The following is a 70,821-nucleotide window of genomic DNA, read 5'->3' on the forward strand; positions in this document are numbered from 1 at the left end:
TACCACCGTATTTAATGTTCTGCAGCAACTTTTCTGGCCGCATTTATGTGGAGAAGACCCCTGAACAGTGTATCCTCACCTACTGCCACTCACACGGAGCTGAAGAAGATGCTTGACGTGACACCTACTCAAGTAGATTCACGGATGAAGTACAAGTGGACGATGGAGATGAAGAGAAGGGAGGTTATATAAAGGAAATAAGTTCCTAACGTAAGAGGTGAAAAAAGAAAGGAATAAAAAAGAAAGAGAGAACTTGACTGTAACCCTAGGACCTTTGTTCATCAGATAAACAATGATATAACTCTTCGGATTTTCAGGCTTTACGTGTAGATTCATGTTGGCTTGTGTTTGAAAGTTGTGATTCGTTGTTGTTAATACAATACTTAACCTAGCTCTTTCACCCATACTCTACAAATTTATTGTTTTGGGCTTGGGCCACAAATCCTAACCCTACAGGGATAATTACACTTTACCCACCTGTGGTTTGCCTCTAATTCGATGTGCCTACCCGTGGTTTTAATTTTGACACTTTACCCACCTGTGATTTCCTCCGTTAATAATCCGTAACCCACCTCCAGTGCAACCGTTACTCTAACACGTAAACTCATCAAAAAAGAACCTAAAACAGATCAAACACTGAAGAACGAAGAACACAGTACTCAAATATTTTCTTTTCTAACATTTCTCATACACACAAATTCAACTAAATACAAAAAATTTCATCCCAAACAGCCCAAACCAGCAGAAACAAAGAAAGAAAGAGAAACACTAGTGATTGCTTTTGTATTTAGTTGATTTAGATGTTTTATTATTGATTTGGTTGGGTTTTGATTTAATAGATTTGGAGATGTTTGGGGAGAACTTCATGGTTCTGTTTTGGCTTCTGTTCTCTTTGTTCTATTTCCTTAATCTATACAAAAACACATCTGAAATTTCACGTGAGGTGTGGAAATTTTATTGAGCGAAAAAATGATAAACTTTTGAGGTTTTTGCTTATGTTCTTTTTTTTTTTTGTTTTCTTTTTTTTTGTTTTCTTTTTTTGTTGATTTTTCAATTCAGAGGCTCTCATGGGGAGAAAACGCAAGAGATAATATCAAATTTTTACAGTTTTTCTTGGTCCTTTTTCTCTTGCTCTTTTTCTTGTTGATTTCTTTTATCGATTCAGAGGCTTTTCCCTAATCCTGGGATGAAATTTTTTGTATTTAGTTGAATTTGTGTATAAGAAATGTTAGAAAAGAAAATATTTGAGTACTGTGTTCTTCGTTCTTCAGTGTTTGCTCTGTTTTAGGTTCTTTTTTGATGAGTTTACGTGTTAGAGTAACGGTTGCACTAGAGGTGGGTTACAGATTATTAACAAAGGAAATCACAGGTGGGTAAAGTGTCAAAATTGAAACCACGGGTAGGCACATCGAATTAGAGGCAAACCATAGGTGGGTAAATTGTAATTATCCCATGTAAATATTAAAACAGAAAAGTATAAATTCAATAATACAATATGCAAAAAATCATAAATTTAAAGTTAGAATACTAAAAGCACATGTCTTATAAAATAAAAACCTATAAATAAATAAAATTTAATTGTTAAAATATAAATGGGATTGGGGGGAGAACCCTCACCTCAGCCTTATTTGTTATGTTGGTTGGGTAAAACTCGTACATCAAGGGCGAGTGAGGCAGTTACCCATGGGTGCAAGTTTAAATTACCATCCCTAGTGAAGCTTATTTTTCCTCATTTTCTAAAGTTCAACTACTTTTCTTTTATAGAGATCTTTAAGGATGTCTAAAATTCCTATGGGGCTACTCTTAACTGATAAAACTTGTGAGTTTTTGTAGTCTTAAGCTATGAGTCTTGTAAGGAGGTGAAACTAGTTTGGTTCAAAGTCGATTTTGGGTAATCTAGTCCGTCGAGGTTAATTGTTTTGCTTCCCTTATAAATTTGTAGGTTGCTGGGAGTTATGGATTTGGAGGTTTATGTCGATGAGCATTTAATGGTGATGAATAAACATTCATTCAAAATTAAATATGTTCATGCAATAGATCTTGGATATTGTGGTAATTCCCCCCACCCCCCCAAAGAGATCCCTTTAAGTGTGCTTGGATTACATGGGATAGGATAAAATAAAAATGATCATGAGCTTGATCTTGATCTTGCATGTTGAGTTGTTTTATTAATTGGGTTTACAGTTAATTAAACATTAAGTGACATTACAAAGATTTTTTTTTCTTAGATAAATAGGAGGAAGTGAAAATGGATCTGTTCTATGAGAATTGTTATTTCTCATTAAGTCAAGACATTAATTGGTTTTATGGTGTAAACGAGTTTGAACCTCAAACTTCTTATTCGACAATAAAAAAACTTTATTAGTTGAGTTAACAGGATACATAATAATTATAATTAGTTTTTTTTTTTATAAACTATAATTATAATTAGTTATTAAAGAAGTTCATAAAAAAAATATATATTGTAGTACTATTCTATACGGTAACTTCTGCAATAAATAATTGATCGCATAAAAATATAGTAAAGTTGAGTATTTAAAGGTCTATCACAACTCTCTAACTTAATGCTCAATCTATATTAAAAGATCGTGGTGATCACCATAAATAAATAGTCATCCAATAAATCTTTAGGTATTTTGGTAATTTCAAAGATACTGGTAATAATAGTTAGATTTTATTAATGTGTGTCTTAAGGAATTTTACTAATGAATTTTATTAATAATAGTATACAATTTTTGAAAAAATTTTCAAACCTCTATAAAATTTTTTCAAAAATAAATTTGTTCGATCCGTAATAATTTAACATATAAAGCAAACATTGCTTATATCTCAACTGTTGTACGATTCTCTGGACGTTAGAAATTCGAGGAGGAATCTTAAAGACAAGCATGGCCAGAATCAGCCCATAATTGGTCCACACAAGGTCATTGGCTCCTTCCTAGATGACAAAAATGCCGGTTTTGTCCCCTCTCATTGTTTACCACTACAAGCCACGCAACCAAAGACTTCCAGCTAGGCAAGCCACCATACCATACATCCCCAAGCCATTATACAGCACATAATAAAATATGCCGTCATCTTGTTTATCATTCATAGAATCATAGTATACATACATGTGTCCAATAAATATAATGCCATATGCAATGCCTTGTCACTTTCCTTTACCTTTTAGATTGCACCATTATACAATCTCCTTACCGAGGAGTAAGGACCATGCATATGGAGTTCTTCTGCAATATGTGACCATTTGACATTGTTTTAGGAAGTATAGCTTAAACAGTAGAGTTTTAGTAATAAAACCATTGTAATCTATTCGTTTGACATTGTTGTTGGAAGTCAACCTTTAATTGTAGATATTTAGTAGTTGTGCTTTTGCAATAATATAGAGCTTTAATTGAAAAGTTTTCGAGTGTTTCGAGTATCTCAGTATTTGATAAATTACAGTGAGTCGTTATATGATCTTATAAAAATTGAACAGTAAATTGTGGATTTTTCATCTTTTATTAGAAGCTCAAAACTTCAATTTTTGTAAGTTGCCAAACGCCCCTATTTTTTTGTCCCAGAATTTTTCCTAAAAAATTTAAATTTTAACTTTAAGAACCATTAAAGAGCTCTTTAATGAAATTGCCAAGCAATTTCAGTTAAAAATGTTTTGACGCCCTTTAAGACACTTTCTGTCCTCTCCAAAAGCAAAACCAGACAACCCTATGTTAATAAAATTTGCATTTGGATCAATGGAAACATATTTAACCAAGGACAGCACGTAATTAATATACAAGGACAATATAAGTAGGAAAATAAATTTTTTTTTAACATTTTTTTATTTATTTGTGCATGCTCGACTTCTCACACACTTCAGCATATGTTTTTTCAGGAAAATACTATTTTTTTAAAACTTTTTTTGCGGTAAAATAACATTCTTTTCAAGTTATTTAGGATTTTTATGTGTGTGCAAAGTCATCTTTTGAAAATGCGATTTCAAGGAAGAAAGTCATCACATTCTTGTTGCGCTTATTAGGTAATGTTGAGTTGGCATTATTTCACGTGTAATTAATTATTTTTTGAATAAATTATAAAGTTAATATCTATTTTTTATCCACATTTTAATTTAGTCCATAACCTTTAAATTGTGTCAATTTGGTCCTTAACATTTTTAATATTATGTGAATTTAGTTTCTACAGTTATTCCTTAGATAGAAAAAACTGATATGTCAAATCAAACAGTAAAAATTTATTTTTAATGTCATATAAACTGCCAACTGTACCACCACATCAATTAAAAAAAATAAATAAATCTGCCCACGTAAGATAGGTTTGGGGAAACTAAATAGATTCTAAAATCACTACTCATCAGAGAGATGAGGTAAAATTTCTCTATTTATAAGCTAAGTACCAGAAATAAAGGGGAGACCAGATCATTCATTCTCAAAACTACGCAACCTCTAGGCTTTGCTTACAAAAGGGTTGCGATGTCAATTGTCAAGCGCCTTCCTTCTAATCTGATATGCCATTTGCCATTGCAGATAACCAAACTTATGAAAAGGGTTGACACATTCATCAAACATTTATCTAATTCTAACTGCACCAAAGGCAATGAGAAAAAGACATAGGACAACATTTTTCACAGGTAACATCTTTTATTTATACTATGTTTAAACTTCTTAACAGATAATTGGGACCAATTCTGATATCAATTTCTTTCCTTTGAATTTGGTCTTTGTAAAAACTTCAGGTCTCTTTTACTGGCTACACGCCAGCTCTGATATTAGCCCTTATTTTAATTATTCGTGCACAAGACCTCTCCAAATTCTCTAGAGAGAGAGAAATAATGATATAGAGAGAGAAATCACAAAATAGAGAGAAACAAACCTCTCACGTGTCTCAATTTAATTTGGGTTCTAACATAACGACGTAATTAGCAGTTGATGTGGCATGAGAAATAATTTTTTATTATTTCATTTGATACATCAGTTTTTTTCCGTCCAAAAGATAATAGTAGAGACAAAATTGACACAACACTAAAAAGATTAAGGGCCATATTGACACATTTGAAAAATTAGAAACTAAATTAAAATATGGTTTAAAGTACAAAGACTAATTTTGTAATTTAGTCCTCTTTTTTTTTCTTTTTTTTCTTTTTTTTTTTCAAGAAACCATTCCACCATTTTGGCTGGATCATTTCCCAAAATGGCTATTGACTACTAATTTTTATCACTTAATTTTTATTTTCCAGTAATGACAGAGTATTATAGAGAGATAAATGTTTGACTCCCCTTGTACAAGCAAAGATTACCTTCTCCTCGCATTGTGAAGTAGCTCTAACTTTAAGAAGTTAATTAAAAACTACTTCTCTGGTGGAGGGGTTGTATGATAAGAACAAACTATCACATTGCTTTGTGAACTAATTACAAATTAGCGGAGAAAACTACATTTTTTTTTCTATAATCTACATAAAGAGAAAGACTACCCATAAAGAAGGATTTTCCACAGCAAATCAACAAATTCTCTTCTTTTATCTATAGAGTAGGTCTAACTTAGTCCTTTGCAAATAGTTTAACTTATAAAATGATAAAATTTAGCTACAAAATTGGTTGTAACCTAAAACTACAAATTCACTCAATAAAATAAATATTATTGCATATTTTGAAAATCTAACTGTTGAAATGCATATTCTTTACACTCTTAATACATATGTCAAATTTTGTGTCAATTAGATATTATTTATTATATGATCTATAAGCTTATATTTTATGCATAATTTTAAACTACAAAAACTTACAATTTAAACAATTTATTGATGACATAGCTATTGATCTTTAATTTTCTAGAAATTTTACAAATACAAAGGATATAAGAAGAAATTGTAATCCAATGGTGGATTTGTCAAAATTCACTTTCAATAAAAAGTTATGAGGTAAGGTTGTAACTTAAGGTTACAATCAATTTTGTAGCTAAACTTTGTCTCTTATAAAATTCACTAACTTGTTTTATAATTTAATTGAGACTAATTTTAAGGTCTTTTACATTGAATAATTAATGAATTTCGATTGAGATTACCCTTGAAATTTTTAGTATAATCTTCTTTGACTAATGTAAGTAAGTACTTAGACACTTAGGAATACTTTGATCATAGGGTATTGAGGAATGGCCCTGTAGGTAAATAACATTAGACTTGCATGAAACGATAGATGCGTAAGTTTGATGCTTGAAAGCTTGAGAGCAATATCGGTGTGAGTTTATGGTCTGAATCTTTGACAACTTAACGGATAATGTTTTTGGAGATTGATAGTTATAGGATTGGCTCTATGTTAAACCAAGTCTAAAGGTGATTTGTCTTAGATGTCTACTTTACTTTGGCATTATATAGCTTGCAAATGATGACTAAGTAAATAGCACTGTATTTGGATGGAAATGTATGTGTGTGTGTGTATATACATACATATATATATATATATATATATATTTTGGAGAAGGATGGAAATATAGATACTTAATTACCTCTCTCAGTCACATTTAATGTCCATTTGTTTTTTATGATTTTATTTTACAAAAATGTTTTTCATAATTTTTTTATGTTTGCTACCACAAAAAATAAAAATCAATACAATATAGCATCTTTTTAATGGAAAATGCGTTAAATATTATTCAAGATATTCTCATTCGTTAACCGCATATATGGATGTTGGGGGGAGAGGGGATGAGATCAACTTGAGAAGTAATTGGGCCAAACTATTTATCAAATCAAACCCAGCCCAATCAAGACAATCTAAGTATTAGGCGGATCAAGAAAACCAAGGGTGACAGCCCGCTCGAGGAGGTCAAGGAACGGATACCCCTCGAGAGATAGGAGGTAGGCCGCAAGAGCTATGAGATTGGAAGCCGATAAGGACCATGGGTACGTACGGATAAAAGAGGGAGGAAATTTTTAGATAAAGCATCCATCACCTTTACATTAAAATGCTCTGCAACAACTTGCCCTGCCGCATTAATGGCATAATGACTCCTGAATAGTACCCTCACAGCCTATATCCTACTCTACCACCACCAACAATACAATAATGGGAAAAGTATCCAAAGAAATATCAGTAGCCTTCCAAGTGGGAGGCTGAGATGCAATTTGAATGGCTATAGAAGGAAGGAAGATTCTCATTGAAAGGGGATGTGAAAATAGGAGAGAGAGAGAGAGAGAAGAACCATACTACAGGTTGTAATTCCATTCAAGCACAATTCATCCTTGGCGAGCTCAAGGAGAGTAATAAAAAAGAATTCACTTTTCCTTGTCTAATTTCTTTCAATATTAGGCCATTTGTAGAGTCTACCTTGTTTCTTTAATCATTAAGCCATATGTTTTAAGCAGAGGCGGACCCACGTTAGGGCAGAGGGGGACCATGGCCCCCCCCCCCCCCCAAAAAAAAAAAAAAAATGAAAAAAAAAATAAAATAGCACTATATACAAAAATTTCCAGTAAAAAATATATTTTTGGCTTCCTTCCTTCAAAATATTTACATTTTAACGCATGAAAACTAAAAAGAAAACTGCAACATTCTTTTGCCCATTGCATATTGATCCAAAAATATGAAGCCCGTAGAAACTATGATCAAATGTGTGCAGTGGATAGTAATGCTTGTATATAGGTTCATTTTTATGAATTATTAACTATTTTTAGAAAATATTTTATTAACATTAATGTTGTTGTAGCTTGTGGGATATGTTTGTTTGGTTTATTTTTTGGACTAAATTTTGAAACAATAGAGCTATATAATATGGAAATAACGAAACTTTTACTTGAATTGTTGATGATGGGAAAATTATCTATAATATTTGATTTTTTTAAAGAGAAAAAATTACAAATAATTTGAAGCTAATAATGCAGCATTGCCTCTGGTGTTGATGTCCCAATTTGTGAAAATTTCAAACAAAATTCCAAAAAATTACCACCGATTAAATTAATGTTCAATCCAAATTGTGAAAATATGAGATTATAATGTTAATGAATGTGATGAAATTCAACAAAGCTTGAGTAGATGTTAGTTTTGATTTTTATAAAAAAATTTGGGTTTATACTTTGGCCCCCCTCAACTTCGAATTCTGGTTCCGTCCCTGGTTTTAAGGAATCTAAGCGTTGACCTGTTTTCCTATCTCTATAAATTAATTGTATTAGGTTCCCATCACCAGCCCATTCTAAGTGGGTTGGGCCTGGGTTAATATCTCCCCTACAGATGTATTGCCAAGAAATCAAACACTTCTATGGTCTGATGATGAGCCCTCCATTGAAGTGTTGGAAAAAACCATTGAGTTCTCAAAGTAATAGCGGTTGCAAGAAAATGATCTATTAAATTCAATGGATTTACATCTCTTATTAATGGATTATTTTTTTTGATGGAGTGAGAATAGGAGCTTCCTCGTGTATCCAAAAAAAGAAAAAGAAAACTGGTCCATCCTAGAATTTAAAAATTAAAAAAAAAAAAAAAAAAGAAAAGAAAAGAAAAGAAAATTGTTGAGGTATTATTCAGTGTGACATGAAATACCAATGAATGTGATGAGGTTATTGTCATGTGTAACATGATTATTAGTAGAGAAACCATACCCACAAAGAAAAAAAAAAGAAATTCTAGAGTTTACATATAATTCACTCCTTGTTATATTGATGTCAATTAACCATCCAAATTACTTCAAGACAGTCATAAGTAATTACTAGATGACAAAATTATACAATAGATTTGCAATATCATTAGAAACGGTATTAAGGCTTACCATGGCCAAAGAATTGACGAGAGGGTGGAGAGATATTTTCTTGTATGTTGTTCTTCATAACACTACAAATATCTAGCAAAAATTAAGCCATTGCACTTACTGATAGGTAAGGGGTGGTTTGGTTATCTATGATCTGCCCTTGATGTGATGCATATTGTGATAATGTGACATTAGGATTTTTAGTTTAGTTTATTTTATTTTTTCTAACATTATTATACTTTAAAATTACAAAATATATCCCATCATCTTAATCTTATTACTTTCCTAAATAATGTAATGTTGTATTCTTGTGTTGAGATTACATTAATAGAAGATTATAATAACGTAATATTACAACGTAATGTAACATCACGGTGAACCAAACGCTTCCAAAGAGATATGACATCAAGAGATTGCTTGCTCACTCCCAAGTGCAAGAGATTGTACAATATAATTCTCGGAGTACCAAGGTCAAACCATAAGGAGCAGGATAAATTCAAAGATAATATAATTAAACAACAATTTGAATGAAGAGGAAAAGTACTTTTGCTTGGTGATTGTTAACAAGAATAATAATAAAAACTGATTTAAATTAATAATGTAAATACTAGGACATCGGGATGTTTTTCCATATCGATATGAAATTCTTTGTAATCTAAGAAATTATATATTTCATAATTAATTGTTTTTATACAATTAAATACTTATGATTCTGTTGAATTGAGACAATTTAAGAACGCATGATAATCTAGATTAATAATGCAGTTAGAAAAGTTTTCAAAAAAACCCATTCACTTTAAAACCCAATTTCTATTTGAAACTATTAGAAATTCATCTAAAAAATAAGAAAAACATGATTGAACTTATTGAAAGCATAGAAGAACTAATACATCAAAAGTAATCTAATTGAATAATTAAAATATGTTGTTGATAAAATCCTAGAAAAAATCACATTGAATATTCATTCCATATAGAAGAAACATAACTCCTAGCCCTAGCAAAGAGTTTAGGCTGCCATTAGAGAAAGGAAAATACAAGGTTTTTCTCACCAAAATTCGTTCTATACAGCCTTCCTTCAAAACCTTAACGTCAAAGTGTCCAAAGAAAATAAAACTTTTACTATTTTAATTTTTGTTTAGATTTACAGCTGTAGTTTGTGAGTTAATTTTGGCTTTAAAAAATTGTGAATTTCGAAAAACTCAAAACTGGAAAGTTGTAGATATTTAAGTCATGGTTCCAACCAATCTAGCCTTGTGTTAATTGAATTTTTGAGGAGAGAGATACGCCCAAAATACTGATCAGTGCTCAAATCTGATCTTTCCTTATTTGAAGATTCCAAACATGGTAGATGACCCAAGCATTCCAGCTACACCTCCTTAGACATTTAAGCATGGTCCTTTAGTTCCTCTTTAATTGTAGTTTAACATTCGTTTTATCACAAACTCCTGTAAATTCATCTTTTTTACATGATTTCTTGAAAGTAGAAAATTGCACGTAATGAATGACATCTTATTCAAGAAATTATGTGAAAATAAATAATAGGGACTAATACAAATCATGGCTTAATTATACAAATTAAGTATAGTAATAAGGAGATAACGCACACATAAATATATAATAAGAATACATTTTAAGGCGTTATTAGAGATGTTTAAATGATCTTTAGGTTAACTAACACTTCTTATTGTTTTTAACGAAGATGTTCATGGACATAACTATATCAAGCTTGGCCTAACCAATATATAACAAGTATACATTTTAAGGTGTTATTAGAGATGCTTAAATGATCTTTAGGTTAACTAACACTTCTTAGTGCTTTTAACGAAGATGTTCATGGACATAACTATTGTATGGACATAACTATACCGGGCTTGGCCTAACCAATATTTCAAATAAATAGGTATCCATTAATGGAGACTAGGAATCGTTATCTTAACTAAGGGTCATGTAACTGAATTGGTATATCTCCATGCAAAAAGTGCTTGGGGTTTAAGGGAAAATGGTTTGAGTTGCAAATTTAGTAACATATTATAACTACCTATATGAAAAAAAAGTAGTTGTTAGCTTAGAGTATTTCCACAAGCGCAATATTTTCGTTTTCATAATTCACAATAAAATTTAGGTGAGAAGTTATTATTAGTTTTCATTTAGGTCAATTACTGATACCATTTTTTAACTTACTATTAACAACTTTTTTTTAATTGTATTTTCGTCGTAAACTTACCATTAACAACTTGTTATTTAAACTTTGTTGTGAACATGTTGTGGCCCAAGATTTACTTTTTATTTTTTATTTTTGAGGTACCCGGTCCCGTAGATTTATTTGGTAGCTTATATAAGAATGTAGTAAAATTCTTCATCTTTTATAATATTTATTATTCTTTAACCATACTGAACCAACGTACCTCACCAGTGGTATCCAATGCACACACTGAACGAACGTAGGTAGTGAGTGGCATCCAATGCAGAAGCTGAATGAACATCTATAAATTTTGGGTGCATCTGACAATTTTTATCTGCAGAGTATTTATGTCATTTAACAAGCAACCTGAGCAAGGGAACCCACCCAGTTAAATGCAAACCAGAGATGATTCCTCTTATTTTTATCTCCGAAGGACTTTTTCTTGTAATTAAAAAAAAAAAAATGAATATGTCTAAAAAGGATTTCTTTTTAACAAATGAAGTGCAATTTCATAGGTGCCTTTTTCACCAGAAGAGTATGCCATTTTGTGTTGACTTTTACCACAAGGATTGCCTCTTTTAACGCAGAGAGAGGTCATGTCATATCACATATCACTCAAGGCAAAATTGATTTTTTTTTTGGGTTAAATTCAAGGCAAAATTGACGCATTGCTATCCTCATTTCCCGTTTCCGATTTGATGGCTAAATTCTCATACCACCTGTTATTACTTTTTCGTGTACCTAATAATAATAATGAAAATTACAAAACTCCCATACCCACACAAATTACTTCCAAATATCATGTTTTGGCCTGAACAAGTTATCACTATTCTAAAATTCCTCAAATGGTTATAGATTCATGTAAAACAAACATAATTTTATTATTTTTTTAATTTATTTTTTTGAGAGAGTTTTAATCTATGATGTCTGCCATTAATGATAATTCTTTATTATCAGACCAAAATACCAATCAATTTTTAGTATAGGTAAAAATTAAATCTCATATCTCTAATTTAATTATCAAAGAATTTACTAAGCAAGTTAATTGAAACCTACTATTATTTTTTTAATGTAGGGTTAGATTGTTGCCTCATATACAGTTAGAAACTTAGAATAATATTGATCATTTTAAGAAATGTTGGCTCCTTCCAAGGTAGGACGGTCAATAACATTAATATATTTCACCAGTATTTATAGCAGTTCCTATTGACAAGAATACTGAAGGATTCCTAATATTATTATATGTGTCAGAAATTTAAGGTAATTTATTAGTAGTATGGATTTTTTTTTTATTTAACTTTTTTCCTTAATTCCATTTTTACCCTTTCATTCTAATGTCTTATTTGAATTTTGCTGATGCCTGGGTGGGCCCCCTTTCTTTATCAACCTGACAACGAATAGAACCGTTAGGGTCAATCTTGCAATTATCTGGAAATCCCAAGGGCAAATCCCCAACGCGCCGAAATTTCAGAGTGGTCCGACAAGGTTTCGCCGCCCGAAACGAAAAGCCCAAACCCCGATACTACTTGCCTCCACCCTGTCTTTCAAGAACTGAAGACCTGGAAATTACAATCATACCCCTCACCACCAAATGCGAAATTACCAAAAAGCCCCTTGCTCAACGAATTAAATAATGTTTCCTCCGGAGCCATTAATTCAAAATTTTTGGATCGTTACAAAAGTACGAAATACGAACCCTCGGCACTATAAAACAAAAATAAAAATAAACAAACAAACAAACAAACAAAAAACGAAATCGTGCTGTTTATAGTCGTACCTTGTGCTTCAACCTTTGTACCCTTCAGCTTCTTGAAATTTCGGTTTCTTTTTGATTCTTCTTTGTTTGCTACAGTGAAACGCAGCGAAATCTGCGCCGGCTCTCTGCTACAAAGCACTACTCGGATTTGCAAACTTTTTATTATTAGAAGTGGATTTTGATCGGATCGGATTCGGAGCTCCATACACAGAGAGAGAGAGAGAGAGAGTAGTGAGTGAAAGAAGGCTCGGATGTAGAGAGAGAAAGAGAAGGTTCTAGAGAGAGAGAGAAGGAGATGGAGGTGGAAATGGAAATGGAAATGGAAATGGAAGTTGAGCCGCTGTTTGAGGTTCGTGAAGTGGTGGACTTTGACTATGAGTTCGAAGCGGCAATGTACTTCGATTTGAGTCGAGCGGAGACTCGAGCGGAGGCTTGTGAAGCTGAGCTCTGGTTCGAGTCCGCTAAGGAGTACCCTCCTTCTCGTCAGTACATCTATCTTAAACCCTAATCTCATTTCAATCTTATCATAAAATACTAATTATTTCATTTCCATAAAAGTTTTCAATTTTTATTATTATTATTATTTTTTATTATCTAATCCAATGCTGAGTGCATTATGTATCACTTTTCATTCTCAATTTGTGCGTTTGTGTGTGATTTTGATTTTCCTAATAATTAAAAAAAAAAAAATCAATTTCTGTGAGTTATATAGGCTTATGTATATATATTTTTTAGTTTAATTTGAATTTTGTGTATTTTCTGTTACAGCTTTTGTGTCAAAGTTAGTTAAGAGAGAGGATATTCTGCTGGAAAATGTGAATACCTCACCAAAACCAAAGAATGTGGAAAGTACAATGGAGTCTGATGTTGGCGTGGGCCGAGATTTTTGTGCATTAGATGTGAATAACAAAGGTATTGTTTATGCCTGTTATCTTCTATTCAACTTGTTCTATGATTGTAATATGACCCCAAGTGCTATAATTCCTGTCAATAAGATTATTGCCGTTATTTAGTGTTCGTTTGGGTTAGCGCAGCTGTTTGAAAAGTTGCGTTTTTTAAAAAGTTAATTTTTGGAAACATATAGTCAAGTGTCTGGTAAAATTTGTGAAAAGATTGCCATTGATGTGAAAATGGGGGTTTTTTTTTGAAAAAGCATCCCATGAGCTGTGATTTGAAAACATGCTTTTTGCCTGGCTTTACAAATGCAAAGAAAAACGCCAATTTTTCCGCGTTATCATTTGAATTTGTTGATTTTCTGCACGAAATCACAGAGACAAACAGGCTCTTTATCTGGTCAATTCCTTCATTATACCAATGCTGTCACTCTGTTGCTTCCACAGCTAGTATGATATAGTACTTTTACAGGCATTGTAATAGTGGAGTATATAGTTCAAATTGTACCACTGTGGCTGGTTGATTCCATCGGATGATGGCAGTGCATCATTTTTTGATGATAGCCCATTTTTATTTTGATATGAGGTGCGTATTGTAGACATAGTTCACTCTCAAGGTTTAAGGCTTTCACAAACAGTTTCCTTACAAATTACACCTTTAGGATTGAGTCCCAAACCACAAGCATCTAAAGCCCTTTATTGCCAAGCTTGTTGTTGGCTAGGAACTCAAGTTTTCTTTACTGCATTTATTTTTGCAACCAACTGTTAGTAATTAAAGAATGAATATTGTGACTCTGTAGTTGGACTATCTATAAACATAATGAGACAAATTTCAGTGGATCTGTCGGTGGATGGTGTGGGAAAAAACAAAAAAAAGAACTTTCAAAACAACCTTTGTAGCATCTTTATTCTGTTTCTTGTCTAGACTGTGGTTGTCTAATGGTATGAATGTATGATGTCTTACATGGTCTTCCAGAGTGTGAAGGAATGGATAGAGGGATCTTCACTAAATTACAGAGTGGCAATCTGCAGAAATTTCTGAATCAACCCTTGGAATTAACTACAGGTGACCTTCTTTCTACCCTGACAAATAATGCATGTCATAAATGATCTTTCCAGAGAGTTAAAGACTTACCAATACAGCAATTTGTAGTGATTATTCAAATTCACAGAGGCATATAATTTTCACTACTATAAGGTTTGATTAAGTTCTGTTGTGCCATCTTAACTTACAGTCTGGAATGTGTGTGGTCTCTTGATCCATGCATTACAACTGTTAAAATTCAACAATTTTAACATAAAAATTAGTTGCATCTTCCATAGTTTAATCATGTTTCTTAAGATTGTCTTCTCATTATTGCTAATTTATTATGACTTTGTGTTTCTGATGCTCTATCTTTGCAGGCATGACATATTACAATCACCCATCCACTGACAAGCTAAAAGCTAAAGCAAAGTCTGCTGTCAAACCCTTTTTTCCTAGGAGCTCAACCTTGATGAAACCTACGGCTAGCCAGTTGGCTAAGCAAAATCGGCCTGTCCAAGTTAATGGTTCCAGGTGACTTTTGGAAACACTGTTTTCTTCATTTATGTTGTTATTAGTCCTTATGGTGATGGGTGAAAATCTTAAACAAACAGTTATTGAAGTGATGTTTTTAAAATTCTTGAGCCTTATCCCGTTATTTTGGGGCCAACTATGGATCTTTCATAGATTAGTCATAGTCAATAACAAGTATTCTTTTCTGCCATTCTATTCAATCTAAAGGCATATTCTTGTTAATTCCTTAACTGCCATTCCTTTTTTTACTACTTATATTAATGTTATTTTTAGTCTTTCTTTACATTTTTTCAATTTCTCAACTTGCATCAACTCACTCTCTCATTAGCGCATTAATTTGCTCTCCTTTAAACATGACCAAACTATCTCAAGCGATTCTCTCTCATCTTTTCACCAATAGGGGCCACTTATTACAAGATAAATTTTATGCAAGTTTAATACTGTATCTACTCTAATATGTTCTCTGTACCTTTTAGTACGCAGTATGGTATAAAAGCCCTGAATTTGTACATTGCCCTTGATTCCAAGATCTGGCAGGTCTTCTTATATGCTATATTCCCCTTTTAATATTCTGCTGCCCTGTTGTTAGATTTCAGTCTCAACTGGCTCAAAACAAGGAGAGGAGCATACATTATTCTTCTGGGGTTGAAACTCAAGCTTCTAAAAGGCAGAAGCTGGAGGGAGGTCACTTGCATAAGGTACAGAAATTGTGTCATCCTATGTTGTTTCTTTTGCCAGATTATATTTTAAAGAGCTGTCACAGAGGATATTTGCACTGTGTTACTGACCATATTGGAAATTTTAGTGATTGTCTAAAAGTGTGCTTGTTTTTGTTTTAGTTTTTTTAAATAAAAAAAATAAATGTTGTAAGAATTTTGTATGTCACAATACTAATAATTATTTCATGAATGCATGTTATTAGATATGTTTTTATGATTATGTTATTGAAAATTATTTATGAATCCTTCTAGAATGCTTAAAAAGGTTTTGATATAAGGGGGCTGCTATGTTCCAGGCAACCGACCTGACCCAACTCTTTGGAAGACTAGTGTTGATAATATTTTTGAAAGTATTTTTTCATGATAAGGCAGGCCACAGCCTCACGATTTGTTCTGTGTAACAGGTTACAGGCACAAACCAGGAAGCCAATTTGGTCCACAAACCATCTAAAAAGGTTAATTACATACTCTCGGTGCTTGCATTTGCCCCTCACATTAAACTTTGACTTTTTTGTTACACATTAACTTCTGTGCATTTCATAATTGTTACAGGCTGAATTTTTTGTACTCATTAACCCCAGAAATATTAGAATATACACTCTCATAAATTTCTATTTGTAATTTGCAACTTTTTGATAAATAACCCTTGCTACTAAGGTTTTATTAAATAGAATAAAAGTCCCACTGAACTTAATGAATCACTTCAATCAACAACAATAGCCTAGACTTGTCCCAATTTTTTTTTTGGGGCCGGCTATATCTCTCAACAAATTAGTCAAGGTCGGCCACATGTATTTTTTTCCGTCATTTTATTCTATTTGAAGTCATACTCTTTGTTACTTATTGAATTGAGACACATCCTTTTTTACTTCTTCTACTAATGGACCATTTCAACCAAAGGGGCCAAAAAATTGTAGGTTGGCTTTGAGGTTATACTGGGAAGCAAAAAAATGTTTTAGAGTTTCAAAGTGTTTACATTTTGGATCTTTTATGTAAAATGTAACTATTGGAAAGGTGGACTTGAAAGAAACATTGAACATTTCAAGGTGGTCTTGCAGGATGAAACAGTTGATAAAAACTCTGCTCATGGCAGAATGAAGATTACTATTCCAAGAGAGCCTGAGCTTGAAACAGCTAATAGGGCCCAAAGGATAAGGTTAGCCCTTGTTGCTATTTTGTCATATCTTCACAAATAAAATGGTCTTTTGTCTAAGCAGGCGGCTGGGCACAAATGACAATTTTCATATTTCAGGCCTAAGAATAGTACAGAACTAGAAGATGTGAAACCAGCTGCACGTAGATTCAAAGCACGCCCGTTGAACAGAAAAGTTGGTACTTGAAATTTATGCAGATGGAATTTTGTATATGTTGCTCCTGTTTTGGATCCCTCCCCTCAACCATATCAATATGTTTGCAATTTGCAGATTCTTGAGGCCCCTTCATTGTCACTTCCAAAGAAGAGCATTCCAAAGTTACCAGAGTTTCAAGTAAGTGTTCCATATCTGTTTTCTGCTTGTTGTTAGGGTAAACTTACTCTAGGCACAATTGTCATGGAAAACCAAGAGTTTTGTACTTGCTTTTGGAGAACAAGTTTGTGTAGTATTTGCAGGCCTAATTTTTGTTTTTCTATTGCTTCCCAGGAATTTCACCTAAAGACATTGGAGAGGGCTATGCAACACACATCTTCTTTTACATCATCCTCTCTTAGTTGCAACAATACTGATAAGGTCATCATCAAGTTATTTGAATTTTCAACATTACCTTATTCTAAATCAGAGTTTCATTGGCTCAAACCTTATGCCCAAGAAGCAAGAAGTACAAATTGGAATAATCATTGTGCCAGTGATACATGACTAATATTATTCATGCTGGCTGCAGTTGGTGATTTCCCTGTGTAATCTTTCCTGAAAATAAAAAAATTCTACTCTTTTCAGGGAATGGACAAACCTCGCACTTCAATTGTTGCAGGACATGGAAACCTGGAGCCCAGAAGGTAATACCGTATTAGTTTGAAACTTTTCATAACTTAAACATAAGAAAAAAAAAAAAAAAGGAAACGCCGAAATTATATCTGACAGTGGTATTTAATTGAGACATTAGTGCTTACTTATGAATGACTCTTGCTTTGTTTAGACCAAGTACCATGGATGTTATAAAGCAGGATGGATGTGATGTAACGCACAATTTTAAAGCTCGTCCTCTAAATAAGAAGGTAATCTTTGTTAGTTTAGATCATTTGCTAAATACTGTGCTAGCAATGCCAGTGTTGGACTTATTTCCTATCCTAATGCAGATATTTTCAAGTAAAGGAGATATTGGTGTTTTCCGAAATAGCAAGCGAGAAGCAACAGTACCAATGGTAGTCTATGGATTTTTATCTATTTCCTAGTCATTGTATCAATTAGATTTCTTGTTGACAGAATTATCTGAGATTATATGATGTTGTGATTTCCTCTATAGGAATTCAATTTCCATTCTGAGAAAAGGATTCAGCCTAACCCACCAACAGAACTGTTCAGCAAGGTATGCCTTGAAATAATTTAGTTGCGCTCTGCTGTGCCTGTGTCTCCCTTTTCTTTATTTAAAAATTTTATCTCCTGGTTTTCTCATTTCTTCTCCTCTTGGCATGCTAGCTCTCTCTGAAAGCTGAGCTCCAGCCAAATAATGGATCTCAGCTCAGATTGCCTCACCCTACCTCTATGTCTATGAAGGTTCCTTACTACTTTAACTTTCAAGTTTTAAATGGATATATCTAAAATTGATTTTGTCATCATTTTGTTTAGTACCTTACTGAGTATTCATTTCTTTCACTTTTTTGGTATAAGGGCTCAAAAGAAAACAGATTGAGTTCTTTTCAACCAGAACATGAGGTAAGCATGCCACTTTATTTCAATATTTATTTGTACCCAAACAGAATCCCTGCACCTCATCCTCCACTACTTGTTAATGGAGGGACGAGATGCCATTTGGTCTGAAAGAGCATTTGCTTTTTATTATGGATATATTATTTCATTTTTTTTCCCTTCTCCAATAATGAAAACATAACTAATAAATGCAAAGCTTTTGGTGATTCCTCATTGTGGCGATGTAATGTCATGTCCTCTTGTAGATACTGCATCCGATGAAGGGAAAACCTCCTATTTTTGGTGGACAGCAGATTCAAAGTGATGCCATCTTTGAAGGTGGTCTGCAGAGTAAGAGGTATGCCAATTGAATAAAGGACATCTGATGCAAGAACTCTCTCTCTCTCTCTCTGTTTTTAAATTTTCACATTCTCAGTTTGGTTGTATAACAACAACTAAGTCTTAGTCCCAAAACTCACAATCTGAGTTTGGTCATCTTGCTTTTAAATTGCCATAGGAGCATGGGTATCCGCTGAGAGCAAAAGAGGACAAAGTACCAAGAATGATTTTTCTCATTGCCAGCAGATTTGAGCTTCTGCTGTTGACGATGGAAGATTGATGAATGTACATAGGAATGTACTGCACATCAAAGATTATCAGCTCTTTTGCTGTATATGGAAATCTTGTTATCTCACACCTTTGAAGAAACTGACGTTCTCACAAAAATTATGTTGAATTAGCTTTTGCTTTTCATACAGTTTCTAGGTTTTAGTTCATAATCCAATAAATATGTTAAAAGGCCGGTGTTGTATAGGCAATTTAAGCCACCTCACCCTCATAGCATCTTTTTCCACCTTTTTATGTAGAACCAACACCAAATGTAATGACCAAAGTAAAAAAAATATATGAAATACAGATGTTTCCTCCAAAGTTAATGTATGTTAATGAATTTTTGCACTATTTGCGGCAAAGATAAATTTTTGTGGGATGCTAGTGGGCCAGATTCTTATTTAAAAAATGGGCTGACGCAAGGGTTAATTGATGCAAGAAATAGAGAAGCAAAATTTACACCAACTTCATTCATGTTCTTGTATTCTGAACCGGACTTCTGGCAGGAATCACCAGGGATTTGCATTGTGCATCACTGGATTTATTGTAAAATTATATTTATACATGTTCTCTTTCTATGGCAGTGATGCAACTATTTAAGAGCCAAAACGGCATTAAAAGGAAATTGACCGTAACACCATGGTAAATGAAATTCAATACCCATTTGGATGATTTTTTTTCTTAATTTTAAATTCTTGGATTTGAAAGCAATTTTCACAAAGCTAGTTTTGTGGCAGCATACTTGCACAGTATGTATAAGATTTGCATTTTAAAATCATTTGGACGCTACCCGCATATAAGTAAGCTTCTCATTGTCGGGAAAATTATTTACATGTGATACATAAATTGTGACTATAGCTTCTGATTGAATCATTTCAGTACCCTGCTTTGTCAGAATCCTTGTTTACTGAACTGTTCTTCGTTAAAGCCTGCTTTGTCCAACGCTTAATATCATAGGCTCTTTTGAAGGGCTTTTTCTCTTTGACAAGTCTTCTCTTTTTAATGGCGATGGCAAGATCATTTGGAAACAGTGTGTGCCAAACAAAGGCATGAAGAAGGGTGGAAAAGAACAAGATGGCCACCATTGTTGATGACACAAAAGAAAGGGTAAGCGCAAGGCCCTTGCTTATAATTGTTGGAACCTGCTCTGCGTACTTGATGGTTGCCACCGAGGCTGTTGTCATGGGAAAGGTGTATGACCACCATGCCACAGAAAACCTGCAAGATTTATTAGTGAAGGTTAAATTTAGTGGTAAATGGCTAAGTTTGACGGTATTTAGAGATGATGATATAACTTCATTTGACTGGAAAATGGTGTTTAGCTAAATTATCAGTAGGATTCATTGCATAATTTTTTTGGTGAGGTTTTTTAATTGATTAAAATACTATCAATAATTAAAGATTTTGCAGTCTTCAAATTATTACTTACATGGGGGGTAAGCTTAAGCCTCCCTTTTCAGCGTGAATAATTTATAAGAAATAATAGCTTACCTAAATCCTGTGAAGAAGTTGATTCGTACAACCAGTGAGACATAAAGAAACAATGCTATGAAGTAGCAAGTCCTTGACAAGCCATCAAACTCGCCATAGATTGTTTGCCAAGCAAGGCTTGCAGCAGATGGAGCAGCAATGAACATGGAGTATACAGGGTGTAGCTCTTTAGGCAATGTTTCACTTGTTGGTAATCTCTGATACAAAGTCACAAACACCACAAGATAATGTGAAAAGCCTACTGCCCACAAGAACTTAGCAGCCTCATTCCACCCCACTTTAGAAGCTAAAATAGCACCCACAAAGTTGCCAACTACTGAAAGATGAGAAGAGGGATTGGCTACTTTACAAAGACGCCTCTTCCCCCCTGAAAGCCACTGGCCGTAGATTTTCAGCTCGAGTAAAAAATATGGAGCCATGAAGCTGCACCATATGGCAGGGTGAAGGATTTGAGGTTCTAGCATGGGAGGTGCACCAATGGCTAGGAACATGCAGACAACCCAGGGGGCAAAGAAGAAGTTAACACGGACGGGGTGGAAGAACTCTCTTTTGACAGCTTCAAAGTAGAATATGCATTTGAGTATGTAGGTGAAGGAGACGGAGATAAGGACTGCAAGGGCTAATAGCCAGAGACCAAGGTTGATGAATGGTGTAATGTGGAGAAATTTGGTTGCAGGGCTTGTCGCCAAAGTACGCCATAAGACCGCTTGGCTGCTAAGGCCAAGACAGATACCAAAGCATCCAATTGGGAACCGGAGGAGGAAGGGCCATTTCTCATCTTTGGGGAGGAGAATGTCTTCGTAGTCCTGCACGATAACAACATAAATGTAAGTTGAGATAATGGCAATAACAAAGGCCTCTCCTTGCTGAAAATATTAACTTTGTCATATAGCATTTGGCTATCTGATTGAAAGGGGTTCATGAGTTGCATTTAAGTTCAAGAGACTAAACCAGATACAGTTTTGAAACATTAGCGTCATCATCGAATTCTGAGAATAAAATCAGAACTCGAAAAGTAAAAGATCAAATTATGCAGTTCAAGTACACTAGATGGTAATAAAGGACAACTTGTTCTGATAAGAATGAAAAAAAAAAAAAAAGTAGAGCCAAGGTTTGAACTTAAAATTAAAACCACTTAGCTTTGATCATACCATGCCATGATAAACTACTGCTTTTATTAATAAGCTGGAAAGGGTTAATTAATTACCTAACCATTATTCTAACATTAATGGAGTTTGGACGTTTCGGTTGGAAAATTAAGAGTTTTCCAGTATAGTTACAAAACTCTCGGCGAAAATTATATTCATTTTTCAGTAACCAACCGAATGCGTATTCAAAGTAACTCTAAAAAAATGAAGACACAGAAACGTATGCTTTCAATCACTAATCATACTTGCCTAGTACGTACATTTCGCAGCATATAATTATGTTTAAAGAAGCTGTCATGACGAGCAATACATTAGCAAGAACAATCCAAGAGATACAATCATGCAACACACACGCATATATATATATATATATACACATATACAAGTTTACCATGAAAATGTGAATATTACCTTGACTTGGTCTAGTTCAGGTCCTCTAAGGGCAGCAAAGTATCTTCCAGCAGGAACACTTTCATTAACCGAGTCATCAAGCCCAGTAGAGCCATCCTTCCTTTGAGACACCATCTCCCTCTCTTTACGTGAAGGCAACAAAGGATTCTGCTTACTGAGAGTTGGTTTCGTCTTGAACAAACTGAAATCTCCTTTCGGTGCTCCCAAACCAATCCTGTTAGCCGAATCAAATCCTCCTAAACTTCGTCCACTTCTAGTAAGAACCCTCCTATCATCTTTGGCCTTGGACTCCCAATTGTGCACTGAAAAACCCGTCTCTAGAGAAACTTGCCTGTTTAAGCTCCTATGTGGTCTCTTATTAGTGTCTCTAACTTTGATGGGTCTGTTTATACGCTTATGATCAGCTTTATCTATCTTTTGGGTTTTTCCCTTATCTTCTTCTTCGGGTAAGACTTCATGGATATCTATAAAATGGGTCTCAAAAGAACTAGGAAATGCAGGCCTTCTTTCCATTTTGCTTCTTCTAAAGAGTTAATTAGCAAATACTACGCTTAGTCCAAGAGCTAGTCTTTAGTGTTAAGTTTTTTTATATATAGTTGATATATGATATTTTTTACAAGTTGTTTGTCTCAAATCGTGGGATGCTTCACGAGAAGTGGAAAAGAAGTAGGTTTTATTAGGTGGTTGATTATTTGTTAGATGAAATGGGAGCCAATACTTTATCGAATAAAAGTTATGTTTGGAAGGATATCCGTGAGACGGTATCAAATTAAGGTTCTGTGGCTTCGGAGCTTAGCACTATATTAAAGCTTTGAGACCAACTCCGAAGAAGATTGGAAGAGCAAATTGTGCCATGCACAAGAGGGAGAAAGAGAGTGATCTTTCGACAATTCACGTGTGGTTCGGGAGACCCCTTCATGCACAAATCTAACTATCCTAAGCCACTGTTGTATGCTACACATTGTGGCTTGTTACTGTTTTGCTATTCTTTAATCCAAAACATCAACCCCACCTTCCCTTCGACCCTTTCCCCTGTTCCCCACTATCTATATAACCAAGAAAAAAAAAATCTAAAACGACAACATGTAGAGAAAGAACAGGAAAAGAGAGCGAGAGGGATGGGATGTTATTGTAGCATGTTTGGATGCATTCTTTGAGGGTAGATAAATGATTAAATGTGGGGGTAAATTATAACTTATCCATATGTGATTTGCTTAAAATTTAAGTTATCCACATGTAATTTGAAATTTGACATTTTACCCACCTAAGATTTACTCAGTTAGTGTTTTGTAACTCATTAATATTAAAAATATAGCTAAATATATAATTTTACTCAGCTTTTATATTTTTCTCCTCAAAAAACACAAAAAAGAAAAGAATTCAGCGGAACATTTGCATCACGTGATTTCAAACCACAAGTTAGCAACTTAAATTTCAGTCAAATCTCAGGTGAGTAAAATGTTAAATTTCAAATTACAAGTAGACAAGTTAAATTTCAGGCAAATCACAGATAAGAAGTTGTGATTTCCCCTTAAATGTGACTTAAGTGGTATCATAGATATCCACTTAAAGCAATTTTTTATTTTCCTTTAAGAAGGAAAATTAAAAAAAAAAAAAATCATGTGAGGTTTATTCTTCTTCTTCTTCTTCTTCTTCTTCTTCTTTATTTTTTATTTTTTATTTTTATAATTTAAAAAAAAAAACTCTTAATAATTAATTAAAATATAAATAAAATCTAAAAAATATTATCATTTATCTTTCTTTATTAGGAATTTATGAAAAAAAAAAAAATATAAATAAAATCTAAAAAATATTATCATTTATCTTTCTTTATTAGGAATTTATGAAAAAAAAAAAAAAGCCTTAACTGATAATGCTGCTAATCATTGCTAATTCTTATGCTTATTAAAATTTTCAAATAAGTTCTGAAAAATAAATTAGTATGAAAATCTAAATTGAAAAGACACATCTAATTTTTTAAACATCGCAAATTTTCCATTGACGTTCAGTTCAGATTACTTTCAAATAGTTTGAAGTAACTTTAAATGTCCTTAAAGTAGTTTCAAATGTGTTGGAAGCAAATTAGAAAAACATGAATTTTTAAGTACTTAATTACTAATTAGATGTGTCATTTCAATAGATTTTCATACTGATTGATTTTTCATAAGTTATTTAAAAAATGTAGTAAACATTCAAAAAATTGATTTTATTATATAAAAAAGGTTCATTAAGAATTAAAACCAAAATGATTCTCATGATGGTCATGGTTTGATATTGGAATTTCTTAGTAACATTCATTGTTATGGTCTTGGAGTGTAATAAATGTCCAATTTGCAGTTTCTGGAACTATTGGTTTGTAATACTATGTTGTTGTTGTTTTCTTTCTTGAGAAACTTTGTAATACTAGGTTGTAGGGACCGAATTTGAGCACTTCTACTGTTAAAGTAGACTCAAGCCCGGTTGGCCCATTATAATGAATTTGTAGAGAGCGGGTTCAAGAACTAGGCCCTAGCGAGGAATGCAACAGCTAGGCCTGGTTGCGCGTGGATTGAATGGCATGAACGTGGGTTAAAATACGCAATGGTGCTCATCAGCTCTTCTCTCAGGAGCTTGCGGTTCTTATTACTTCCTTCGTGATTGGTTACAAGAGTTTCTGGGAGAATACCGGTTGCTACCGTATTCTTTCTCCTCTTTTTTCCCCCTACTTCATCTAGAGGGATTCTTTATATTATATATTCCCCCTCAACTGATCCTAGCCTTATATTTGTTGATCAACCAGGCCGCTATTTGAGTGCTTGTCCCATCAGCTGCCTTTCCATCCTTCCTGTGGGTTGCGGCAACAAAGGCAGCGCTGTTCAGGGGTCATCTTCTCATTAATGCGGCTAGAACGTTAGTTGTGGGCATTTAATGTGGAGGTTACAATTCGTCCTAGACCTGCTCCTCCACCATGCTTCCATGGCTGACACGTTGCACTTGCCCTTTCTCTTTGGATGCTCAAGAAGGCTGTTCCTGGTGGCTGATTACTTCTTCTCCCAACGGTCTCGGCTGGCCGAAGACAACATCATCCTCGGCGATGTTTCCTGGCAACTTGGGCTACCTGTGTTCCTTCTCGGACATTCCTTGATCCTCAGCATGGGCCTTGGGCCGGATATAAGATGGGCCGGGGTTGTCAGATTATCAAGCCCCACATAGGTTTTTAATATCTTCTGTACTATTAATAAAATGATTCTCCTGTTTCGTCTTTAATTTTTGACATACCAAAATATCATTATACAAATTCTGAAATGACATACTCTTTAGTTAAAACAGTAATACTATCTCAAGGAAAAAAAAAAAAACCATTATCCTCACCACTCATTTGTATTCATATGTTTCATTCCTATTTGTATTTGTTATCTATTTGAATTCAAATACTTTAATTATGTTTATAAAAAAATATATAAAATTATTACTTCCAAAAAATGTTAAAAGAGTAATACTATCTCATGTACCCAAAAAAAAAAAAAACCATAATTCTCATCCATTAATATTCAAATGTCTGATTCATATTTGTATTTATTATCTATCTGTATTCAAATACTTTAGTTATCTTAATTAAAAATAAAAATAAAAATAAAAAATAAAAACAAAAAACAAAAAAAAAAACCTACTACGTCATGTAAAAACTACTCATTCTTATCTCAAAATTTCTATGGATTTTTTTTTAATTCTTTAAAAAATTCCAAAAATTTTATCATCCAAATCTCCATCCATCTAATGTATATCGTCTTTCTTTTGTTATTTTTTTGTTAATTTTTTTTTTTACTTATCACAATTCTTATCACAATCAATAAATTCAAATGTCTCATTGGGTTTCAACTTCTTGCTGTTTTCTATCTCATTCTTAAACATTATTTAATATTACCTTACCTTTTTCTTAAAAAAAAATATACGCATAGTTATTTGTGTATCACTTTTAAACATTGTAACACTAAACCAAAAAAACCAAATAGTATATAAAAAAGAGTATTATTACACGCGCAAAACACGTGTAGCGAGTCTATTTAATTAAATAAGCCGATTGCAATCTATAGTACAAGTTTAGCACACGACACAAGTTAAATTTCCACGCAGCTTAGGCAATGAGTCAAATGACATTTAATAAACTTTTTAGAATTTTTATACATCAACTCAAAACTTTTTTTTTTTTTTTTTTTTGGATGGGTATACATCAACTCAAACTTAATTTTGGACCTGGTGGCCTATAGGATATTGATGTGGTTCATGTGGAAACCTTGGACCTACAAAGTTTAGACGTTTTGCGCTAGCATATCTGCTGCTCTTGGCCTCTGTTCAAAACATAATTGGTAGGGTAAGCTCTTGCCACCTGCAGGGACAATTCTACTCACAGGCAAGTCTTGCGAAGAAATTGTCCGCCCAGCCCTGTATATAGGTTGAGAGATCTTAAATCAAGTGAAGGCGAGAATTTTTTAATCATTAAATATTCAGCATTCATATAACATAAGAAAAATTCCATCCCTTCAATGACGACAATAGACCAATTAAAAGGGATGTAGTATAGCTTGGTAGCACCTTTGTTTTGGATACAAAATGTCACGGGTTTCAATCCTATCAATTCTATCTCTCCTCTAAATGTTTCATTTGAAAACACTAGGAGGTGCTAATCAGTTAAGCTACAAAACTCTTCTTTTCATGTGTGAGAGAATAAATTATCATATCGTTTTATTTTAAGAGACTATTTTTTTTTTTTTTTTTTTTGGATGGGTATACATCAACTCAAACTTAATTTTGGACCTGGTGGCCTATAGGATATTGATGTGGTTCATGTGGAAACCTTGGACCTACAAAGTTTAGACGTTTTGCGCTAGCATATCTGCTGCTCTTGGCCTCTGTTCAAAACATAATTGGTAGGGTAAGCTCTTGCCACCTGCAGGGACAATTCTACTCACAGGCAAGTCTTGCGAAGAAATTGTCCGCCCAGCCCTGTACATAGGTTGAGAGATCTTAAATCAAGTGAAGGCGAGAATTTTTTAATCATTAAATATTCAGCATTCATATAACATAAGAAAAATTCCATCCCTTCAATGACGACAATAGACCAATTAAAAGGGATGTAGTATAGCTTGGTAGCACCTTTGTTTTGGATACAAAATGTCACGGGTTTCAATCCTATCAATTCTATCTCTCCTCTAAATGTTTCATTTGAAAACACTAGGAGGTGCTAATCAGTTAAGCTACAAAACTCTTCTTTTCATGTGTGAGAGAATAAATTATCATATCGTTTTATTTTAAGAGACTTAAAAGTTTCCCGTACATCATGAACTAAGAAGAAAAATTAATGTCATTTATATATTTCTTCTATTTCTTCTAGAAGTAACAACCAATCAAACATCTCTATAATCAAATCGCTAGTCTACCATGCTTCATGCTTGAAATGTTTATGTTGGGTCCATAGGATGAGGTTGGCAAATTGTCACCTTGTGCAATCAAAATTTAGAATCTTAAGAGTATCTTGAGTGTATTTGAAGCCGAGTTCAAGTTCAAGACACAAGCCAAGGTTCAAGTCGTAAAAAGACCTAAAATTTATGAAATCTTGACTTCCATTCGATTCTAGTTTGACCAATTGAGATTTAGCTTATCTCAACCGACTGAACCAAAATCTCAACTGATTGAGATTCGTGCAAATTCTGCCCTGTGTTTTTGTTTCAGCTGATGCACGGTTATAGGGTTTTGCAAGTCAAGTATAAGGGCAACCCTAGAACACGATTTTGGTATGTTACATTAAACTAGATTGAACATCTCTATTAGGCTCACTTTTTTTTTCGGAGTTATTAAGCTCACGAATCATTATCAGGTTTCAACTTTCAACTACGTATTGAGAATTGCTTAGGGCCAAAAAGACACCATTTTTTAAATAATAATAATAATAATAATAATAGAAACAAAAGCTTATAGAATATGGAGAATCACGACTGAGCCAAAAAAAAAAGAACGAAGAAATAAGAAGAGGAAGAAACTAACAAGAAGAAAAACAATGAATGAAGTTCCTTCTGATGAAAATGGTGACTAATTTGAGACGTTTGACAAGCTCTACCTTGAGCTTGACGATACATGTGAGCCGATCGCAATCCCAAGCTTTTACCCCCAAAAAAATAGTGACAGAATCCCTTCCGAATTAATTAATTTCATTAATGGCTTGTTTGGAAGTTTAGAGAGGGAGGAGAGTAGAGGGGAGTAGAGGGAAGGGGAGTAGGGGGGAGGAGAGTAGAGGAGAATGATTCACCTCCACCTTATTTGGATGTTTTTAAAATTAGTAAGGAGGAAGGGAGTAATTAGCCATTCCCCTTGTGTAATTTTGTTAATATAATAAGGGTAAATTAAGTAATTTACTTGGTCAATAGTTTATGTACTCTACTCCCCCTCCAAATCTCTCCAATTTGGGGGAATTAAAATTGGGGGCTAAAGGGAGTCCAAACCCCTCCAAATTCTTCCAAACCCTTCCCCCTCATTCTTTAAAAAACTTCCAAACAAGATAATTGCATTACTCTCCCTCCCTCTACTCTACTCCCCCTCCTTTTTTAAACATCCAAACATGCCCTAAGTTAACCTTTGAGAAAGCTGAGTTTTACCAAACATTACATCTTACTGTCCAACACTCCAACAAACGCAATAAATAGAATTCAAGCTAGCTAGGCTGAGAAAAAAATTTCAACAACCACCAAAATTTAAACAAAGGGCATATCTACACGTCCCAGTCTCTGATGCAGACAGATGCACAAAGAGAAAACTCACACAACAGCACAGCAAATGCATTGCACCAAATATAGCATGTCTATTAGCAACCAACGTGATTATTTTGACCAACAATGAGATATCTCTGGCTTAAACTGCATGGGAAATATGTCACCTTCAAGTTAATCCTTACCGACACACACCGGGTGCAGATTGGTACAGAGTACAGACAGATAGTTGCAACTTGATCAATCATTCCACCACCAATGCCCATATTCAGAAATGTCCCCAGTAGAAAAAAGGAGGCATGTAGGGCATGAAGATGTTGGACGTCAACTTTTTGCTGATACAAAATTTACTGGAGATTTAGATCATTCTCATTAGCTATAGGTGGAAAAATCTTTTTACTACCATTACAATGATTCTCAATGACGTTTAATCAACTCAAAATCTCTTTTGACTCGACGTAAAACAGAAGTTGTGCAGCTTGTGCTAACAGGAAAAATATAACATAACCCAAGATAACGACAGCCACAAAGAAAAGGGAAAAGGTGAAGAACAAGAACAATAATAGAAGCTATAATGCACTTAAAATCATAGCCAACACATAATAACAAAAAACCCTGTGGCCAGGCCTGGTGGTATGCTAATACAAATGATTAAAAGTCTATTTGGAAGCTCCTGGCCTTTCGTCTCAGCTTTAAAAACAAAAAAAAAAAACAAAACTAGTTTTATTTATTTATTTTTAGAATAAGCTAGCTTATAGTTTTGTCTTACATTTAAGATAAAAGTTACCAAAGACTATATCTTTTGATAAAAACCGTGCTTCCGGAAACTAGAAGGTTCCAAACACACTGAATTTGGATAAAAATTAAATCCTTGCCTCTAGAACAAATGAAAAATAAACAAATATAAATACAAATAAAATGAGGAAGAAAAAAATCCTCATCAAATGAGCTTGCTTTTACTACTTCATGGCTCCCACAATAAGCAATGCTTTTCACAAGCACAAGTGATTTCAAATTCACTAGAAAACCAACTTTCATGCATTTCTTCTCCCAGCAAGTAATACCAAATTATGATGTGATTAGCAAATAAATAGTTTGGCTTCTTCCCATCTTCCCTTCTAACAAATGTAAAATCCTCATCCCAAACTTTAAACACAGCATGAAACTAATTCTATTTGAATTGATTTCCCACCCAAGGTTGTTGAATTTCACGGTACTTATTTTTTGAGACTTTATAATGCTCAAAATGATTCAGTAGTATTACCGGCAGAAGTAGTGTGTGTGTGTGTGTAAAAGAAAAAAAAGACATTAATTAAGGAAGTAACAAAGAATACGATTCTGGATATGATAGAATGACAGAGAAACATACATATGGCTGACCTCAAATAGTTTGTTGAGGATCCATAGCTGACTCCAAAGTTCCAAGATTAAGGCCTTGTTGGTATACTGCTCAAAATAATCCCTCTCTCTTGAATCATTTCCTTGCAAAATTTTATCAGTCTTTTCATTAACAACACAACACACCCTATGTGACAGAGTAAGTCTAAAACCTTCGCCTGAAGAGCTAGAAATCAAAGCATCAAAGAATTCCCTTAAAAGCCACTGATAATCTAGCCAACAAGTCATATTATGTTGTCTTATGCATTATGATTATCTCCTACTCCCAAAGACATAAACAATTGAGATCGAAGTACTAAGCAACAATTGCAACACATTTGAGAAGCAAATCAAAACTTAATAACAGCAAAGCAAAAGGCAGTAACCTCAGTTTCCTTGGAAAATAAATTTGGGATCCAACAACCATTAAAAGTTAAAATGGTCTCTTCTACTATTCTGATAAAAACCAGATTGCCCATCAATCATTTAATGCTAATCAATATAAATCCGACAAGATTCAATCTTTTGTGTTTCGTAAATCCAGTTCATACTAAGTAGAAATTTGCATCCAGGTAAAGACAGAACCAATATAACCAATGCCAGCAAAGAAGCAAAAAGTGAAACGGACAGAACCAACATATATACAGACAATATGTGAGGCAAAATGATGGTCAAAAGACAGAAATATTTTTTTAACCAAATAGTTGTATGAGAGAGTTTTCCTCCTCACAAAAAATAGTACATCTAAAATTGATATCTGAATCCAGTCTTCTACGTTCTCAAAATGCTTACACACAGGGAGAAAGTAAAAAAATGAGAGAATTCTTCTTATATTCTCTAACAACTAACTGCCCCCACCAATTAAAAGCCCCCAAAAATAGAGAATAAACAACCCCCCCCCCCCACCCCCCCAAAAAAAAAAAAAAAATCAAAATTCCCTCTTTCCCTTTCTCCACTATCCTATACAGTACCAACAATTCCATGAATTCAAAGTTTTTTTTTTTTAAACGATAAACAATTTTATATAAAATAAAAATAAAAATAAAAATAAAAATAAAAAGAAGCGTGTTTATCGGAAATGAAAATGAAAAAGATTTTTTTTTTTCCCTCAATGGGTAGTGACCTTTGACCGTTTCTTGGCCTCGCTATAGAGCACCACACCCATAATTGTAACCGCGAAGCCCGTTATTCCCATAACGTTAACGGGGTTCTTGAATATCAAAACGGACACAACTGCCGCAACAGCTGCTTTAGCATTCCCCAAAACCTGTAACGTCAAAGCACTCGTGTGCTTGGTCACCAAGAAGTTGGTCAAATTCACCAAATACGCCACCGTGGCATTCCCAATCAGAAGGAAAACTATAAAACGGTCCCCACGCGCCTTCTCGAGCGTAACCGCCGCCACGTTTCCCTCAATGTAGAGCGTGAACGGTAACAGAATTAGCGCGGCCATTGGGGCCATATATAAGAGAAGGTTCATCGAATGTAGCTTTTCGGCTTCGGAGGTTAACAGAATCCCTTGAACTACGGACTTCAAAGCGCGTCCAGCTGTGGACCCCACGCAGATTAAGAAGCCGAATAGGTGAAAGAGAGGCTCACTGTTGCTGGCTACGACGATTCCGAAAACGACAGGTAGGAGAGCGAGGTAGACCTCCCCGGTCTCCTTCTTGCACGTGATGATGAAGGCAAAGACGGCGGTGAAGAACGGCGTCGTTGCGCCGATCGCTTGGTTGAACGACACCGGGAGGTAGCGCAGCGACGTGTTGCCGCAGACGACGGAGAAGCAGAAAATGGCGGAGAGTGCGAGGATCTTGAAGAACTGCCGTTTGGAGTGGATGTGTTGGAGCGGCACGATTTCGAGGAAGTTGATCGAGGCGTAGCTGTAGGCGGCGCAGGCGATCATGTGGAGCATGGTGAGGAAGATCGGGTACTTGAAGCCGTAGAAGCTGAGGAGGTACTTGTTGAGGAGGAGAACTCCGATGTTGGATAAGTACCACGACGCTATGATCAGAGCCGTCGTTACCGTCGGCGAGAAGTAGGATCCGCCGGTGTAGGCGTTGTTGTTCCGTACGTCGCCCGGCGGAGTCGCCGGAATGTCGAGGACTTGGTCGTTCGCCGTTGTGTCGAGTCTCGGGTTGCTCATTCGCCGCGTCGTCCATGTCTGTGCCTCCACCATTGCCGAAAGGACAAAATGGTAATTAATCTTCCAACTTTGCCCCTTCCTTTGCGTGAGAGATAAAGAGAGGGAATGGTGGCTTAGATCTGAGGGAGTGGGGGAGATGGGGATAACATAGATAACGAATGTGTGTGGATCTAATCGGAGGGTGGAGATTTAGATTTGGAGTGGAGGAGTAGTGGGAGCCGTTGGATTAGGATGGGGCATGGATGGAATAAACAAATATATAGGGAAGCGAGCTGAAGGTAGAGAGCTTAAGTTAGAGTGTCGGTGTTGGAAGATGAATCCTTTTGTTGAAGTACTACGTTCTGACTAGGAATTTTTACCCTTAATTTAATTTTTTTTACTGATAGTAAAAAAATACACTGTACAGCGCATGGTCTACACGTGTGGGTGTTGACTGTAGTAGCCAATGGGATGAGAGAGTAAAATCTGGGCTTTGAAAAGTTTTGTTTTTTGATTGGTTTATTATTACCAGAATCTGGGTGGAATCTGATTTGGAGGTTAAGACTTGAGACTAGAGGGAATCAAAAACAGTATGACTCAGAAAATCTTGGAAAGATTTTAATGGGAATTAGATTTGGAAATATCTTTGCTAGTATGACTTTTAGGTTGAACCATGTTATGTATGACCCCGTGGGCTTTCTTTGATCCGCAAGTCATTTTTTGATCCGCAACTCTCGACATTAAAATTATGGTAAAAGATCTCGAAAATCTTTAAACTTAGCAACTCTTTCTATAAGTTTATAATGCATAATTTTTTTATTTTCAGAATTAGAAATATGAGAATGAGATCCATCCATATGGGTTTCCATTTAAGGTGGTAGCGTAATTGAGTACATACGGAACGGAAGGATGTCGTCTTCAATCCCTTTCTCTAGTTTGATAGTAGTGATTAATATATTATGAAGTTGCTGTCACATCCTTGAATCATGTTCGCATCTCACAACACAAATCAAGGGCCTAATTGTTTTTTTATTAATAAATTAAGCAAAAGAAGAGGAAACACCACCTTCTCCCTTCTTAATAAAAGTTAGGAACAGAAGAGACTGGGATGTTTCCCCTAAAATTTCAAAAAGAAGCCCACTTTGATAAAGGGTGAGGAAGAAAGTTGGAAGGTCTTACTTATGTGATTTACACTTCAAAAAGAGACTGAATTCGAAACATATATAATTCATTCTGCAGTAAGATAAATTGACCAATATAATCTATGTAGAGGAGAGGAGGAGCATCTAATTGGTTAAAGAAGACTGTCTTTATTAGCCTGTTAAAGCATCCCAGCCGGCCTTGGAAATGTCAAAACATTTGGCATTTAGGTCCAAAATATGCTCAGCAGTCGGAAGGCTAAAAGTGGGAAAGTGCAAATTTTTTTGGCACAGTGTTACAATGCCATCTTACATGTAGGATGGCACTGTAGCACTATGCCAAAAATAATATTAATATTTTATTCATACTTTTCTCTCTTATCTCTCATCTCTCTCTGTCTTTCTCTATCTCTCACTCCCTTTCCTCTCTTTCTTAGATACTACATGGCGTTGAGCATCATGCACCAAATCTAAACTCACACTTTCTCAGATACGAACTCAGCTGAGACAATTGGGATGGTGAGCGCAGCGTCTGTGTGGAAATCTCTGGTGTCGAGTCTCTGACGCAAGGTCCAAAAACCAAAAGTAGATTTTGGTCCATCGCCGCCGTTGAGTCCGTGCAGATCGCCGGTGCTTGGAGCGACATGAGCCAATCTCTCAATGGCGTGCAGAGCCTTCGCAATGGAGCCAATCTCTCTGTGGAATGCTGAAATTATTGAAACAAAATGACTGGAAATTAGAAAGTGAGAGTTTAGCAGCAACATGTGCTCTTGCGTTACATTCTCTCTTGACCCAACTAAAAGAACAAATAAAAAAAAGACTCTTTTAGACTAAGAATGCTACTAATGGTGTTGCTGATAGACCAATCTGGGGTGGTTGGTGAGAAGGATAAAGGATCAAAAAACAATTTTTCACATCTCCCACAATGAAAATGTGGGGCCAATTTTCATCCTTAGCAAGCTAGACGACCCAAAGTATGGTTATTGCTTCTGATCTAAGGGGGAGCATGTAGGAATAGTTCTTGCCCAAATCTTCTAGACTTCACCTCTGTAGTCCCTAGCAACAACAACAATTGCATTGCTATTCTTGGTTGTGGCAGCATCAATGTTAAGCTTTATGCGTCCAAGGGAAGGTGCGTGCCACTTGGAAGAGTGAACAACAATGTTGCATGAGGGGTGAGTAGCTGATGGTGCTTATTGAGAGAACTTTGCAATGCTTTGATGCAGGGGCGGAGCCAGAGGGGGGGCGAGAGGGGGCACCTGCCCCCCTGACTCCACCTAAAATGTCCATTATACATGCTTATGTAAAGTTGATTTAGCTCCTGACAGAATATAAAAACAAAGAAATAGTTTCGCTAAACCAATAGTACATGATATGAAATAAATAATAAAATAACAAATCTTCCAATTGAAAAAGTCTAGAGACACAACAAAATCTCACAATATTTTCACACTATTCTTATTTTTAGTTGAAATGAATTTCAGAATAATTTATTTTATTTTATTTTGACCAATGATGTACTAATACCTTAATTTATTGTAAAAATATTGTGAGATTTTATAGTATTACTAAAACAATTCCTCCCACTTTAAACAAGCTGACACAAAATAAATGCCACCAAACAAAACTTGTTAAAGCTGTTTACACTTTTGACCAATTATAACTCTTTTTATCTTTTTCTTTTTTCACTTATCTAATAATAATGTCTTGTATGGTACTAAAACATTAAAATGTCCATTACTTTTTTATAATTCATCTCTTCCATTTTCATAGTTTCAAAATTTGAGTCTCTACCATAAATCCAAAATTTTTAATAATTAAAAGAATTGAGAAAAGTTGAAATTTATTTTCTCAATTTATTTTGAGGAATCAAATTAGATTTCTAAACTTTATGTATATAGATTAATCTCTTACTTTGATGATTGATTGTCAATTAATAACTATGAATTAGATGTTTTACAATTGTTTAATTTTAACAAGCTTTGTATGACAATTATTGTTTGTTTATAATTTCATTATTAATATCAATTAATAATTTTAGGTTATTTTTTTATTATTGTCTTTTGATCTTGCCCCCCCTAAACTAAAATCCTAGCTCCGCCACTGCTTTGATGTATATGTTTGATGGAGGCATGAATATCCACTATCCCACCCGTGGTGCACTATGTGATTTCTTACCCGCCAAATTTTATCAAGGATTACAGCCATATTAATAGTAATGAGCCATTGGTTTTCTGATGGGCATAAGCTTTTGGCGGGTCAATGAGCAATTTGATGATATCTACACTAGTGGAGTAGGATGGTCATCTGGTTCAAAACCCTAGTAGAATATCACAAGACTCTAGCTGTTGGACATTTAAGGAATAGAAGGACTCTAGATTCGGCTTCTTGGTGGCACAGGGCACACAATGGATTATGATTGGGTATTTTCCTCTGAAGGTTTTCAGTGGTGGGAAGGGTGGTTGCTCCGATTCTCCATAAAGGCACATTTACTCTTTCAGGGGCCTTGATTTTCCATAATTTCTTCCAAACAATGTTTGAGCTTGTGAGGCTATGGTATTGCTCATAGTAGTGCTTGCTAGTACAGCAAGTCACACAATATCTACAATCTAAGAACTATAGGACAAAACTCAAAAACTAGAGAGAATAGTGGAGAGAAAGAGATGTACTATTTTTCATGAGTTTCACAAATGAGGCTACTACACCCTTTTGTAATCCACTTAAATGTAACTTATATTTACGTGAGAGTTAATCCAATTAAATGTGGCCAACCAAAGGTCATGCCACTAAGGAGTAATTAAAATTATTTTATTTTCCTATTTGGTCCATAGAATTTCAAAATTTTGACACAAGTTCAAAATAAATTCACATGTTTATGAATTAGATGACCCAATGAAATAGTTTTATATGATTTATACAATATACACACATATATTTCACAATACATGAGAATCGTTACTACACCCAATGACACTTATAGCCATACACAAAAAAATATGTCACAATTAGTAGAAGTTGTGTAACAAAATTTAATAAAACCTACAATCATTCAAGAAAAATTACTTCAAGATGGTCCAAAATATTCTTACACAGAGAAAATCATGCCAACTAAATTTTAGGGCAAATTTGTGTTTTGACTTGTTGGATCAATTGGTCAGACCCATACCCAACTTGTGTCAATGGGTTAAGTTTTGGGTCGACCATTGTTACAGATACATGGGGTTACAAATTTATTTACCCAGATTCACATAATTTTCTTTCGTGTTTGAGTGAGTTGATGAGTTTGAGTCCAGTTTTATAAATTTTATGCACAGGTATACTACTAATTAAAATAAAATTATAAACAATGTTATTAGGAGTAAGCCAATGAGGCCCTTGTTTGAAGTCTAACAAACTTAGATATTATATTTGGTTGAGATATTGGAAAATACAGGAAATAAAAGATCGTTATTTTTTCTTTCTCCGATGTTTAGTAAAAAGAATAGAATAAGGGAAGATAAAATAATAAATAAAAAAATTGTATACAACTTTACTAATTTGTTTGGGAGAAAGAAGCGAAAAAAAAAATAATATTTTGTTTTAATTACCATTATAGCCTTATTATATAAGAAATTATGCTAAAGATTTATAAAATTTTATTACAACAAAATATATATATATATATATTGAATTTAATAATTGGGAAATGAGGATTTAACCTCATGAACATCTTCATTAAAAATACTAGAGAGTTCCCATTAAAGTACAAAGTTCTTGACACGATAGTATCTTATATTAACAAATGAATATTAAGATCAAACAAGGTACAAATTGTAATTGTGTTACAAACTTTTTTCTCTCCCACGTAGGAGTCCTTCTCTTTCATCTTCCCCAGTCGAGCTTTCTCTCCCTTTTGTTTGCAGCAATGGTTTTTTCTAGAGAGTTCATCTCTTTTTTCCTCCCAACACTACCATGGACCACACGGTGGTGGAGGGTTTGTCAAATCTACATCTCACAAAAGAGGAAGAAGAGGAAATCTCCATCAAGACAAGATGCAAGTTAGATCTCTTGGAGGAATGTTCTCTCATCCTATTCGGTCGTCTATTGGCGGACATAAACTAGAACTCCAGAGCACGTTAAGGATGGTGTGGAAAATGGGTTCAGATTTACAGATCGTGGATGTGGGAAATAGTATTATGCAGTTCAAGTTCAGATCAGAGTACCAAATGAAATGGGTGGAGCAAAACGGGCTATGGAATTTCGATAATAATTTGTTGCTACTATGCAGGTGGCGAAGGGGGCTCTCAGCCACAAACATAAATTTTAGCCATTCTCCGTTTTGGGTCCAAATTTGAGGGCTTCCCTTTGAACTCATGTCAGGTGAAGTGGGGAAAGAGCTTGGGAATAACATAAGGAAGTTCATTGAAGTAGACCAACGAGCAAGACAGTCGGACCAAGCAAGATTTATGAGAATCAGAGTGGATCTCCAACTTGAAAAACCTCTTAGAAGAGGGGGCAAAATTGCAAGTGTGGAAGGTGAAAAATTTTGGGTGAATTTTAGATATGAAAGGCTTCCAACCTTTTGCTTTCGGTGTGGGAGGCTGGGTCATGATGAGAAGCATTATAAAGAGCCCCCAAATCAACAAAACCCTAAGCAATATGGTGACTGGATCAGAGCTAAAGGAAATGTAAAAATGGGAGTGGAGGAATCACAGTCAACCAGCAGCGGTGACCGCAACGAAGGTAGTGAGGACCGATATGAAGGGTTTACCGCCGCTGCAACGAAGCTCTCCTTGGCTTCTGTATCCGACGGCGGTGATGGGCTAACAGGTAGCACAGGTGATCGAAAAAATCTGGGTTCAAAAAATTTTGAATGTAATGAGGTCAACGTGGGAGATAGAAAGCAGAGTGTCACACCTGCCCACTTAGATCCGATGGAACAAGCCACTGTTGGTGTGTTGGATGCACATGACTTGACTAAGCTCTCCCCATCTGATTTTTCACGTGATGTGCTGGGGAAATTGGTTACTGATGATGCACTTTCTCTAGTGGGCCAGCAAGCCCAAATAGAAAAACAAGACATGGAAGTTAATAGCCCAATCAAACTCTCAGTAGACCAAATGGAAAAAGAAGGCAACTTAGAGGTCACGGGCTAGGAGTCAGATGGGAAAATAAAAGCAAAAGCCTAGTGGAAAAGAATGGCACGGGAGAAAGGGAAAAATAAAAGCCTAGGTAAGGATGTCCAATTTTTAAGTAGTGGTTCTAAGAGAGTGGGCAAATTAATTTTTGAAGAGGGGAAGCCAGAAACTCCAAAGAAGAAGCAACGGCTAGCAACTATAAGGGACTAACCCAAAACTGATGAGAGATCAGCGGTGGTTGCAAGGCAGCACCGCCGGGAGCCATGAATCCCATAAGTTGGAACTGTTGGGGACTTGGGAACCCTCGGTCAGTTCAAGCGTTGCACGATATGGTGCGACGATGGAATCCTAAAGTAGTGTTTTTAATGGAGACTAAAGCAAAAAATAGGAGAATGGAAAGAATGAAAAATAGAATTGGGCTGGTAAATGGTCTCATTATTCCCTGTGTAGGCAGAAAAGGGGGCTTAGCTATGTTGTGGGCTAGAGAGATTGACCTGGAAATTAAGAGTTACTCTCCAAATCACATAGATGCAGTAATCAATGACACAGAGAAGAGCCTCAAATGGAGATTGACAGGTTTTTACGGCCACCCAGAGACACACCGAAGGTACAAATCCTGGCACTTATTAGCTTTCCTGAATAATCAATTACATCTCCCTTGGTTATGTTTTGGAGATTTTAATGAAATATTATCTAATTCTGAAAAACAAGGGGGGGCCATCCGATCTCAACAACAAATGGATGGGTTTATGAGGGTAGTTGACTACTATGCTTTTCAGGATTTAGGCTACTGTGGCTCTGATTTTACCTGGTGTAATATGCAAGGGGGGGAAAACAGAATATATTTAAGACTAGATAGAGCCTTTGCCAACCTGGAATGGATTGAAAAATTTGGGGGTGTTAAAGCTCATCATCCGGTTGATTCGACTTCTGACCACTGTGCTCTGCTTATTTTTGAACCAACTATCTAACGCCAAAACCGTACTAAGCGGTTTCATTTTGAGGCGATGTGGACGAAGAATGCAGAATGCAAAACCATTATTGAAAACTCATGGGGGATGGATTTCAATCTTAGCACCCTGGAAGGAGTTATGTCTAACCTAAGTGGCTGTGCTGTGGAGCTAACAAAATGGAGTTCAAAAGTGTTTGGCCAGATACCAAAAAAGATACAGGAAAAAGAAACGCTTTGAACTCCTTGACCTTACAAGATAAGGAAGGGTCACTGTGCATGAAGATCAATTACCTAAGACGGGAAATCAATGACCTCCTTGATGATGAGGAGATCTACTGGGGTCAAAAAGCAAAAGCACATTGGCTCAAAGAAGGTGACAAGAATACCAGTTTCTTCCATGCCCATGCCTCTGAGAGACGCAAGCAGAATACCATATTGGGGATTTGGGATAATCAAGGCTGCTGGTGTGAGGAAAAGGACAGCATTGCTCAAGCTACCATTGGCTATTTTGAAAGCATTTATACGTCGGCTTCCTCATCGGGGATTGAGGAGGTGATAGATGCCATTCCTACTCGGGTGTTTGAAGAAATGAATGATGGCCTAAACAGGAACTTCACTAGGGAGGAGGTTGCCATTGCTCTAAAACAAATCCACCCCACAAAAGCACCTAGACCTGATGGTATGTCTGCTATTTTCTATCAAAAATATTGGAGTATTGTGGGTTGTAGCATCACTAATATGGTTTTAAATGTGCTTAACAATAATAATTTGTCTATGGCATGTCTTAACAAAACCAACATTGCACTCATCCCTAAAGTATATAACCCCAAAAAAATGACTGACTTTCGATCCATAAGCCTATGTAATGTAGTTTACAAACTCATATCTAAAACGATTGCCAATAGATTCAAGGCCATTCTTCCTTACATTATTTCTGAGAATCAAAGTGCTTTCATCTCTGATAGGCTAATTACTGACAATGTTCTTGTGTCTTTTAAGTTAATGCACTTTCTAAATCACAAAAATGCAGGGGGGATAGATATATGGCTGCCAAACTTGATATGAGTAAGGCCTTTGACAGGGTCAAGTGGTGCTTCATAAAAGGGGTCATGGAAAAATTGGGGTTTAGCTCAAAATAGATTGACCTTGTTATGAGGTGCATTTCTTCGGTCTCATACTTAGTCATCATAAATGGGGCCACCTGTGGTAACATCATCCCTTCCCGTGGGCTTCAACAAGGGGACCCCCTCTCCCCAACCCTTTTTCTCATATGTATTGAAAGGCTTTCTGCTCTCATTAATAGAGCCGCCCGAAATCAGCTTCTAACAGGCATATCTATTAGCAGTGGTTGCCCAAGAGTCACACCTCCTCTTTGCAAACGACAGCATCCTTTTCTGCAAAGCTAGTGTGAGGGAAAGTCAGGAATTAAAGCATATACTCCAAAAATATGAGGAAGCCTCGGGTCAGAAAATAAATATGAAAAAGTCCTCAATTTTATTCAGTCCCAATACAACACAGGAAGCTAAGGATGAGATTCTGAATACCCTTGGCCCAATGCAAGATACTAGACATACAAGGTATCTGGGCCTCCCATCCTTTATTGGGAAATCGAAGAAGCAAGTGTTTGCTATCTTAAATGAGAGAATTGGGCAGAAGCTTGCTAGCTGGAAGGAAAAACTTTTATCTTTGGGTGGGAAAGACGTCTTCATCAAGTCGGTCGCTCAGGCAATGCCCACATACTTGCTTCCTCCTCCCCCAAAGCCTATGTGAAGAATTCGAAAGCATGATGAGGCACTTATGGTGGGGTCAAAAGCAGAAAAAAGCTAAAATGTGTTAGGTTAGTTGGAAAACAATGTGCAAATAGAAAGCTTGTGGTGGTATGGGCTTCTGGAACCTACAGGCCTTCAACAAGGCAATGCTTGCAAAGCAACTTTGGAGAATCCTCCAAAACCCTAACTCTCTAGTGGCAAGGGTCCTTAAAACTAGATACTTCCCTACCGGAGATATTCTAAATGCACAGCTTGGTAACTCCCCATCTTACTCTTGGAGAAGCATTCATAGTAGTCTTGAAGTATTACGGTTGGGCACCCGGTGGAGAGTGGGTAAGGGGAAACTAATCCATATTTGGGACGACTAATGGTTGCCAACCCTATCAACCTACAAGGTCATTTCACCTCTTAATGACATCCTATAAGTTCCTATGGTTTCTTCCCTCCTTGATCCAACAACAAGGTGGGGGAAAGTGAACACTACAAGGGATACCTTCCTCCCTTTTGAAGCGGAAACAATCCTGAAAATACCCTTAAGCCATGACCTCCCTAAAGACAAGATAATTTGGATTAGGAATAAAAGTGGGGTTGTCACCATCAAAAGTGCCTATCATTTAGCTTACAACTTGCTGGAGTTAAGTGTGAGTGAGGAATGCTCAAATGGTGACCCTTGCAAACCGGTTTGGAGAAAGCTTTGGCACCTTAAGCTTCCAGCAAAAATCAAAATTTTTGCTTAGAGAGCATGTGTCAACGATTTACCCACGATGGAGGTTATAAACCATAGGGGGATCTCTTAATCAAAGACTTGCCCGGTGTGTAGAACTGAAGCTGAAAACTTAGACCATGCCCTTCTTCATTGTGCCCTTTCATCTTCGGTCTGGTGTCTATGGCCTGAGAACCCACTGAGCACCCATGGTATTAAAAAAACTTTACTTGACTCTGTAATTTCTATCTTTTCTCATGCAACACCCTAAGACTTGGAGCTTTTCTTTTCTACTGCTTGTTCCATTTGGCATAACAGAAATAAGATTGTTCATGAGGGCTGTGGACTTCTTCCAAATCAGGTATGGCAGCTTGCTAAAAACAGCGTTGATGACTTTGCTTGCTCTGCCATATGGGATCCTAGCCAGTCCAGAGCACCCCCAACCAGCTAGGTTCCTCCTCCCCCTGGGATTCATAAAATTAATGTTGATGGGGCTTCATCTGATTTGGAAAACTCCTCAAGTGTGGGTGTTGTCGTTAGAGATTGTTTGGGTCAAGTTGTGGTTGCTCTTTCTAAGCCCCTTCATGTTTGTTACTCAGCTGAGCTCACAAAAATTATGGCCGTGGAGTAGGGTATTCTTTTTGCTCAGGAACTCTAGCTTCCTCGGAGCATCATTGAGTCAAATTCCTTGAATGCCATTCAAGCTTTCCAAGAAAAAGACATAGGCAGCAGCTTTGGGCATATTATTTAGAGTGTCCTCCTGGCTACTGAATCTTTTGAGACTTGTCTCTTCAAACACTTGAGCAGAAACTTCAACGTGGTGGCACATGAACTTGCTCAAAATGCCAGAAGAACTAGAACTCAGCAGACCTAGAAAGGTGTTACTCCTCCATTTGTAGCCCCTTTTCTTCATTCGGATATGTTGTAATGTGCTGTTCCTGCCCTGCTGTGCAGGCTACCTCTGTAAACTCTTCTAATTTGGTTTAATGACAATTCATTCCCATTTCAAAAAAAAAAATTGTAATTGTGTTTCCTTTCTTTATTTTTCCTTCAACTTGTGAGTGACTTTGGTTGAGCTTTTTGAAAAAGTGCTTTTTGATAAAAGTGGAATTTTCAAAAAGTGTATAATGAAAAAGTGTTTTTTTCAAAAACTAAGTGTTTGGTAAAAATTGTTAAAAAGTGTTTTTTGAAAAAGCTAAGTGTTTGGCTAACACTTATAAAAGTGGCAGTTTGAGTGGTAAATTACCAAAAAGAACAATGTATATGTAAAGTATTGTGAAAATACTTTCTAATTTTTTTTTTAATAAAACTTTCTAATTTTTTTTTTCTCACCAATATTAACTAATAATAACCTATCACTTAAGATTTATTGTGAAAATATTGTGATTGCATTTCTCAATTTTAATTTCTCATTCTTTATTTTATTTTTCCCTTATTTCTTTACTTTTTTTTTTTCATCCATATTTCCTTTTTTTTTTTCACCTCTTTTTTTCTCCTCCACACACGTACCCTTCTAATTATTATTATTTTTTCCTTTCTTTCCCCTTTTTCCCTACCCGAACACTCCAAAACATTCCACTTTTCTTTTCTTTTTTTCTTTATTCTTTCTTTCCCTTTTCATCTTCCCCCAGAACGTTCCCCTTTTTATCTTTTTTTTTTCTTTTTTTTCCTACCACCTCCAGAACGTTCCCACTTTTCTTTTTCTTTTTCCTTTTTCCTTATTTCCCCTTTTTCCCTACCACTTCCTCCAGAAAATTCCAATTGCCGCATAGCTCTCTCTCTTTTTTTTTTTTTTGACAGTTCAAAAGCTACAAGGAAGAGAGAAGATCCCTTAAGTCTCTACCACCATTGGGTTTGTATTTGATTTTGGGTTTGGGTTATGGGTTTTTAGTTGATGGTTTAATTTTGAGTTGATTTTCTGTGGATTTTGGGTTTGATTTTGAGTTGATTTTGTTTTGGGTTAATTTTGAGTTGGGTTTAGGATGAGTTTTCTAATAGGGTTTGAGTTGATTTTAAGTTGTTTTGTGTTGATTTTGAATTATTTTTGGTTTGGTTTTGTTGATTTTGTGTTTGGATTATCAAATGTTGAAATGGGTTTTGTTAGTTTTGTTGATTGTGGTGGTAGACCGGTGATAGTTGGGTGGTGTTGTGTTTGTAGCAGCACAATGAGGGCAGAGCAGAGAGAAGAGATGAGAGTAATGAGGATCCTTTATTGAAGGGTAATTTGGTAATTCCCCAACTCACCTCAACGAATATATCAAAACAAACATGGACTTCTGACAAAATGGACCTGAAGAGCTCCTTTCATTCCTTGAGCGTTCTCTTCACAAGTATAAAACACAACTTATTCCAAAAAGTTGCGTTTTATACTAACCAAACAGACTTTTTTAGTTGGCTTTTTTCAAAACGTGCTTTTTGGGTGGAAAAGTTAAAACAAACGGGCACTAATTATATGGGTACGGGTGAAAAATGGCAGTCATCCTTGACTCCATTTTTCATTTTGTACCAAATGAATGAAAATTTCAATCTCTCTATTTTCCTACTGTTTCTATCATCTCTAAAATCCCCCAACCAAACAGACACTACATAACCGTTATCTTCAACCACTTCTTTTCATTTTTTGGGTTTGTTGAAAGTGGATTAGGCTTTTGGGTTTATGGGTCCGTTTGGATAGCACTTATTGTTGCTGAAAGTTGATAAAAACTGATTGTTGCTGAAAACATTGTAGCAAAATAATTTTTAAATGTGTGAATAGTATTGTGGGACCCACTTTTAATATTAAATATTGCATGAACAGTACGTGAACAATACACGTACAGTATACGCACAGTAATTTTGTCCCCCAAAGTCAACAGCTGCGGCTGAAAAAAAAAAAAAAAAAAAAAAGAAAAAACGCAGAAAGGAAACGCGCCGTGCCTCTGTATCCAAACCCTCACTATAACTGATTTATGTCCCACTATAAAGAATCTTCCATGAATAGAAAAATCAACAAATGTCAAAGAAGAAGAAGAGGGCATGGACCCAGCGTTCCTGCTCAGGTGGGTAAGTCTTAGCATTTCCTTATTGACGAATAATTGCTCATTTCAAGCCCAACGGGCCCTATTTCCCCACTCCTGTCCCATTGAAAGCCTATTTGTTTACCTAATCTTCAATGTTGCAACTATACAAAGAGGTGCGAAAATGCAGTAGTTGAAACCCTTGGTTCAAATTGTGGTCCGTAGAGCCCAGAAAATTTATAACCGGGGCCATCGCTCTCGCTAGGCTCAGTTTTGGACTACAATTTCTTTTTTCTTTTTTTGGGTCGTGGACTTGGAGGTTCTAGAAGCTAGACCATGAAGTAAGTTACTCAAATCCAGCTGATGTCTCTCCGGTTCTAGAGCATCAAGGCCTGACGCAACTTGATGCTAGCTCAAGTGCTGACGTCATATTGAAATTTGAGGTTGTCGAATTAGAGGATTGAGTGAATTGATTTTTTTTTTTCCGCTAAATTTGAGCGAATTGATTGAGTCATTAAAGTTCATTCTCCGTTGAATTAAAAGGTAAGATTGCTTTGGCATAAAAATGGTTAGGTTAAACTATTTTTACACGTTTTTTTTATATAATTTTTTTAAAGAAAAAGATTGGAATTGTTTTGAAATCAACCCCTTTAAAAACTCCAATAAAAAAATTCTGTATAAAAAACTTGTAATTTACACACTCGTTACAATAAATATTACTTTTAATACTTTAGATGAGTTAATAGTGAAAAATAACAGTGAGAGTCTCGTTGTTATTTTTCACTATAAACTCACCTAAAATAATAAAAATAACAATATGTCAATTTCGTTATAATAAGTCTCATTTTGAGACATATTATAACGAAATTGACATATTGACATCGTTATAATAGTTGATGATTTCAATTGTAAATTTTAAAAATTGAAATAACGGTTTACAAGCAAACCATAATTTTGAAGAAGGTTTAAAGTGTAGTTTAACCGAACAGTTATTAGAATTCGAAGTGTAACACAATTGACTTACGTGAATGCCTCATTAACCAGAGACAAGTGACTTGAATTTCACCATCCCTCCGGGCTGCAGCCCATAGCTGGACTGAACTCGTTGAAAAATTAGAAGAGATATCTCAATTTAACCGAATGCTTCCTGGGCTCACATTGTCATTCACAACTATGCAAATCAATGCCGATGTATTAGGCTGCTTAACACTAGTTACACTATCGAATATAAATAAGATGATTAAATCTCTTGTCTTTTTCTTTTCTTTTTTTTGTTTTTTCTAAATTATTAATTTTTTTTTTAAATGTTTTTAAACTATACATGCCAATATGCCATTGCCAACGTCTTAGTCCTACTTTAACTCTTTTTTTTTTTTTTTGGGGTAACTTTTGATAAAAAATGGAAAAAGAGAATAATGGTGAGAATTTATTACCGAAACAAAAGTAAGAACTAAGCTGCAACTTAGATTTGACATGATAAAAAGTTTGTTCATGTTTATTTACTTATGAACAAACTAAGATTAACCTTTAATTTAAGGTCTGTTTAATAAACAAACCAAATCTAAAAAGAAGAAAAAAAATTGTTCGTGAGCAAGTTGTTTATAGGACTTGACAAAAAGATAAGTCAAGCTTAGGCTGGTTTATAGGCCTTGGTGATGGGCTTGATTTGGATTTGAAAAATAAACTCATATCTTAATAAGCCTTTGATTAATTAGAAATTGGAACCAATATGTTCAAACCAAATGGGCTTGATTATATGCTTAATATGGATATAATAATGTAATTTTTTTTGAACTTGAACATGTTATATTTATTGTCGAGCTAAACATCCAATACTCACAAAATTCGCCTAGTTTATAGCACACAGAAGTGACAAAAATTTTAATTTTTTTTTTTTTTTTTTATAAATACCATAAAATTTGAACTAGGGCTTTTGCTCAATAGAATTTTCAAACATATAAAAAGATTAGATAAAACAAAAACCAAAAATTAATAAGCAACAAACATTCTTGTCCCAAGGCCAAAGCTGATTAAAGGTGGAGCCCATGAGTTTTTTCATCCCTTCGCTAAATAACGTTACAGTACCTATGTCAAAATTGTTTCATCTAACTGAAACAATTCACCGACCAAGCACCCCCCCCCCCCCCCCCCCCCCCCCCGGTTGAGAAAACATGTAAACCCCAAACTAAATTTTGGAATACACGGACCTACCCAAAAAAGGCACTTCTCAATACTTACAGAGCAATGTTTTCTGAGTACCTACCTCCATGAATAACACTCTCAGGAGAGAACCCCAATCTTGGAGAGAAACTACTGCTGCTGCTGCTGCTGCTGCCACTGCTATTCACAGAGAGTGAAATAGAGAGGTTGGTGTTTGAGCTAGAAGCATCCCAAGTCGTAGGTTGAGCAGGTTCCACAAGCTTTCTTGAACGCTGACGGCCTCTTTGCATGTGCCTCTCACAGTACTTTTTATGTGGAACAACTTCCTTGCTACACCTCCATTTCTTCCCATCTGTTCTTCTACATCTCCCAGCCTCTGGATCAGGATCCATGCCCATTCTATGGTCCCAAGACAAGGGGCTAGGCCCCAGAACTGGGGGCAAAGAACATTTTAACAAAAATAAATAAACAAATAAACCAACCCAATTCAAATCTCATGGACATTAAGCAAATTGAAGAATATTAGAGATATTGAAACTTAAAAAATCCCATGTAGAATGCCATCAATGAGACAGAAGGGTGATGATTTGAGGTACTTACAGCTAGTGTAGCCTAGAGGCACCCCATCATTGAGACCACCAAATACGTTAGCAACACTCTTCCATATAGGGAGAAGAAGATGATGTGGCACTGGAAGCCCAGCTTCGATGTACTTGTAAATGAGTGCTTGAAGCTGCAACTCCTGCAGCTGAAAAATGGTGAAAACACGCGATTTTGTGCTGTGTCCAGACCCACGTCCAAGCTCAAGATTAAGCCCAACTGGAGTTGAGCCATCAGCTCCGTTTGATCCAAATCCAATGGTATTCATGTCCCAAGAATTATCACAACTAGTTGGTCCAATCCCTACTGTTAAGACAAAAAAAAAATAGTGATTAAAATTTAACAATCAAACAAAAAGCATCAGAATAATTGCACAATTGTGATGGAATACTGAGAATGAGTACCTGTATTTGTGAAACGAGCAATCTTAGGAGGTGGGGTTCGGTGCTCCATTTTAAGCTCAGAGCATCAAGATGGATGGTCAAAGTAACTGAGCAAAAGTAACTGCAGGGATAAAGTCTGAACTCTGAAGCACAGTGTAAACAGACCATATAGATCTCAGTTCCCAAGTCAGAGAGATTGGCACAGCCCGTGGGATGGACGACCAAAAGAGAATTATTATATAAACATAAAAATATGTTTCCAAAACGACAAGGTAGCTCTGACACCACACGTACCTGTTGTCCTCTTTGCCCACCTATGACCTATCCCACCCCACTCCACCACAACTGTTGCGAGTGGAGTAATTGACAATCACCTTGGATTATCACTGTACTTCTTTTACCTTTCTAGTTCTGAACAGAAAAGTATTTACCCCAACATCCATGTGAATCTATCATAACAGTACTGTTTTTATTTGTTGTTATTTTTACAATATATAATTTTAATAATTCTACCAAAAAATTATTTAATAAACTATTTTTAAAAAATTGTGTGATTGATAGTAATACAACTATTTAACAATTTTATATTATAAATTACAGTAATGGTAATCACTAAATTGAAGCATCTTCAACGTGACCTTTATTTCCCATCGTCAGAATATTCATGGCAGTATTTTGTAAAATAGAATAAGATCTACATTTTGCCTAATTAACTCTCAAAATCTTTTGCATCAATTTATATATCATTGTTGAAAAATATATTTGTATATTTGTGCTAAAAAACTTTTCAAATATAAACAATTATTTTAGCTTTGCAAATAAATATTTTAATAGTTTTTTTTTTTCTTTTGGTTTCATTATTAAAAGAGGAAGAAAGGTAAAAGATTTGGAATAATAAAATAATATTGTAATAAAATAGTGCTAAAAAAAAAGATAATGATGTTTAAAAAGTTTGTATATAAAATAGAAATGTTAAATTACAAATTAAACCCTTAAAATTTAGAGATATTTGAATTTTACATCTTAAAATTTCAGAATTTGGACTTAGTCTTCTAAAATTTGAAAGTATTTAAATTTTACACCCTAAAGTTTGAGAATTTAAATTTTATATCTAAATGTCCTATTCTGTTTGCATTAGCATTCATTTAATCCACATTTTTTTTAAGTGCTATATAGATTTTTTAAGCTTGTTTAGTTCATCTGCTGAAATAATGTCACATCATTTTTACTATACTATATTATTTTAAATTATCCAACTTTTTAGGCTACAAAGATGATGTGAAAAATTAAGTTTCAAGGGATTAAATTTAAATGTTCAAAAATTTTATAAGATAAAATTTGAAATTTGAAATTTGAAATTTAAAGATATAAAATCGAAAGTTCAAACACCTTTAAAATATAATTTGCAATTTAATTTATTAAAAAAATAGGTTCTTTTTCTTAATTCTTACGTTTATTATCCTTATGAAAAAAAGGGAAAAAAAAGGTATAAATCTAGATTTATTCTTCCCACAAAAAGACATAGAAAGTGATGATGGTTGAGGGGATTCACATCAGGTGCAATTCCTAGGGTATTGTACCTGGTGCAATAGTTTATTAAAGGCTGAGATTGAAAGTTGAAAAAGCAACTTTCAATCTCAGCCATTAAATAAAATATATTAAAAAAGAGTAAAAAAATTAAAATTAAAAAGTGAAAAAAGTTAAAAAAATTATGAAGAAAATTGAGGTATTGCACCAAGTGCAATACCCTAAGTATTGCACCTGATGCTGATCCTGGTTGAGGTGAGAGTGGTAAGACTGCAACTGCTGAGACTGTCAGAAATTGCAGAAGCTGCCGCAGAAGCAAGCGCGTTGATCAGAATTTCCAGGTCTTGAAGTGAAGTAGGGTTGCAATATTATATTTATATTTATATTTATATAGGAGCTGAATGATGTCATTGTCTGACAAAGAGCTTTTGTCTTGGCCTCGCTTCCGTCTCCCACTTGTGCAGTTTAATCTGAAGCGCATCCAGACCGCGTGTATTATTATATTGTCTGGAAGACATGAAATTCCGTAAGATTCACGTGAGCCATGACCACCATGATAAGCAAGTTGTGAAGACACAGGTCGAATTATTCTTATTACCAAAAAAAAAGGTCGAATTATACTAGGAGACCGTTTGGCCTCAGCGTTTACGATTTGTGTTTGCGTTTTTTCTTTTTTTTTTTCTTTTTTTTTTTGCTTTCAGCCGTATAAATTTACCTTTTCAACTGTAAATATACTGTTTACGGTACTGTGCGGCTACTGTTCAATGAACAGTATCTGCACTTGTTGACTTTTGTTAATGAACAGTACATTTGTGCACTGTTCACAGATCCACAATTTTCACTTTTCAGCAACTTTTTCATTAAAAATGGGTCCCACGATACTATTCACACATTTAAAAATTATTTTGCTACAGTGTTTTCAGTTTTCAGTTTTCAATTTTCAGTTTTCAGCTGCATCCAAACGGGCCCTAGTTCATTTATATTATGGTGGCATGCGACATGTCGCAGACACCTGCACTTGTTTACTTTGGTTGCCGAGTTGGACATCAACTATAACTGCAAGTCGTGGAGCACTACTTTTGGACAAAACTTATGCTCTATTTGTTTTAGCAATAACATTTTCTAAAAAATAAGTCATTTTTCAGAAAATTATTTTCTATAAAACTATCTAATTTTTTTATATTTTGTAGCAACCTTAAATGAGTTGAAAAAAAATCTCTAACTTTGCTTTTTTTGGGTTGCTGTGAAATAGAGTTGTTTTCTAAAAAGTATTAGTGAAAAACAATCTTTAAAAATAAACCATATTATTTATATTGATTAAAGATAGTTTTCCTTTGACTCATTTATTTTAATGCTACCAAATACTAGAAAATATGAAAAACTATCTTTACATAATGTTTTTCTTCAAAGAGCGTTAATGCATTTTTAAATTCAATTGAGGAACTTAAAAATAGCTTAAGTTTTATTCCTAATCTTTTTACGATAACTATACTTTCCCAGGACATGTGTTGCATTGTGATTGGATTAAGTTGTTTAAGTGGAGGTATTTATTCTCTTTAGGGGTGGTAATTTTTATCCATATTCATGAATCCACCAATTATCCATCTAATTTCGATAAGTTTTAACTCAACTCATTTGAATATTTACGTTAAATGGGTAAAAACCCATTAGGTTGTAATTAATTACGTGGATCTTAACGAATAAACTCACTAAACCCATCTAAAATTTAAATAAACAACAGAAAATCTAAAATTATAGAAAATAACCCAAATATCCCTAAAACTTAAAAAATAACCAAAATATCTCATGAAACCTAAGAAAATGACCAAAATACCCCAAAACCTTAAAATTACCAAAATACTCCCAAGACTTAAAAATGACCAAAATACCCCTCCCCCTAAAAAAACCTCAAAATTACCCAAATACACGCTAAACTTAAAAAAATGACCAAAATACTCCTGAAACCTACAAAATTACCAAAATATCCTCGAAACCTAAAAATTACCAAAATACCCCTAAAACCTAAAAGATGGCCGAAATACCTCCGAAACCTATAAAATGACCAAAATATCCCCAAAACCTAAAAAATACCAAAACAATCCCTAAACCTAAAAATGACTGAAATACTCTCGAAACCTATAAAATAACCAAAATACCCTTTTAACCTAAAAATTACCAAAGTACTCCATAAACCTAAAAAATGACCGAAATACCCCCTGAAACCTATAAAATTACCAAAAATACCCACTAAAACCTATAAAATTACCAAAATACTCTCAAAAGTCAATGAAAATACGTATTTAATTTAATGAATTTGTATCATTTAATGAGTTAGCATTAGAGTTCTAATTCTAATAACAACATATTTTAGTATTTTCTATTTTTTTAACAAAAAACTATCTTTTTAATTTCAACTAATCAAACATGTTTTTTATTTCAAAAATACAAGAAATTTTTTTTTCTTTATATTCCCAAAAACAAGTTTTTGAAAATAGAAAACAAAAACTCTTACCAAACATAACCTAACCAAAATACCCCCAAAACGTAAAAAAAAATGACCGAAATACCCCCCAAAATCTAAAAATTACCAAAATACTCCGTAAACCTAAAAAATGACTGAAATACTCTTACAACCTATAAAATAACTAAAATACCCCTAAAACATAAAAATTACCAAAATTACCCCCTAAACCTAAAAGATCATTGAAATACCTCCGAAACCTATAAATTGACTAAAATACCCCCAAAACCTAAAAATTACAAAAATACCTCCTAAACCTAAAAAATGACTGAAATACTCCTGAAACTTATAAAATGACCAAAACCCTTGAACCCTAAAAAATACCAAAATATCCCCTAAACTTAAAAGATGACCAAAACACCTTCGAAACATATAAAATGACCAAAATACCCCTATAACCAAAAAAAATTACCAAAACACCCCCCTTAAACCTAACAAATGACCAAAATACCACTGAAACCTAGCAAATTACCAAAATATCCCCTAAACCTAAAAAATGACTGAAATACCTGGGCAACCTAAAAATTATCAAAATACCCCCCAAAATCTAAAAAATGTCCGAAATACCCCTGAAACTTAAAAATGATTGAAATACCCCTAAACCTAAAATGTTCGAAATACCCCCAAAACCTAGAAAATTACCGAAATACCCCCAAAACCTATAAAATGACCAAAATAACCTGAAACCAAAAAAAATTACCGAAGTACCCCCAAAACCTAATAATTACCAAAATACCTTTGAAACTTAGGAATTTATCAAAATAGCACCAAAAACTAAAAATTACCAAAATACTCCTAAAACCTAAAAGATGATAGAAATGCCCTTGTAACATAAAAAAAATGACTGAAATGCCCTTAGAATCTAAACAATGAACAAAATAACCTCGAAACCTAAAAAATTACCGAAATTTTCTCGAAACCTATAAAATGACTGAAATACTCTTAGAACCTTTAATTTGTCGAAAATATGCTCGTAACATCCAAAATACACCAAACCTCTATTTTGGTAATTTTAGATGTTTCAAGTGTATTTGGGTCATTTTACAAGTTTAGGGGTATTTTGGTCATTTTTTAGCTTTTAGGGGGTATTTCGGTCATTTTATAGGTTTTAGAGGGTATTTTGGTCATTTCTTAGGTTTAGGGGGTATTTTGATTATTTTTTAGGTTTCGGAGGTATTTTAGTCATTTTTTAGGTTTTAGAGGTATTTCGGTCATTTTCTAGGTTTGAGGGGTATTTTATTAATTTTTAGGTTTTGGGCCAATTTTAGTAATTTTATAGGTTTCAAGGGTATTTCGGTCATTTTTTAGGTTTTGGGGGTATTTTGGTAATTTTATAGGTTTTGAGAGTATTTTGGTCATTTTTAGGTTTTATGGGGTATTTTGGTCATTTTTTAGATTTTGAGTGTATTTTGGTCATTTTTAGGTTTCAAGGGATATTTTAGTCATTTTTTAGGTTTTTGAGGGTATTTTGGTCATCTTTTAGATTTCGGGGGGTATTTCGGTCATTTTAGAGGTTTCAGGGGGTGTTTTGGTCATTTTTAGGTTTATGGGGGATTTTGGTAACTTTTTAGGTTTCAGGTGTATTTTGGTCATTTTTAAGTTTCAGGGAGTATTTTGGTCATCTTTTAGGTTTCAGAGGTATTTCGATCATTTTTAGGTTTTGGAGATATTTCTGTCATTTTTTAAGTTTATGGGGTATTTTGTTAGTTTTTAGGTTTTGCGGTCTTTTGGTCATTTTTTAGATTTCGGGGATATTTTGTCATTTTAGAAGTTCTAAAGGGGGGGGGGGGGGAGGGGGGGGGGGGGGAATTTTTCTCATTTGAGAGATTTTGGTCATTTTAGTGATTTTTGAGCATATTTGGTGATTTTAGAGATATCGGAAGTATTTTGGTCATTTTAGTGGTTTTTGAGCATATTTGATGATTTTAGAGATATCGGGGGTATTTTGGTCATTTTTGAGGTTTAATGGGTATTTTGCTCATGTTAGAGATTTTGGTGATATTTTGATCATTTTAGTGGTTTTTGAGCATATTTGGTGATTTTAAAGATATCAGGGGTATTTTGGTCATTTTAAAGGTTTTATGGCTATTTTGCTCATTTTAGAAATTTTAGCAATATTTTGCTCATTTTAGAGATTTTGGGGATAATTTTAGATGTTCAAGAGTGGTTATTTTGGAACTATAGGGCTATTTGGGTCACTTTAGGTATTTTGAGGTTATTTTGGTAATTTTGGAGGCCAATCGTATTTAAGTAGTTTTAGAGGTATGTAGGTCATATATATATATATATATATATTGGTTAAAAGGAAATATCATTCAACTAGGCCAAAATGGCTAAATTAGTGGTAGTAAGCCTACAAAAGCTCTCCCCATTAGCATCAAAATACACAAAAGAAGAAATCACATCAGATGGGGAGATATCCAAGATCACAAAATCCTCTTGCATTACACATCCCTTCTTAGCCAGCGCATCCGCGACTCTAATGACTTCACGAAACGTATGTTGCACTATGCAGTGAGGAAACCTGCTCATAAGCAACCTACAATCTAGGTTTTTATGTTTCAAACTAGCTTCTATTTGTTTTCATGTTTTTTTTTTTTAAGATGTCTTGGGTTTTAATCTATTCTGTATCACTATTAAGTCAATATTTACAAATTACTTTAGACACAATTTTTTATTCAATAATTCCAAACTTTGTCACAGTGATTCTGAAATTGCATAAACACCAGGAAATGATTTTTAAAAAAATTGATTTGTCAAATTAATAATTACTTTTAAATAAAAGTAGAGCTTTTTGTTTTTTCTAAGTGTTTAATATTTTAGGAATTTTCAATGGTCCTTCTTAAATCTTTAAATTGGTACACGACTTTTATTTATTTTTTTTGATTGAATATTTTTGTTGATATAATGGTTTAAGAGAGATTCTGGGTTGTTGGTTTTGTTATTTGCAATGCAGAGTCAGGTGTGGTGACCCAGTAGGCTTCTTTGGATGGTTGGACTTGGATTTTGCCATTAAGGATGTTTTGATATGCCATGTAATCATTTTGGTTTTTTATTCCCTTAATCTGTAATGTCATTTTGGTTTTTTTTATTTTTTTATTTTGGAACTTTGACATATTATTGAATTTGATGGTATGGAGGGTGGAGCCTTTTGGACTAGTAATTTTATTTTGAAGGAATGAAAGAATTATTTGAATTGTTATTACTTGATTTATGGTTGAATTATAAATTTAGATATGTGAAAGTTGATAATAGGTAATTCAGGTAGTATAATTAACAGGTTGTTCGGGTCATAATCAAACAAGTTGTTAACAGATTATTTTTGTCGACCTTAACATGCATGACCTACTAATTAAACGGGTTAAACGTGTCGTGTTGGGTTACCCGTTTAATAAATAGGTCGTGTTAGGGTTGAAGAGTTTTGACCTGTTTATTAAATAGGTTGGGTTAGTGTTAACCCATATAACATAATACTTAGAGCTTAACTCGACACGAACCCGACACGTGAACATGAATTGCCACCCCTAGTTTTATCATATCTTCAGAATGGAGTTACATTGTACGAAGCAGAAGTAATGCAAATCGGACTAGGGTGAGGTGGGGGCATTTTGATATCTCTAATTAGATAGCTCAATCATTGATGAGATAGAGATGAGAAAGAAAAAAAAGAATAAAAAAGAAAAAAAAGGAAGGGGGAACCAGTGAAAGCACTGAGAGAAGAAAAGACAAGTATATATACATAACACTCAGGACAAGATGAGTGTGTGCAGGCAAAACCCATTCCAGCTCCATGGGAAAAAAATCATGAGATGCATAGCAAAACGCTGAAACAGGACAAGTCAAGTCTAGAGCAATATTGATAATTTTTGGTATACCTATCGACAATCTCATAGTATGCATTGCTTATGAACTAGATTGGTGAGTGTTTTATTGTTTATAAATGTTTGGCAAAAATAAGATTATACCCTTTAAGTTTGGTCAATTGTTATTTTGGCCATGCAAGTTTCATTTTTGTTATTTTGGTCATGTAAGTTCACATTTGTTGTTATTGTCATTTCTTTCTCCACTTTGTTAAAAAAGTTTTGCATTAAGAATGACTAATATTGATAGCAAATGTGAATTTATAGGACCAAAATGACAATTTACCGAGCTTAAAAGGTGTAAAAAGGTGTAATGTGTAAAAAGGTGTATTATGTATTCTCTTCTTTTTATTTTTTATTTTATTTATTTATTAATTTTAATTGTTTTTTAGTGTTAATATTTTTTTAATAGTTAACCAGAGTCATGGATGAAATGACTAATGGTGACAACAAATATAAACTTATTGGACCAAAAATAACAATTGACTAAACTTAAAGGGTGTAATTTTTGTTTTATCCTAAATGTTTTCTTTGTAGGGCTATAAATGAATTAAGTTGTTCATAAACAATTTGTGCTTACCTCAATAAAAAGCTAATTCATAATTTTTTGTTTATAAACAAGTCAACTTTAAGTTTTAGTTTTAGGCTTGTTTAATAAACCAATCAAGTCAAAGCATAAAAAATTCATAAAGTGTCTTGTGAACATTAGGATCTAATAAAAACAAGTCAAGTTTAGGATTGTTTATGGGTTTGGTAATAGAACTTGATATGAGCTTGAAAAATAGACATATATCTTGCCAAGCCATTTATTAATTGGGAGTTAGGATCACTCGTCCAAAATAAATGGACTTGATAATGTATTTATGTTGGATCTCAAGCTCAAGGGCTTGATATTGAGCATGGACTTAGCTTGACTAATGAATTAAGCCGAGCTTAAAATTTTAGTCTTTTTGACAAGATTGAGTTCAAACATTGTTTGTAGTGTATTTCGTTGAAGATGTTGACTTTGGACACTCATATCTTTAAATTTTGATATTTAGAGCACTCGCATCATATTGTGTATAATAAAAAAGGTGAAAAATTTATACATTTTTGTTTAAAAATGACTCACATTAGTGAGTATATAATTGTATAAATTTACAAATTTGCTATAATATTTATGCAAATTTACACTGATACTATTTATTTTGTATTTAGTTTTTGTTCTTTTTTAAGTATAGAGGAAGAGATGAGAGTGAATGATGATTTTTTTTAAAAAAATATTAAATATTTTTAATATATACATGAAAAGAAGGAAGAAATTTTTTAAAGTAAATGATGATTGTCATGTAAACTGTAAAGAAAGAAAAATAATTAAAAAATAAAAAATTTGAATTAATTGTAGTATAAAATATATATTTTATGTAAATGACAGTAAATGTAAGTATAAAATAGATAATTCTACTTATCAAAAAAAAAAAAAAAAAAAAAAAGAAGAAGATAATTCTAGGGTTGTTTTATATTTTTACATGACCAATGCGAACGTCTTCCAAAGATGGCAAAACAAGCGAATACTCTTTTCCTTGAAGAATGGCTGAGGAGCATTAGTGGCTGTAGCAGTAATGTGAACTCCACAAATTCTTCTTCCTCATCGGCCCGAGCTATTATCCAAGCATGGGCTGAGCTTAGAGACTCCCTTCAAAACCAATCGTTTCAACCACATCACCTCCAATCCTTAAAAACCCTCCTTAACTCTCAAACTTCTCTTCATGTTGCTGACCCACAAGCAAAAATTGTTCTTTCCATTCTTTCCTCTCCACACATATCTCTTCCAAATGAATCATATCCTCTCTTTCTTAGACTTCTTTATATCTGGGTCAGGAAATCCTTCAAACCCTCTTTGGTTCTTATTGATTCTGCTGTGGAGGTCCTCTCTCACCTTTTTAATGCTCAATTTGATTCTGGGAAGAGTCCTCTCTTGTTTTCCGAAGGTGTTCTCCTTCTGGGTGCGTTTGCTTTTGTGCCTTCTTTGTCTGAAGGCTCTAAAACAGTCTGCTTGGACATGCTCTGTAGGCTGTTGGAAGAGGAGTGCCGATTGATTGGCTCATCCGGAGAGCATATTTCGGATGTTCTTGCTGGAATTGGGTATGCTCTATCTTCTTCTGTGAATGTTCATTACGTTAGAATTTTGGATTCTTTATTGGGGATTTGGGGCAAAGAAGGTGGGCCTTGTGGTAGTATTACTCATGGGCTCATGATTCTGCATTTGATTGAATGGGTGTTGTCTAGTTTGATCAATATCCGTTGTTTTGAGAAAATAAATGTTTTTGCCCTCGAGGCTTTAGAGACTTCAAAGGCAAACTATGTCCCATTTGCCATTGTCATGGTTGCAGCTGGAGTGTTGAGGGTTGTCAATGGATCTAAAATGAATAGACTGGGGCTAGATACTGTTTCCAAATTAAGGGGCTTTGCAGAGGATCGGGTAGAATCTTTTGCAAGAGCTATTATTTCTAGAAATGGTGTTACAAATGCAGATAATGATCCCACAAGCAGTCTTCTACTGCAGTGCATTTCATTAGCACTGGCTCGAAGTGGCCCAGTTTCATCCTGTGCCCCTCTGCTAATGTGCCTTGCTTCTGCATTGTTGAATGAAATCTTTCCCTTACGACATTTATATGCAAAAGTACTTGACTTCCCACATAGAAATTCAGCTAGACTAGGGCATGATGAGGTCAAAAAGCATTTGGAAAGTGTTCTTTTTAAGGAAGCAGGGGCCATAACTAGTGTTTTCTGCAATCAATATGTTTCAGTAGATGTAGAGAGCAAGGGTGTGGTGGAGAATCTAATATGGGATTACTGTCAAGATATCTATTTAGGGCATCGACAAGTAGCTTTGATGCTTCGAGGTAAAGAGAATGAACTTCTTGGGGATACAGAGAAAATTGCTGAATCTGCTTTCCTTATGGTTGTACTTTTTGCATTGGCCGTCACAAAGCACAAGTTTAATTCTAAATCCACCCAGGAAACTCAGTGGGATGTATCGGTACATATACTAGTTTCATTTTCTTGTTTAGAGTATTTTCGGCGCATTCGTTTACCAGAGTATATGGATACAATTCGAGGGGTTGTTGCGAGTGTTCAGGGGAATGAGTCTGCCTGTGTCTCTTTTGTGGAATCTATGCCCTCTTACATGGATATGACCAATGGAACAGGTATGGCTGTCTACCATTTTAACTGTAGTTTTCATGATTAAATTTTTATTCTCCACTTTGAGGTCCCCCCCCCCCCCACCCAAATTTTTTATGCGTAGACATTGCTAACCTCAATAAGATTTGAATTTTTGTCTTAGATTAAATTTTTATTCTCCACTTTGAGGTCCCCCCCCCCCCCACCCAAATTTTTTATGCGTAGACATTGCTAACCTCAATAAGATTTGAATTTTTGTCTTGTAGAGTTTTCATTATCTCAAAAAGTGGATTATGTATGGTCCAATGATGATGTGCAAACTGCTCGCATATTATTTTACCTACGAGTCATTCCAACTTGCATTGAACATGTTCCTTGCCTTACACTTAGGAAGGTTGTAGCTCCAACTATGTTCTTGTATCCTCACACAAAACAGCTCAATTTTATAAGGATTTCAGCTATTATATGTCATGGTGAACATTTTGCTTCCTTATCACAAACTCAATTAGATACATGGGACATCCAAATGGAAAAGTTGCTCGAGCCTCACATTCCATGTTTGCAGCATTCATGTCCTCTGGGAAGGATCTTGATCAGGATGAGAGAGTGTCATTAAAGGAGCAGCTTGTTTTCTATTACATGCAGAGATCTTTATTGGTATTGAAAGCAATTAAAATAATATTAATCAAACATAAGCTTGATCATCAAAGGTTGGATGCTCACACTTTTTTTGTTGTAATTTAGGGATATCCTGCAATCACTCCTTTTGAGGGTATGGCTTCTGGGGTTGCAGCCTTGGTCCGAAATCTTCCTGCTGGAAGTCCAGCCATATTCTATTGTATTCACAGTCTTGTGGAAAAGGGCAGCACACTCTGTGGTGACATCTTTGCTCAGGAGGCTGATTTGTTGAGGAACAGGCAAGGAGATTCAGATGCTTGCAAGAAAATCCTAGAGTTGCTTCTACGGCTTATTTCCCTTGTTGATATACAGGTCATTTTATTCTTTTTTATTTTTATTTGCAATTCCTCATAATATTCCAGTTGATTCTCCCCTTCGTTTCTGTTTACCATGTGAAAAGTAGGTCCCTTATAATTTATTATTGTTCCACCTCAAACAATCATTATGGTGTGCTAAAGTTTTAGGTTTCGGAGGAAGATATTGCAATTAAACTGAAGCTATATATAGCAAATTTCAGATATTGGAAGTTCTCAAAATAGAAGTTGTAGAAAGGACTTACAGCATCTTGTCTATTCCCTCCCATTGTTCGACTTATTAATATCTGCATTTATGTATTTGTCCAGGTGCTGCCAAACTTGATGAAGTTGTTGGCGCAATTGATTGTCCAGTTACCAAAAGATAGTCAAAATATGGTTCTTAATGAGTTATATTCACAGGTTGCAGAGTCTGATGATGTTACACGCAAGCCGACTTTAGTTTCATGGCTGCAGTCACTGTCTTACCTTTGTGCTCAAGCTACAAACGAAAGTTCCACCCCCAAAGGGGTGCAAAAAGAAGTGAACATGACTTCTGCACATAGCACAGACTCATTAAGCCTTACTAGACTAAATGCACGACTTTGAGACATTGCGGTGCAGATTTTGGATTACGCTCCTCTCCTTTTGATGGACTTTTGTTCCTTAATTCTTTTGTGCGTCTAGTGCTTGTTACTGAATATCTCAGTATGTTTTCAGGAGTGATATATAGAAATATGAACTTGCATCAGTTATATTCTCGTTCACCTCACTAATGCAATAAATACATAAATCACTTGTAGTTTCTATATTTTCATACATTCCCACTCAGCTTAGCACTGTAGTTAAAAAATGATGATCTACATTTATTCATAATATATACATGAATGGTTTTTCTTTCTGTTTTCGGCTTGTGTTCTGGGATTAGTACTTAGCATTTCCAGTGCCAACCTCTAGAAACCCAGACCTCTGAGGGTATAAATTTGTCAGTTTGTTGGTGTAAACTTGATGGTATATATAAATATATATATTAGTTGATTGCAGATTGAAGTCATACTTTATAGAGGGAATATCTGAACTTGGCCATCTTGTAGACAGTCTTTTGCTTGCAGAGAAAGAATTAAATATAAATATGGTGTTCTTCTCTTGCTTTTCATATTTCACTTTTGGGGCAATTTGTACATACTAATGCTTCATTTCTTTTGATGGAAAGGAAAACATTTCGCATTTTTTGGTTTTAGGTAGGACAGAAAATAATTAAATGTCAATGGAAAAATTTAACAATTGATCAGTGGAAAATCAACCCTTCTCAGTGGAAAATGTTTTCTGCTTTTTGTCAGCAGAAAGAAACATGTATCTTCCTTTTCTCTCGACAAAGATCATGGGCACACAGATATATCTTTTGACAGAAACATTTGTCTTCCTTTTCTCTCTCTTCTCCCATCTATCTAGTCACCATCTCTGTTCCCAATGGTAAACTCATCGTTCCACTCTCTCAGTCACTCCTGAGCATGGCATCCAGGTAAAATCTTCGCCTCTTTTCGATTTTTGTATATTAAAAGCCTTTTTTTGCTGAATTTTCTTTGTATGTTTGTCAAATTTGGGATTATTTGGCTGGCTTTTTGTTGTGTTTTTGTTCTGATCTGTGCATTTTTGGTTTGGATCTGGGAATTTTCTCCGTTATCTCAATCTATTAGAGACCCACCCTACAACGTTTTATTTCTGTAAAAATAAGTTTTCCCTTTCTAACATCTTGGAACTTAGTGCTGGGAAATGGCCATTCTGTTTGTATTACGAATTGCAAATGATGACTGCCACAGAATATTATTGGTTAATAATCAATACTTGTTGTTTGGGGGAATAATTGGCATGCTAGTCGTAGTTTATACAAGCTGTTGGATGGAAAAGTACTAATTAAGCATTGTAATAATAATAAAAAAAATATATGGTATGCAGTGGAAAATAATGAGTGCATAATAATGAAGGAATTATTGAAGTTGATTTCATATTTTTTCCGTAGTCCATTTTTCAATTAAAAGTGTTTACCTCTTATTATCAGATGTTTTGAAGTATGTTGTAGGAACAAATGTAGACTGTAGAGTCTCTATATGTATGTAGACTGTAGAGTCTCTATATGTAATGGGGTCGGGAAATTGCCAAACGTTTGGCAATTTCAGCTAAAAGAGCTTTAGCCCCCCTTAAAGCACTTTTCAACCCCTCCAAAAGCAAAACCAGACAGGCCGTTCTTGGCAATTTTGCTAGAGAGCTTTAAAGGGGTCCTTAAAAGCTGAAAACAACTTTAATGCTAAAGATGATATTTGCCGTTTTTAGGAAAAAACTTTACAATTCCCACTGTTTTTAATTTAAGATCTATATTGCAAAAGCTCTACTTCCTATAGCAATGCCAAATGGGCATTGAATGGGAGTGGGAAAACTGTTATGTTCAGTGTTCGGTAAAGCGGTTTCAAACCACATTTTCTCAAAGTACCTTTTTTAAAATCCAATTCTTTTAGGTACAACTTTTTTAAGCTGTACCAATCGGGCACTCTATCAATATAAGTAAAATTTTTATGATGTTAATGGATTATGTTTATCTATATTGAATTCCATTATGGCTTTCAAACATAAAGATGCACAGTTGTGGAAGCAAAATCATTTAACTATATCCTTCTACGACATTTGTCAAATTAATTTGTTCATGTCATTCTGTGGCTTTGATATGTTAATGTTAATTTCTTTAACATTCCAGGTGAGTTTGGATAAGAAAGGCAATTTGATATTTCTTTTCTTCATCCTATGGAAGCTTATCCTGTTTACAGCTAGGCTACTAGCTTGGGTTGTTTGATATGTTCTTGGAATCATTATATTTGGATTGTTTTGGTTTGGAAGTTCTTATGAGCGGATAGTCCCAAATAAATTGGGAAGATCATTGAAGACAGATTTAGTTGCATTTGAGAAGGATTATAATCTTTGGTGAGAACCTTGTTTTCTATCCAAAGGCTATTTCCTATTACAAGGAAAGTGTTGTTAGATTATTAGATTATTACGTTCTGTATTTTTTGTTAACGAATGATTATGTACAATTAGATAATGATATTGGTGTTGAAATGAAATTGATGCTCTCAAACTTGTGAATGTCATATTCCAGTTGGCATGGTTGGATACATGTTGCTTGAATTGTTCAAGGTTTCTTTGTAGTTTCTTTGATGATTAGTCAACAAAATGTTGTTGATAGGTTTCATGCTGAAGAGGGGTTATATTTTGAATTAAAAAAAAAATGTTTGTGAACTTGTAAATGTGTGTATTTAAATTTTTTTTTTTCATTGGAATTTCTAGTTACTCTACATGATATTCATGTTAGATTGATGCTAGGGATACTACAATTATTCTACATAGGTCTTATATACAGATGTGTCACTCATCATAAGAAATAATTTAAACACTCATTTATTATTTGTTGAGGTGCCACTAATTACATTTAATACCACATTAGTTTATAAGCTTTGTATTTTAAAACTTGTAGTGCCTCCAGCATTTTCCTTCATGTTGTGAATGAAAGTTTTGGTTCATATAATTATATAATTATTTGGAATTATGAGAAATTTTAATGCTTTTCCATATGAGTCCAGCATTAAAAATATTTTTCAGCTTATTTTCAAGGTTGCAATTAAACACTAGAATAATGAATGTGCATGGATTAGATTGGATTAATTTATATGATTGCCGCTGTTAGACATCACAACCAATCTCATGCTTCTCGCACCTGCTTCAAGTGCTATGCTGTTGATCTATCAGTGAGTTGTTGCTCTATAAATGATTTGACACTTGGGTTTACTGTGGAAATTGCCTAAGTTTTGCTGTACGTTGAATGTCTAAAGTTACTGTTAAATGCCCAAAGTAGGTATAAAATGTGTAAGACTACCACAAAACGGGAAATTCTTAGGTGATCCACGACTACAAGGTTAGCAAGCTGATCTTGTAGTCCTAGCCAATAGAAAAGAAACACATCATTAAAAACAGGTGATATCAGCTTCCATGTCACGTCATTGAAAAATAATACACACTTTAACTAACGTTAATCCAAAAACGTTAACCCTCTTTTGAAATTCAAATTTTGATTTGGAAATTGGGCGGGTTCGGTGAAGGTAAAAACTGAAAAAACAAAAAGCTTTTCATTTTCAATCTTCATTTTTGGAGCTCTCTCTCTCTGTGTTCATCATCACCACCACCGTTTGGTTGCCACTTCCTTCCATCTCAACATTGGCAACATTTTTGCACTTGTAAGGTACCAATTTTGTTCCTTTTTTTGTGGTACAGAAACTGACGCAGGACAACCAGAACGAAAACTAAACAATAGAAAAATAAAGGGATATGACCTAAGAGTCAGCACCTAGACCTTGCTTGGAGTCAGCACCAAGCGGAGAAATCATTAGGAGTCAGCACCTAGGGTAGACCTGGAGTCAGCACCAGACCAAAGAAAGACCAAATGGCCATTTTTTTCATTCATCAAAATATCAACTATCTTCTCAAGGAGTACAATAAGTTGCTTATAAAGGATTGCTAAACCCTAGTTCTAATTGGCTAGGAAACCCTAATTGCCTTATTACAAAAATAACCTTACTTCTAAATTAAAATACTAAAAGCCCAATAAACTAATAGGACCTAAAACATAAAAATACAATGGGCTTGTAATCATAAATAATACTAAATAATAATCTTCTTGTGTCTCCCTCATCATTCTCCTCTGGTTGGAGAAAACTCGACCTCGAGTTCTAAAGTGTTGAAGGATTAGGATGCTGACAAGTAACACTTGCTTCAAATCTAGAATCACCTTAGGGAGCACAGGGAAAAGAAAAACCTTGAATTCCACCACATCAAACTCATTTGGAATAACAAAATCAATATGTGGAATCAGTATAATCTTGTCTTGAACCTTATGAACCATATGAAGCATTGTAGTTTTAACCTCTTCGACTTCACTAAGATGTAGATCTTCAAGGACTGTGGAGGGTTGATCAGAAACACATTCAACAACTTCAACTTTCACATCATGTGCACCCTCTAATGTAATACTCTCTTTAGGCGCCATCTCTTCACCTTGCTGCTCTTCAATAGATTCATTTCCCTGCACGCATGTTAAAGTAACACTTGTTGAGGCATGTACGTTTGTGTCAACATTAGACTTTGGTGTTGTTGGAGGATTCTCAACGACCAAGATATCATCATCAATGTTGTCTCCTATTGGGGCAGCAAGAAGTTCATTGTGATCTAATGTCCTTGGTTTCCCAATTGAATCGGATTGAGTCTTCTTGTGTTGAGCAATCCTGTCTTGAATGTCTTTCATGAGCTTTACAGTTAATTCTGTTACTTCCCTGGTAGATATTTCCTTGGTAGATTGTTCAAAAGTGCATTGAGGACATGAAATGGGATGAGAATGAGGATTCATCGTATTTGCTTCAACTTGAAAAGCACCACACTGAGATTGGGGTAGATACTTAGCTCGATAGTATGGTGACAAATACTCATCACAAAGCTTTTCTTTCATATCTTCCCACACACTGATGGCAGGTTCATAATCCACATAGCGGAAATATTCAAGCTTCTTCCAAAACCTTTGTGCGTGACCTCTTAACTTCAACTTGGCATACCTAACCTTTTTATTATCTGCCCAATTTGCTTGCTCAAAGAATTGCTCATCCCATTTATCCAGTTGACAAAATCTCGTGGATAAGTATCATCACCATCAAAATAAGGTGCGTCAGATATTACCATAGCTCACCTTGTCAGTGGTTAACTTACTGCACTTGATAGTCATGGGCTTGGCTCCTTAATTGAGTGGGTTCAAAACTGAAAAGAAAAATCTCTGCAATGAGAGTCTTCTGACGGGTAGCACAATTATAGGACAGCAACTTTTTTTTTTTTTTTTTTTGGGTATGTGATTTTTTTTTTTTGATTCTTTCCTGTGGTAATTCTTCAACGGATCGGTGTTTGCTCTGATACCAAATATGACGCAGGACAACCAGAACGAAAACTAAACAATAGAAAAATAAAGGGATATGACCTAGGAGTCAGTACCTAGGCCTTGCTTGGAGTCAGCACCTAGGCCTTGCTTGGAGTCAGCACCAAGCGGGAAAACCACTAGGAGTCAGCACCTAGGGTAGACCTGGAGTCAGCACCAGACCAAAGAAAGACCAAATGGCCATTTTTTTCATTCATCAAAATATCAACTATCTCCTCAAGGAGTACAATAAGTTGCTTATAAAGGATTGCTAAACCCTAGTTCTAATTGGCTAGGAAACCCTAATTGCCTTATTACAAAAATAACCTTACTTCTAAATTAAAATACTAAAAGCCCAATAACTAAAAGCCCAATAAACTAATAGGACCTAAAACATAAAAATACAATGGGCTTGCAATCATAAATAATACTAAATAATAATCTTCTTGTGTCTTCCTCATCAGAAACTGTTTGCTGAAATGCTTCTTAGAGATTCATTTTTCCAAATTTCTTGTTGCTGTGGCCTTGTGTACTTATTATTAAGGGCTGTGGGTTCATGTTAGTGTGGTGCTGAAATCTGATTTTTTTTTTCTTTTGAATTTAATTGTTTAGGATTTGATATGGACAACAGTTATAATGATATGAGGTGCTTGCACCCAATGTAACAAGTGGCCTCAGCCCTCAGATGGATGTTATAGTTGGCTCAACAGTTGATAAGCTGACTTTATTTACATTTCTTATTGTGCTTGTGGGTAGCTCTGTATTTAGGTGGAACTGTGGAAGGCCTTTTATAAAGAAGGAAATTAATTTCTAGTATGGCATAAGGACATCACGGCTTGGGTACAGAGTTGCTATTGCTCTGTTTCAATTTCTTTTCTTCTGGTTTTTTTCCTTCTTTGTGGTGTACACCATTTTCATTACACTGCACTAAAGTTTCATATTTTTCAAGCAATTTTTGGGTTCATTTTAATGATAATAGGTTCTAAAATTAATTTGCTCTAGGCTACCTTTTGGCATATTTTGGTATATCATGTGTCACTATGAAACCTGCTTATTAGAAGGTCAAAAGTTTAAATTTTTACTGTGTTTCTGTTCTTGCAAAAAAATTAGTTCTTATACAGAAAAAGAACAGTGGGCTAGTTATTTATGTCCTCTATGGCATTAAATTACAAAATTATGTTCCCGATAATGCTTTAGTGTGAACCATTGTTCATTATGCAGGAGTGGTAAGTTGGATTTTCTATTCTGTTGTGTTGTTTATTATTTGCTTGTGTGGACTGCTGTTAAAGTATCTTAACTTCATGCACTTTTTTTTTTTTTTTCCAGGTTTAGTATTAGTCAGATCAATATTTAGAAAAAAATAGAGAATATGTTGTTGCTGAACAACAAAATTTGTTGAATTCTTTCAATTGTCTGTTTGTAGCAGGCCTTTAACCTTCTTTATTCACCGTGTTCCCTGTCTCTTGTTTGAAAGCCAAATTGGGACACAAAACAGTGCCTCTTTCACTTTTGCCTTCTGTCAATTCTCAAGGCATCCTTGCCTCTGAAACTGTGGTTGTTCTGCAGACCAGATCATGCCAGCTACGCAATAGAATCATTACTCAGCTTTTGATTTATAAGTGGCAAGGGGGCTCCTCTGATGATGCTACTTGGGAGGACTTGTTTGATCTTCAGCAGCAATTTCCACATCTTGTGGGCAAAATGTTTTAGTGGAGGGGGTAATGTTAGGTGTCTAGTTTAATGGTGTATTGAAAGATTGGTGGATTGCATTGTATGTTAGTATTACTGAATTGCTAGTATGTGTTGGTATGTTAGTTGAGGTGTTCAGTTAGTTTTTGCGGGAAAAGGATTAAGGAACTCTTGTATATAAACTAATAAGCAACATAATGAGAAGCATCCAGAAAATTAACCAAATTGTTCTTATCTCTTTCTCTCTCAATTCAGGATGCTGGTTACCCTTGAAGTAACTATTTCTTCTTTTCTACTTTTAAAATTCTGATTCACCAAGAGCTTAACGTAACAACTCTTCTCAATGAAGTATATGAACAGGACTTGATGTTAGTGTGCTACAGGCCTTTATTCCTTTACACAAGATGAAGATGGCCAATTGCATGTGGAGTCACAATGTCGTATAATATGTATAAGCAGTTAAGCACCATAGCTACATTAGGGGCAATTCATCAAGCAATGGTACATTTGGTGGAACTTTTTTAAAAATAATTTTTAAATTTGTAAACAAAATTGCTATTTAGTTTTGCCATTGTTCCATCAAGACACTTGATAGGCATATCCAAATTCACGCAAAAGAGTGTTTTGTTGTTGGCATAGAGTGTTTATTTTCACAAGTAGAATTAAGGCCAATTATCATTTTCATACTAGACTGTTCTTGAGAAAAATTATGATACTTTAGTGTAAAAGATTTATTGAACACTCAAAACATATTTCCAATGACTTGTAAAATAAATTTGCATAATAAAGGCAAAAACAAATAGTTTTTCTTCAAATAGATTGTAAAATAATCCAAATAAATGACATAATTCACAAATGTGATTTATTTAAATGCCATTTAGCCAAAATAATATCAAATACAAGAGAACCAACAGGATATACATAGACCAAACACAATATAATGTCTACATCAAACCCCAAACAAATTTTAGCTACCCCCAACGCTTCTGGCTACAACCAACAAGAGGAGAATTTCTAGAATTAATATAAGACAATTGAACATATCTCAATCCGATAGCTCTACCTAAAAACTAGGAATTTATTGGCTGAATTCTAACTCTAATCAACTACTAACAGCTCCCTTGGATAAAGGAACCACTCCACCTATTGCTCATACTTTTATCAATGTTGCTAGTCATTTGCATCTTCTATTTCTGTTGCAAGATATTTACGCCATCCATGCTAAATTGATGATGTTAATCCTCATCATCATTCTTAGCTTGCTGAAGCCTCGCACATCCACGCTGCATGCATGCTGAAGCCTCATACATCAAATTAAACATAAAGTGCTATAAAAATCACAAATCAAACCGAAATGACAAAAGAAAAGTGAAATAATGTAAAATTATTTAACTTGATATAGGACAAGAAATTTAATTAACTTATTTTAGTTCCATGTTAACATGAATACAAAGCCACAAGTTTAGACAAACCAAAACTCTATGAAGCTTTTCAACAAGCAATTTTCTATGCCATTGAAAAAATTGTGGGACATTTAGTAATAATGTGAATAACAAGGGGACAATTGCCTATTGAATTAGAGGTCAATGCTAAATAACTCCTTTATATGGACAAAGATCAACTTCAAAATTATCTTTTTAGCTTCTATCAAAATCAAATATTAAGTACAACTTTGTTCATTTTTAAAATATAAAAATGAACTAAAATGCAAGACGAAAATACGAAATATGATTCTATGGCAATGACCCACTTCAAACTTCCTATAAAAAAAAGACTTAAAAAGGTGAAAATGAGATACACCCAACTAATGAACAAATATTTGCTTTTTTTTTTTTTTTTTTTTTTTTTTTTTTTCTAACTCTAGATTTTGGTATTGTTGCAAAGTACTAGCCCCATGTTATTGTTCGTTAGGTGCAAGTATCTCGTATCATTATAACTGTTGTCCATATCAAATCCTAATGAATAAAATCCAAAAGAAAAATCAGATTTCAGCACCACACTAACATGAACCCACAGCGCCTAATAATAAGAACACAAGGCCACAATAGCAAGAAGTTTGGAAAAATGAATCTCTATGAAGCATTTCAGTAAGCAATTTCTGTACCACAAAAAAAGGAACAAAATTGGTACCTTACAAGTGCATAAATGTTGCCAACGTTGAGATGGAAGGAAGTGGCGGTGGTGGTGATGATGTACACACAGAGAGAGGGTTACCTTCACTGAACCCTCTCTCTCTTTTTCAGTTTTTACCTTCACTGAACCCACCCAATTTCCAATTCAAAATTTGAATTTCAACAGAGGGTTAACGTTTTTGGATTAACAGAAGTTAAAGTGTGTATTGTTTTTCAGTGACATGACATAGAAGCTGATATTAGCTGTTTTTAATGATGTGTTTCTTTTCTATTGGCTGGGACTACAAGGTCAGCAAGTTGACCTTGTAATCCTGGATCACCTAAGAATTTCCCCCACAAAACATCTTGATTGCCACTAAACACCTTTTTTTTTTTTTTTTTTTTTTTTAAATTGTTTTTAAAATTTTTTATTTTTATTTTTATTTTGAGAAGAAGTGATAAACTTTATTTTTCATTAATTTTATTAATTGAGATCATTAAATCCTATTGACCTTGAAGCAATATATGAAATATAGTTAATTTGTTTCCTAATAGGGAAATGTTAAAGCTCCTACCGA

General features: G+C 34.6%; 5 protein-coding genes and 2 long non-coding RNA genes across 14 annotated transcripts; 2 read left to right on the forward strand and 5 right to left on the reverse strand.

Annotated features, from left to right (window-relative positions):
- The first annotated feature begins 12,644 nt into the window (after positions 1 to 12,644).
- On the forward strand, positions 12,645 to 19,614 carry LOC112029561 (protein TPX2). 2 transcript variants are annotated; one of them, XM_024062243.2, is made up of 18 exons: positions 12,647 to 13,153; positions 13,440 to 13,583; positions 14,541 to 14,630; positions 14,969 to 15,122; positions 15,712 to 15,820; positions 16,246 to 16,296; positions 16,900 to 16,997; positions 17,094 to 17,169; positions 17,266 to 17,328; positions 17,482 to 17,568; positions 17,776 to 17,834; positions 17,975 to 18,053; positions 18,135 to 18,200; positions 18,302 to 18,364; positions 18,475 to 18,552; positions 18,667 to 18,711; positions 18,951 to 19,042; positions 19,202 to 19,614. In XM_024062243.2, exons 1-18 carry the CDS (start codon positions 12,967 to 12,969, stop codon positions 19,218 to 19,220), a joined length of 1,560 nt encoding a protein of 519 aa, XP_023918011.1. In that variant the 5' UTR covers positions 12,647 to 12,966; the 3' UTR covers positions 19,221 to 19,614. The 2 variants fall into 2 exon arrangements, with proteins under 2 accessions (XP_065629255.1, XP_023918011.1); XM_065773183.1 differs by lacking the exon at positions 19,202 to 19,614 and having other exon boundaries at positions 12,645 to 13,153; positions 18,677 to 18,711.
- Positions 19,615 to 20,054: 440 nt separating this feature from the next.
- Positions 20,055 to 22,856, reverse strand: LOC112029560 (guard cell S-type anion channel SLAC1). Its single transcript, XM_024062242.2, has 3 exons — positions 22,344 to 22,856; positions 20,785 to 21,590; positions 20,055 to 20,511 (listed from the first exon to the last, which is right to left on the reverse strand). The coding sequence occupies exons 1-3, from the start codon at positions 22,854 to 22,856 to the stop codon at positions 20,169 to 20,171; spliced, it is 1,662 nt and encodes a 553-aa protein (XP_023918010.1). The 3' UTR covers positions 20,055 to 20,168.
- Positions 22,857 to 27,097: 4,241 nt separating this feature from the next.
- Positions 27,098 to 31,355, reverse strand: LOC112029569 (uncharacterized). Of its 4 annotated transcripts, none has more exons than XR_010628869.1 (3): positions 30,464 to 31,355; positions 29,269 to 29,418; positions 27,098 to 27,326 (listed from the first exon to the last, which is right to left on the reverse strand). It is a non-coding gene; the product is annotated as an uncharacterized LOC112029569 (long non-coding RNA). The 4 variants fall into 4 exon arrangements; XR_002884756.2 differs by having other exon boundaries at positions 29,269 to 29,433; XR_002884755.2 differs by having other exon boundaries at positions 30,453 to 31,355.
- An 87-nt stretch (positions 31,356 to 31,442) lies between these two features.
- On the reverse strand, positions 31,443 to 33,188 carry LOC112029568 (probable sugar phosphate/phosphate translocator At1g12500). The gene has a single exon (XM_024062254.2). It carries the CDS (start codon positions 32,634 to 32,636, stop codon positions 31,569 to 31,571), a length of 1,068 nt encoding a protein of 355 aa, XP_023918022.1. The 5' UTR covers positions 32,637 to 33,188; the 3' UTR covers positions 31,443 to 31,568.
- A 14,016-nt stretch (positions 33,189 to 47,204) lies between these two features.
- On the reverse strand, positions 47,205 to 48,608 carry LOC112029564 (growth-regulating factor 10). 2 transcript variants are annotated; one of them, XM_024062250.2, is made up of 3 exons: positions 48,423 to 48,608; positions 48,019 to 48,321; positions 47,205 to 47,851 (listed from the first exon to the last, which is right to left on the reverse strand). In XM_024062250.2, exons 1-3 carry the CDS (start codon positions 48,469 to 48,471, stop codon positions 47,493 to 47,495), a joined length of 711 nt encoding a protein of 236 aa, XP_023918018.1. In that variant the 5' UTR covers positions 48,472 to 48,608; the 3' UTR covers positions 47,205 to 47,492. The 2 variants fall into 2 exon arrangements, with proteins under 2 accessions (XP_023918018.1, XP_023918017.1); XM_024062249.2 differs by having other exon boundaries at positions 48,019 to 48,324.
- A 9,212-nt stretch (positions 48,609 to 57,820) lies between these two features.
- Positions 57,821 to 61,346, forward strand: LOC112041109 (uncharacterized). 3 transcript variants are annotated; one of them, XM_065773184.1, is made up of 5 exons: positions 57,821 to 59,500; positions 59,741 to 59,947; positions 60,040 to 60,131; positions 60,219 to 60,464; positions 60,776 to 61,346. In XM_065773184.1, exons 1-5 carry the CDS (start codon positions 57,844 to 57,846, stop codon positions 61,052 to 61,054), a joined length of 2,481 nt encoding a protein of 826 aa, XP_065629256.1. In that variant the 5' UTR covers positions 57,821 to 57,843; the 3' UTR covers positions 61,055 to 61,346. The 3 variants fall into 3 exon arrangements, with proteins under 3 accessions (XP_065629256.1, XP_023929777.2, XP_065629257.1); XM_024074009.2 differs by having other exon boundaries at positions 59,741 to 59,891; positions 59,984 to 60,131; XM_065773185.1 differs by having other exon boundaries at positions 59,741 to 59,891; positions 59,984 to 60,131; positions 60,869 to 61,346.
- Positions 61,347 to 68,968: 7,622 nt separating this feature from the next.
- LOC136067395 (uncharacterized) lies at positions 68,969 to 70,309 on the reverse strand. Its single transcript, XR_010628871.1, has 2 exons — positions 70,263 to 70,309; positions 68,969 to 69,426 (listed from the first exon to the last, which is right to left on the reverse strand). It is a non-coding gene; the product is annotated as an uncharacterized LOC136067395 (long non-coding RNA).
- Positions 70,310 to 70,821: the final 512 nt, after the last annotated feature.

Source organism: Quercus suber, unplaced genomic scaffold (genome assembly GCF_002906115.3).
Source record: "Quercus suber isolate HL8 unplaced genomic scaffold, Cork oak 2.0 scaffold_70, whole genome shotgun sequence".
NCBI lineage: Eukaryota > Viridiplantae > Streptophyta > Magnoliopsida > Fagales > Fagaceae > Quercus > Quercus suber.

Coding starts and splice junctions, on each gene's coding strand:
- LOC112029560 (XM_024062242.2), bottom strand. CDS start 22,856: ATGGAAAGAAGGCCTGCATTTCCTAGTTCTTTTGAGACCCATTTTATA. Junction 21,591..22,343: donor CTGAACTAGACCAAGTCAAG/GTAATATTCACA, acceptor GTTATCGTGCAG/GACTACGAAGACATTCTCCT. Junction 20,512..20,784: donor AACTTCTTCACAGGATTTAG/GTAAGCTATTAT, acceptor TAAATCTTGCAG/GTTTTCTGTGGCATGGTGGT.
- LOC112041109 (XM_065773184.1), top strand. CDS start 57,844: ATGGCAAAACAAGCGAATACTCTTTTCCTTGAAGAATGGCTGAGGAGC. Junction 59,501..59,740: donor GGATATGACCAATGGAACAG/GTATGGCTGTCT, acceptor TTTGTCTTGTAG/AGTTTTCATTATCTCAAAAA. Junction 60,132..60,218: donor ACATGCAGAGATCTTTATTG/GTATTGAAAGCA, acceptor GTTGTAATTTAG/GGATATCCTGCAATCACTCC.
- LOC112029564 (XM_024062249.2), bottom strand. CDS start 48,471: ATGGAGCACCGAACCCCACCTCCTAAGATTGCTCGTTTCACAAATACA. Junction 48,325..48,422: donor TGCTCGTTTCACAAATACAG/GTACTCATTCTC, acceptor TTGTCTTAACAG/TAGGGATTGGACCAACTAGT. Junction 47,852..48,018: donor GCCTCTAGGCTACACTAGCT/GTAAGTACCTCA, acceptor CTTTGCCCCCAG/TTCTGGGGCCTAGCCCCTTG.
- LOC112029568 (XM_024062254.2), bottom strand. CDS start 32,636: ATGGTGGAGGCACAGACATGGACGACGCGGCGAATGAGCAACCCGAGA.
- LOC112029561 (XM_024062243.2), top strand. CDS start 12,967: ATGGAGGTGGAAATGGAAATGGAAATGGAAATGGAAGTTGAGCCGCTG. Junction 17,329..17,481: donor CAAAGTTACCAGAGTTTCAA/GTAAGTGTTCCA, acceptor ATTGCTTCCCAG/GAATTTCACCTAAAGACATT. Junction 18,365..18,474: donor CAACAGAACTGTTCAGCAAG/GTATGCCTTGAA, acceptor TTGGCATGCTAG/CTCTCTCTGAAAGCTGAGCT.